Source organism: Megascapheus bottae, chromosome 9 (assembly GCF_031878675.1).
Source record: "Megascapheus bottae isolate mThoBot1 chromosome 9, mThoBot2.hap1, whole genome shotgun sequence".
Taxonomy (NCBI): domain Eukaryota; kingdom Metazoa; phylum Chordata; class Mammalia; order Rodentia; family Geomyidae; genus Megascapheus; species Megascapheus bottae.
In genome coordinates, this window is record NC_143517.1 from 52947252 (window position 1) to 53019340 (window position 72089).

Below are 72089 nucleotides of genomic sequence, written 5' to 3' on the forward strand. Positions count from 1 at the left end.
GCATGGAATTCCATTGTGTATAAATACCACATCTTGTTGATTCACTAATCAAGTCTTCTCTGAAGAAAAAATAAAAATGGCCTATAGACACATGATGAAATGCTCGACATCTCTGGTCATAAAAGAAATGCAAATCAAAACAACTCTAAGATTCCACCTCACTCCAGTTAGAATGGCCAGGATCAAGAAAAGTAATAACAACAGGTGCTGGAGGGGATGTGGCCAGGACGGATCACTACTACACTGTTGGTGGGAGTGCAAACTTGTTCAACCATTATGGAAGGCAGTATGGCAGTTCCTCAAAAGACTAAACATAGAGCTCCCCTACAACCCAGCAATTCCACTACTTGGCATTTACCCAGTCGTCCAGAAACAAGGGCATACTAAATCCACTAGCACAATGATGTTTATTGCAGCACTATTTACCATAGCAAAGAAAAAGGTATTTTGAAGTTATATTTAATATAAGAGTCTGTCCCTAAGCATGTCTGCCTTTCTTAGCAGCTAATAAATTTTCCTGGAAACATTTCACTCCTTGTTCTTGATGGGTTCATCTATGGAGGACTTCTTTCTTCTTTTCTCTTTCCTTCCTTCTTTCTTTCTTTCCTTCTTTCTTTCTTCTCTAATTTTGCCAGTCTTGCTAGAACTCAGGCCTGGGCTCCACTCTTGAGCTTCTTTTGTTCAAGGTTAGCACTTTACCCCTTGAGCCACAGCACCACTTCTGGCTTTTTATGTATAACTGAGGAATCAAACCCAGGGCTTCATGCATGCAAGGCAAACACTCTACCACTAAGCCATATCCTCAGCCCTAGAAGCCTTTCTTGTGAAACTCTTTTGGCTGTAAGGAGGTGTTCTAGCTCTCCAGTAAGAGAACGGAAACACTTTTCCTGCTAAAATAAGATATGTCTTTGCATCATAGGAGACATTCCAAAAACCACAGCTTGAGTGAATTTTCTTACAGTGCTTTAAGACAGAGCAAATTATGATATAAACTATGAATGAAACCAGTAATATTAACATGCTTAATTTAAGTGGCCTAGAAAATATAAAATTGATGTCATGAGAAATCTAAGTGAAAGCAAAATTAAATAACACAGATGAATAGAAAATAAAACAAAACTTCTTGTGTTTTATAATACAATTATACTGCATACAGTTTTAAGCATTCAGCAAAGACACAAAAGTCATAAACATGCATAATAATGGACAGATATAAATGAAAAAACAACTTAAAGGAGTAAGGCAAAAACAAGTAATTTACTGCTTATTTCTAATTAGCTATAGTTTGAGCATTGGTCCCTATCTACATGAGCCAGCAGTTTGAGTTCTTGAGTCCTCTTTGCATGAACAGTACCCTGATTTTTATTCTTAATCATGGGTCTATTCTATTTAAACAAAGGCTTCCTCAAAATATTTTGACCATTAATGTATTATTATATTGACCAATATTTTTTTTCATATATTTTTATTGTAATTAATAGAAGGGTTACATTATATTCACCAGATAGAAGGTACATTACTTCACAAACATTGATACCCTTTTTCATGTCTTGGTCACCATTTCCCTCCCCCCACCCCTGCCCCTCATCTTGTTTTCCTCCCTTCCCTATCCGACTTCAGATAACCAAATACGTGTATATACAATATAACATATAACAAGGTGAAATACTGTAACAATATGAGATAACCAAGGGACAGCAAAAGAGATGAGAGATAACATAGTACATTAAAGATAACAATCACTCATTATATGGCTTTTGTTTCTATATCCTGGAGGTCCTTTCACTTAGCATCATTTGATATGGCCTTAAGTATCTTCTCTGAAATACTATTTTTTATTGTAATTAGTAAAAGGGTTACATGATATTTGCCAGATAGAAGGTGCATTAATTCACATACATTGATACCCTTTCACATGTCTTGGTACCCGTATCCCTCCCCCCCCCATACCCCCCACCCGTCTTGGTTTTCCCCCCTTCCCTATCAAATTTCAAATATCCAAATACAAATAAATTCAATAAATCAGATAACCAAGTGAGATACTATACCAATATGAGATAACCAAGGGACAGCAAAGGAGATGAGAGACAACATAGTACATTAAGGACAACAATCATTCATTATATGGCTTTTGTTTCACTATCCTGGAGGTCCTTTCAATTAGCTTCACATTATATGTCCTTATGTATCAAGATTTTGCTCTATTGCAAATCTCTGCTAGTAGAGCCCAAGGTTTCTACTGATTATGACGAATGAGGGAAACCATTGAGCCTAAGTTCCTTTGAGTCTGGCTTACTTCACTTAATATGATTTTTTCTAAGTCTTTCCATTTCCTAACAAATGGGGCGATTATTGACCAATATTTTTTATTTTACTTTCTCTGTATACATGGTTAGAAATTAGAAAGTTTGTGGTGACTTGTTTCAGAAGCAGCAAGAAATTCATATATCTAAACCACTCATGACTTATCTGATTTCCATGTAAATAAGACTTTCCCTGGCCTTTTGTCCTACTATAACTTGAGTTTTGGCTCAGGAGTGGATGATACTTTCTGCCACATTACTTTTCATTCCTCTTACCTATAAGCTTGTTATTGAATCATGCACCTTAAGCAGCTTGTCAACCTGGATTATCAGCTTTGTAAGGACATGATGCACTTTGTCTGAGACATCTTTAACTTTTCCTGTGGCACAATATTTATTCAATGAAGTGGAACTGTTCACACACAATACAACCTACCAGGTTCTTAATAAGGTGTCTTGACTATACACATTCAAGTAAAAGAGAATTTTTAATATTTAGAGCTGGTCCTAAGCCTTGTTCCTGCCTTCTGTAGTTCCTGAATCAGGCAAACAGCACAGTTCAGACTTCCAGTGGAGTCTTGTTGCTTCTAGAAGTTATCTTGCTGTAATTTCTTCTCCCACGAATGTAATAACTGCACCCAAAAGGTGAGCAAAGCCAGTTACTAATTTAAAAAGTGAAGAGGAGAAACAGTACAGATCTCATTCTATAAGGTAGGATAGAGACACCAGGAGAGAATGTATCCAGCCCTGGGAATCAAGGTGGTCTGAGGCTGTGCTGTCTTTGTTGTTTCATCTCACCAGTGAACATTTCTAAGCAAAAAAAGCATTCTTGTCTTCCTTGAATACCCTAATTATTTCACAGGAGCTCTATCATTACATGATAAATTACCACGGAATTAAATATTTGGAACCTGTGTTTGGAGATAGGCACAAAATGGCTACACAATAAATATTTGCAAAATTCCCTCATTCCAGTGAACATATATGGACTCCTCTAGGCTTCGAATACAACCCCAATCTCCAGGTATTAAAGTTCACGGGTAATCTATTGAGGAATGATATCTGTTGCTTTTGTAATTTCTAGTGACCCACAATGCATCCTATCAATAGCTTCTTTCTAAAAATATCACTCTTGACTAAATCCACTATTCCATTTAGCTTATATAGTGCTACGCATTTTGGAAATGTAGATTCTTGAGTATTCTTCATTGTATCATGTCTGGAGTTATAGGAAAAAATGGCAATAAGAAAATTGCAATGAGAACCCAAACCACACTGGATTCTTCAATAATAAGGACATTATTCTGGTAAAAATGCACTGTGTGAAATAAGATGAAGCCGTTTTCCTTACCTTTGGCATTTTTTTCATTTTCCATGTAAACTTGATCTCTTGATATTTAGAAATTCAGCTAAATACAGCAGAACAAATGTCTTAAAGATTTATTTCTTCTAGTGCTTATGGTGGAACATGTACAAGCATCATCCATGTTGGCTTAGGAGACAAGATCAACAAGCTCACTTATAACAGAAATCTTCGATTTCTACTGCTGTATTCAAGCTGCAAGTAAAGCAGAAACATAATGGAAGATTTTTATTATTCATCTTTTCACAAAAAAATTTACAAAATAATAAAGTTCCTGAAATTTTCTGTAGTATAGAATTCTAAAAGCTTATTTACAAGTACACAATGATAGATTCAATATTCTAGTACTACTTATAAAATATTAATACTCCAAAGTACTAATATATGCATATGGTTATCTTATATTTTTAACCAGACCCATTCTTTTTGTTTCTTCTTGCTTCCTATGAGTTTCTTTTTTTATGGCTGGGATAATATATAGAGGGGTAACAGTTACATTCGTCAGGTAGCAAGTGCATTACTTCTCGCATATTGATACCTCTTCTCATGTTTTTGTCCCCTTTTCCCTGACCACCAATCATCTTGTTTCTCACCTTCCCTTCTCTATTTCTTTTTTGCCATGTGTTTTTATTGTTATTAATAGTAGAGTTACATCTTATTCACCATATAGAAGGTGCATTACTTCACAAACTTTAACACCCTTTCGCATGTCTTGGTCCCCATTTCCCTCCCCAGCCCACACCCATCATCTTGTTTTCCTATCCATATTCAAATAATCAAATATGCATATAAACAATATATCAGATAACAAGGTGAAATACTGTAACAATATGAGATAACCAAGGGACAGCAAAAGAGATGAGAGATGACATAGTACATTAGGACAACAATCTCTCATTATATGGCTTTTGTTTCTATGTCCTGGAGGTCCTTTCATTTAGCATCATTCTATATGGCCTTATACATCTAGGTTTTGTTCTATTGTAAATCTCTGCTAGGAGAGCCCAAGGTTTCTACTGATTATGACAAATGAGGGAAACCATTGAGCCTATGTTCCCTTAAGTCCTGCTTACTTCACTTAGCATGATTTTTTCCAAGTCTTTCCACTTCCTTACAAATGGGGCAATGTCATTCTTTCTGACCGCAGCATAGAATTCCATTGTGTACAAATACCACATCTTGTTGATCCACTCATCAACTGAGGGGCATCTGGGTTGGTTCCATATCTTTACTGCAGTAAATAGTGCTGCAATAAACATTGTTGTGCTAGTGGATTTAGTATGTTCTTGTTTCTGGGTGATTGGGTAAATGCCAAGTAGTGGAATTGCTGGGTCATAGGGGAGTTCCATGTTTAGTCTTCTGAGGCACTGCCATACTGCTTTCCACAGTGGCTGAATGAGTTTGCACTCCCACCAACAGTGTTGTAGTGATCCCTCCTGGCCACATCCCCACCAGCATCTGTTGTTATTAGATTTCTTGATCCTGGCCATTCTAACTGGAATGAGTTGGAATCTTAGAGTTGTTTTCATTTGCATTAGTTTTATGGCCAGAGATGTTGAGCATTTCTTCATGTGTCTATAGGCCATTCTTATTTCTTCTTCAGAGAAGACTCTCTTTAAGTCTTTTGCCCATCTATTTTTTATAATTTTTATTGTGATTAATGTAAGGGTTACATTATATTCACCAGATAAGAGGTGCATAGCTTCACAAACATTGATACCCTTTCTCATGACATGGTCCCCATTTCCCTCCCACCCTCCCCCAGCTTATCTTGATTTTCCCCCTTTCTTATCCAATTTCAAATAACCAATTAAACACATACAAAATATATCAGATAACAAGGTGAAATATTGTAACAATATGAGATAACCAAGGGATGGCAATAGAGATGAGAGATAACATAGTACATTAAGAACAACAGTCATTCATTATATGGCTTTTGTTTCCTTCTCCTGGAGGTCCTTACATTTAGCGTCATACTATTTGGCCTAATGTCTCTAGATTTTGTTCTATTGTAAATCTCTGCTAGGAGAGCCCAAGGTTTCTACTGATTATGACAAATGAGGGAGACTATTGGGCCTATGTTCCTTTGAGTTTGGCTTACTTCACTTAATATGATTTTTTCTAAGTCTTTCCATTTCCTTACAAATGGGGCAATGTCGTTCTTTCTGTCAGCAACATAGAATTCCATTGTATATAAATACCACATCTTGTTGATCCACTCATCAATTGAATTTTCCCATCTTTTAATGGGATGGTTGTTTCTTTGGAGATTAATTTTGGAGTGATTCAGTTTTCTGAGCTGTTGATATATTTTAGATATGAGGCCTTTGTCTGTTGTATGGTTAGTGAAGATTTTCTCCCACTCTGTAGGATTGCTGTCTATGTCCTTTGCCATACAGAAGCTCTGCAGTTTAATTCAGTCCCACGTATCCACACTTTCTCTAATTTGGTGTATTTCTGGGTCCTTATTAAGAAAGTTTTGACCTGTGCCAAGGAGACCTAGTGCATCTCATATTCCTTCTTGTAAAGTTTTCAGTGTATCTGCTTTTACTTCGAGGTCAATGATCCATTTGTAGTTAATCCTGGTGCAGGGTGACCAAGAAGGATCCAACTTTAGTTTTCTGCAGGTGCTTAACCAGTTCTGCCAGCACTACTTGTTGAAGAGGCCGTCTTTTTTTGTTTTTTTTTTTTGCCCCCTTATCAAAGATTAGGTGGCCATAGGTCTGTGGGTTAATATCTAGGTCCTCAGTTCTATTCCATTGGTCTTCAGGCCTGTTCTTGTGCCAGTACCAAGCTGTTTTGGTCACTATAGCTCTGTAATAGAGTCTAAAGTTTGGTATTGAAATTCCTCCTGCGTTGTTCTTTTGGCTAAGAATTACTTTTGCTATAGGTTCCTTTCTCTATTTCAAATATACAAATAAATGTGTATAAATAATACACCAGATAACAAAGTTAAATACAGTAACAACATAAGATAAACCATAAGGGAAAAAAGAGAAGAGAAATGACAGTACATTAAGAACAACAATCACACAAGATAAAGCTCTTGTTTCCTAGAGTTCATTCTCTATACTTTCTATTAATATTTTTATCCCTGACTATCTTTTATGTAGAGAAAAATCACAGGTTGAACAGAGTCCAATTCCCCACAGAGGCTCTAAGGGGGAATCTGTTTTCTTGACTTCTCCAGCATCCGGAGTTATTGCAGTTTGCTTCACCTTCAATGCTCACAACATATTTTTACTTCTGTCACCACATTCCTTTCTTCCATGTATTGAATCTCTTACGTCTCCCTCCACTCTGATCCATAAAAATGCTTATGATTGGATTTATGTCCTATTTAAATCATCTGAAATAATCCATCTACTTCAAGACCTCTGATGTAACCACAACTTCTCTGTTGACACACAAGGTAACATTTACAATTTTCAAGGTTTGGTACTTGGACATCTTTGGAGGATTACCAAACCAAAGAAATTGTAACATTATGCAACATTTTATTTAAAAAATGAGCTTAAAATTTGGGCTGAAATCACACTCGTTGGCATTTTAACCCAAATGTCCAGAAACAAGCACATACTAAAGTTACTAGCACAATGATGCTCATTGCAGCATTATTTACCATAGCTATGATATGGAAGCAACCCAGACGGTCCTCAGTAGATGATTGGAACAAGATGTGGTACTTAGGCCAGGAAAGGTGGCTCATACCTGTAATCCTAGCTACCCAGGAGGCTGAGATCTGAGAATCAAGGTTCAAAGCCAGCCTGGGTACAAAAGAACTTGAGACTCTTTATCTCCAATTAATCTCTAGAAAACTGGAAGTGGGACTTGGCTCAAGGATAGGGCAGTAACCTTGAGCTAAAGAGCTCAGGGACAGAGCCCAGGCCCAGTTCAAGCCCCATGACCCACCAAAAAAACTGTGATATTTATACACAGTTATGCTGCCATTAGAAATACATCTCCCCACTTGTAAGGAAATGGAAAGACTTGGGAAAAAATCATATTAAGTGAAGTAAGCCAGATCCAGTGGAACATAGGCTCAATGGTTTCCCTCATTTGTAATAATTAGTACACATCTAGGACTCTCCTAGCAGAGAATCACAATAGCTCAAAAGCTATGTACATATGGTCATATAGGATGAGACTGAACAAAATCAACTCTAAGGGCCGGGAGTCTGGCCTAGTGGTTAAAGTGCTTGCCTAGCATGCATGAAGACCCGGGTTCGATTCCTCGGTACTACATGTAGAAAAAAGCCAGAAGTGGTGCTGAGGCTCAAGTGGTAGAGCTCTAGCCTTGAGAAAGTCCAAGGACAGTGCTCAGGCCCTGAGCTCAAGCCCAGGACTGGCAAAAAAAAAAAATCAACTCTAAGATATGGAAACAAGAGGTTTATCTTTGTGATTGTTGTTCTCAATATACTGTGTACAGTTATTTCTTTTCTCTTTTTCCCTCTTATGGTTAATCTCATGTGGTTACTGTGTCTGTCTTTGTTACCTGGTGTATTTTATATACATTTATTTGTTTATTTGAAATAGGAAAGGGAAGGGAGGAAAACAAGATGATTGTGAAGGAGTGGGGGGAAACAAGGGGGACAAAAACTTGAGAAGGGTTATCAATGTTCAAGAAATAATGCACCCAACTACCTGACAAATGTAACTGTAACCCCTCTATACATTACCCTGACCAAAAAAAAAAACTTGCGCTGAAATAGGTTCCAGAGAAAAGGAAGGGATGGGTCGAGGGGAGGTGGGGTGAGATTGCTGAAGGGGTGACACTGATCAAGATGCATTGTATTGCCAGCTACAGTGGCTCATGCCTGTATTCCTAGCTACTCTGGAGGCTAATATCTGAGAATTGTGGTTCAAAGGCAGCCTGGGCATGAAAGACCCTGAGAATCTTATCTCCAATTAATCACTAGAAAACTGGAAGTGGCGCTGTGGCTTAAGGGATAGGGCAGTAGCTTTGAGCTGAAGAGCTCAGGGACAGCACTCAGGCCCATGGTTCAAACCCCACAACCAACACACACACAAGATGTGCTGTATTTATACACTGCTTTTATTAAATGGCACCTCCTATGTATTACTTTTTTGAAAAGCACCACTTCTTACACCTACGCGAACATGAGTCCTTCTCTCCTGCTTCTCACTTTCCTCTCAAGATGTGTGAACCACAGCCCTTCACTTGGTTTCCATCATTCCCTGCCTGCCTCCCTACCTGGCCGGAGTAAGCATGTACAATGGTACTGAAAAGAAGAAATGGGGACTACTCTTTATGGAGCACCTATTACGAGGCACGCTAGGCATTTCCTCGTCCATTCACTACATTCATGGTTAACTCTACAAAGTGAGGCAGATAAGCCTCATCCTACATGAAGGACATCGGGCCTCATGGTGATGGGTTTCTTTTCTCTGTGCCAGGCACCGGACAGACACAATCAACTAGAAGAGGGCCTATGGAAACCTGCCCTGGGTCACAGAGCCTAGTGGGGGGCAGGATCTGAGGTCAGATTCTCTGGCTCATGTCTTTCCAGCTTGATTCCTGTTATCAAGGTCTTTTGTTACTGGGGTTGGTGTTCAAGAAGCTTACCAAGTTTCTGGTTCCTTGGCTGCCCCCACCTTTCCCTCCCTGACATTCTCAGTTCATGGCTGCCTGCCCAGTCATATTCTGAGTCCTCCTATTACTTTGCCCTTGGGTGTCTGCAGCCTCCTGATGCCTGACCTCCCACCTGGGTACACTTCCTCTTTGGTCTGTAGCCAGCTATGAACTGCTCACCTGGCTGCAATATCTTAACTCCACTTTGTCCCCACCCACCCCCAACTCTATCAGAATTGCCACCAGGTAGAATCCAGGTTATTCCTAGTTTCTGAAGGCATGGAATACCTTCACATCTATGGCTTGCCAGTCACTATATCCTTCCTTGAGAGAAGTCCACGAAGAATGCCTCACCTTCTCCATGCAATAGCACACTAGAATAATGTATTGACTTGTGTTACCTTTAGGCAGAATTATGACTAAGATTTAAAGAGGCAAAGGAGAAGGAGGACGAGAAAGATGGGAAAAGAGAAGAAGGAGGAAGAGGAAGAAAAGGGAAGAATGCAGTCAAGAATCCAAATTAAGAAGAGTGGAGGGAGAGGTGGATAGGGAAGGGATGGGTGGGAATGTTCAAAGGGACAGCATTGATCAAGACACATAGTGTTCATAAACTGCTTTGTTAAATGGCAATTCCTTTGTACAACTACTTAAAGATAAAAAAGAAAAACTGTGGGAGAGAATGACACTATTTTTTAAATACTTCAATCTAATTAGGTCATTCATATTAGAGATTGTCGCATCTAAGAAGGAATGTTCTGAGGACTGGGAGTTTGGCCTAGTGGTAGAGTGCTTGCCTAGCATGCACGAAGACCCAGGTTCAGTTCCTCAGTATCACATACATAGAAAAAGCCAGAAGTGGTGCTGTGGGTCAAGTAGTAGAGCTTTAGCCTTGAGAAAAACCCAAGAACAGTGCTCAGGCCCCGAATTCAAGCCCAGGACTGGCAAAAATAAAGAAAAAGAAAGAAAGAATGTTTTAACCTTATAAAAAAGAGTTGGAATAATTTTTGTAAAGGAAAGGAATCTGTCCAGTAGCAATTAATCAAACTCTAATATTCAATATGCAATGGTCCAAACTGCAGATTATAGTTCTGCTTTGCTATTTTTTAATGTGAATAACTTTTTAACTAATCATAATGTGTTTCCTGGTCCAAGATAAGCTACGAATGCTTAAATCTCATGTTTCAGGTTACAAATTACTTTAGAGAACAGCATTCTCTTGCAGGTGGAGAAAGACAAATAGACTAGATAGGCCAAGAGAGAGACAGTGACCAAGAAAGACCAAATGACATAGATACAGAGAAATACAGAAGAGTACCTGTGGGAAAAAGGCATGGGAAGAAGGTAATTCTGGAACAGTTAAGGGAATACCTTTAATCTTGATATCACCACCATTTCAGGGATAGGAGAAGGAAGAACTAGAGAACAGATGTTTTGCTCTATCCATATACTTAGTTGGCTTTCCAGAATGGCGTCTCTTCAAGATGATACCCAGAAAAATCCCAGCTCAAAAATCCCCAGAGTGGCTGAAACCCAGAGGCTCACAGCTGGTGTGTAGCCCAGGCAGAAAAGTTTGTGAGACTCTATCTCAAAAACAACCAGGAAACAAACAGGAATGGAGAAATGGTTCACATGGTAGATTGCCAGCCCAGGAAGCGAAGACCCTGAATTTTTTTCATTCTTTTTTTTTAATTAAAGAATTTATTAATGTTGATTTTTACATCATAATTTAAATGACAAGTTTAACAAACAAGTGTTCAAGGAGGGAATCTCTATTTACAATCACTGGGACTTAGTATTTAGAACTTAATCAAAATTAGGCTAAGGGTTTATATGTCATAGAAACTTATTAATTTATGAAGTAAAACATTATGTCTATAGAGTCATAGGTTTTTATATCTATATAGTTATGCTTATATTTCCATTACCATGTCCATAGCATTGGGTATGCAGTTATTGAGTCCTCGCTCTTGTACTCTTTGGATTTAATAGCCACATATTAAGGATACCATGTGCCTTTTTTTCCTTAGGTCTTGACTTGTCTCACTCAACATGATTCGCTCTAGATTCATCCACTTCCCTGTGAATGCCATTATTTTATCTTGTCTGTTGGCCATGTAGAATTCCATTGTGTATATATATCACATTTTCTGTATCTATTCATCTGCAGTAGGGCATCTGGGTTTTTTCCATCACCTGGCTATTGTGAATAATGCAGAGATGAACATAGCTGAGCAGGTGTCCTTATCATATCTTGGGTTATGATGTTCAGGATAGATGTCCAGAAGTGGTATGGCAGGATCATAGGGAAGGTTTATTTTCAGTTCTTTAAGAAACCTCCACACTGCTTTCCAGAGTGTCTGAACTAGTCTACATTCCCACCAGCAGTGTAGTAGGGTTCCTTTTTCTCCACAACCCCGCCAGCAACTGTCATTGTATGAGTTCAAAATCTTGGCCATTCTTGTTGGGGTAAGGTGGTATCTTAGGGTTGTTTTTATTTGCATTTCTTTTATGACCATAGATGTTGAACATTTTCTCATATGCTCTTCTGCCATTTTAATCTCTTCTTCTGATAAGTCTCTCTTTAGTTCCCTTGCCCATTTAGTGAATGGCTTATTGGGTTTGGGGGGGGATTAGTTTTTTGAGTTCCCTGTAGATACTGGATATTAAGCATTTGTCAGATGTATTGTTGGTGAATATCTTTTCCCAGTTGGTTGGCTGCCTCTCTACTTTTGCGACTATGTTTTTTATCTGTATAGAAACTGTATATTTTTAGGTAGTCCCATTTATCGAGTCTCTCTCCAATCTGTTGTGACCCTGGGATTCTGTTCAGGAATCTTTTGCCTGTGCCTATGAGTTCCAGTGTCTCTCCTACTTTATCATGTAGCAGTTTCACGGTTTCTGGTCTGACGTTGAGGTCTTTGATCCACTTTGAGTTAATGCTTGTGCATGGTGAAAGGCTAGGGTCCATTTTTAGTTTTCTGCATGTGGCTGCCCAGTTCTGCCAGCACCAATAATTGAATAGGCTGTGTTTGTTCCACTGTATATCTTTGGCTCCTTTGTCAAATACAAGTTGACTATAGGTATGTGGTTCTATTTCTGGGAAAGACCCTGAATTTTAAGCCCTAGTGTTGAAGAACAGAAGAGAAAAGAAGTTCTCAGAAAAACAGTTCAGTGAAAATAATTTACCTTTCTCATGTATTCCTCCAGGAACCATGAGGTGAAATGTCACAAAGTTAATTTGACTTCTAAATGGAACATGAAGACTGGTGAAGCCTTTTCTGTGTTCTTTCCCTTGCCATCAAGAATGGCCTTTTCCACACACACATGGGTTGAGATTGGAAAGTTGTGATTCATTATAGGAAATAAAGTCCTGATTACATTGGATGTTGTAGGGAAACTTACAGGAATGAGAAAGGAAGTAATGGCTGAGTTGTGGACATGCAACCATGAAAAGCTTAGGAAAGAGCTGATGAAGAAATAGAACTTGCACATTCCCCATATCATAGCTACTGTGACTTACATTGCCTGGCAGAAGAGACCAAGGTGCCCATCATTCCATGAGGCTCCTTTTACCAGGCTCCTCTAATGCAAGTAAATAGGTGCCTGCCTAAGGAGTAGCAGGAAAAATTGTGAGATGAATTTTCTGGTGGTTCTTGGATTTTTCCCGTGTGTGTGTGTGTGTGTGTGTGTGTGTGTGTGTGTGTGTGCATGTGCGTGTGTGAGTGTGAGTGCACGACTATCCTGGGGCTTAAACTCAGGGCCCTGAGTGTCTTTGCTCAAGGCTGGTGTTCTACCACTTAAGTCACAGCTCCATTTCCAGGTTTCTGGTAGTTAATGGGGGGGGGGGCGATAAGAAGAATCTCAAAGGACTTTCCTGCCTGAGCTGACTTTGAACATTGATCCTCAGATCTCAGCATTCTGAGGAGGTGTGAGCCACCTACACCAAGCTTGAACTTTCCCTTTCTGTGCTCCATTCTCTATCCTGACTACTGGCCCTGCTGACAAAAACTCATCACAGGCTCTGATTGTCAGCTTTAGCAAGTAAAAACCTAGGTGCACTCAGCTAAACTTGAATTTCAGTGACAAGCAGCCATTGTTTTCACAGTGTTAGTCTCATGCAATACTTGGAGTGTATGCACCAAAAAATTATATGTTATCTAAAACTCAAACTTAGGCAGGAAACCTAGAGTGAAACTATTAATTTAACTACCATAGCACACTCTGAGAGACTTAAGTAAGAACTCACAGAGGCAGCACCTACCAAGAGCCAATCACCTTCCAGAGACTTCTACAGCAGCTCCCTCTGCCCAGCTTCTGGTAATTGCCAACTCATTTATCCAAGCCAGGACTGGTTAACAACTTTTCCTGATCCTTTCCTGAACTTTACTTCTCCATATTCCTTAAAATTGCTTAAAATGCATCCTTCATTTCATGACAGTCATGAATTTTCTACTCGCCTCATTAAACACTGAACTAATACTATGACTATTAGAGGAAGGTGCCATTACTGTTTCTATTTTATAGAGAAAGACACTTCTGTGGCAAGCACCTAGTCACACATCTGATAATTAGCAGCACTAGGATTCAAACTCAGGATGGTTTAATCATTGCTCTAACTACCATTGACTATTACCATGACAGCAGCTATATGTGCATAGAAAGAGAGAGGAGTGGGATTGTATTAAATTCCATAACTATATTTATAGCTTGCATATATTCTGTATATTTCATATATACCATATACACAATTTAGTATACCTTTCCTAAGTAGAACATTTATGTATTAATTATACAGCTGATTAGATATAATAGATGTAAGTATTGACCCTGTAGGTAAAAATTAGCTCCAGAGTCTCATAAAAATTTATTTTTCAACTGTTTCTATCCGTGGATATCAAAATAGTAATTGTGAGGATATCAATACATAGGTATTCTCAACTTGGCATTGTAACTTCACCAGCGAAAACAGTTGCAGAGCCAGTGGCCTATATAATGCTAGAGTTCAATTGTCAGATGAATAAAAACTATAGGCGCAATTGCTTCTCTTGGTCATGTTACTGTGAAAGGAGACAGCTCATTAATGCTCAAATGAGGATGCATTTGAAGAGAGAAGGTTAATGAGTATCCAGCGTGGGATGAACCCTGAGACAGCTTAAGGCTGGGAAACAAATGTGATGTTGAGAACAAAATGATAGATAATTCTGCTTAATGAGTACATAGCAGACTAATTATTGTCATGAAATATGGTTAATTAAAAAGTCTGTTTTCTAATGATTATAAGGACTGTAAACCAGTTTGTAAAACCCAAATGTTACTTAAAGACAATACACACAAGGCTGCAGGGAAAATTTACAAGAGGACAGATGAATTTGTTTATTATTATGTTTACAGTTATCATCATAGCAATCCCAGGATAGCTTACATTTTAGCATAAGAGCCCCTTACTGCATACGGGGGTGTCTTATTTAATGGGAGAGGAGAAATGTAGGAGACACATTTTGTACTTTAATTTGAATTTGGAAGAGATAGACTTCACTACAATTTGTTAAAACACGAAATGCGGAATTATAGAAAATTTCTTTCAGGTAATGAATGCCAAAATCTACTCACAAAATGAGTGTATTACCCAACCCTGTGTGCCTGTAGTTTGTGGAAGGATTTGAGAAGGGTAAATAAAGCATGGCTTCACCCCAATCACCACTGGTGCCCCTGAAAATGGTGATACAACAGAGCCACCAAGAATAGAAGAATCAGGAGATGCCCAAATATGCTTCGTTCTGCCTCTGATCCTGAAATTGTGTGTATATGCATGTATGTGTAGTAGTAGTGTATGTGTGCAACAGTATGTATGCATAGTAGCAAGTATGCTTAATAGTATGTGTGCATGTGAATTTTGGTATAAGTATTTCTTTTTTTTTTTTTTTGCCAGTCCTGAGCTTGAGCTCAGGGCCTGAGCACTGTCCTTGGACTTTCTCAAGGCTAGAGCTCTACCACTTGAGCCTCGGCACCATTTCTGGCTTTTTTCTATGTATGTGGTACCGAGGAATCGAACCCGGGTCTTCATGCATGCTAGGCAAGCACTCTACCAGTAGGCCAAACTCCCGGCCCCAAGTATTTCTTTTTTGTTTCTCTTCAAGAAAAGTTCAATTTTGGGGAAAAGCCATTTTCTGGCCCTTGCATCCCCCAGCTTGCAAGAATTTACTGTCAAAATTTTAAAGTAATTTTTAGAGCATTTATTATGCAGAACCATTACTTGAATTTTAAACTATATAGACATAGAGTAGATACATTCTATTTAAAACAAAGGTGATATAAACACTCAAACTGAGCAATTTCTTTTTTAAAAAATTTTAATTTATTTATTTTATTGTGATTAATAGAAGGGTTACATTATATTCACCAGATAAGAGGTGCATAACTTCACGAACATTGATACCCTTTCTCATGACATGGTCCCCATTTCCCTCCCACCCTCCCCCTGCTCATCTTGATTTCCCCCTTCCCTATCCAATTTCAAATAACCAATTAAGCACATATAAAATATATCAGATAACAAGGTGAAATATTGTAACAATATGAGATAACCAAGGGATGGCAAAAGAGATGAGAGATAACAGTACATTAAGGGCCACAGTCACTCATTATATGGCTTTTGTTTCCTTCTCCTGGAGGTCCTTACATTTAGTGTCACGCTATTTGGCCTTATGTCTCTAGATTTTGTTCTATTGTAAATCAAACTGAGCAATTTCTAATTCCCAGTGATAATTATATATTCTCTAAGAGGTATCCAGATCTACCATGGATACAGATCACACTACAACTTGTAGTAAGATCACATTGTTGGCTTGAACTTGATCTGCTGAAAATATTTGCATTGTGGAAATGAGCCAGTAGTTTACCAGTCACTAGGACATCATTGAATAGAGGTCAGCATGGGAATCTGAACCATATTGTTCAGAGGTCTGTGAGTGCTCTTAGATGGAGTGAGAAGTGAGCTACATAACAAACCTATCAGAGACAATCTCTGTGAGTTGTCCCACTGAGAAAGTAACGCAGAGAGATACAAAGATTCTGGCTATGAGTTTGAAATGAGAGTTGGAAGACATAGAGTAGTAGACATGTAATGGAACAAAATTATTCCCCCAAGTAGTTAGCAGGTATGATAGGGCAGGTAGCAGGCATGAAGAAGGAAGGAATACTGAAGAAGAGATGCACTGATTTCCACACTTAACATGACTTTGCTTCTCTAAAATGGTCTCTTCTCCATCTTTCCTGACTGATCTCATAATAAAAAATTGAGAAAACTAAATTAGAGCAATTTACCTTGTGGTATGATTAATAACCACCAAGTAGGAGTGAATGTTTATACAAACACATGTGTACATGCCTGTATACACTACACACACACACACACACACACACACACACACACACACACACACCCCAGGTCGACTAGACTAGCATTCATGGGGAAGTACTATTAGAATTAGTAGCAGATGCATAAGTTCCAAATTGTTCATTGCTTGTGGAAGGACTAAGCATACAGTTCAGGAGATCATTAAACCTTGAGCTATGAACTATAGAACTGCAGAATTTGACAAACACTGGCTCCTCATTGGTGTGGTAGCCTGTTGTGATGTGACAAACACTTGGCTCCATTTATACCTTGTCAATTTAGTATTCATGTGATGGAAAACAAATCTGTGCTGGGCACTGGGGTGTATGCCTTGTCATATGATATGCCAAACTAGTGGTGGCGTGGCAACATCAGGATTTACGGTTGGAGACATATCAGTTCTTCCTTTGGTGTAATCATGTGCTTGCATTTGACTGGGATGGATTTGGCCTAAGAAATGGAAACACAGCCAACTACCATGGAGTGTGCACAGGGTTGCTGCTTTTCTGCGAGACCAGTCTTTTATTTCTCAATGACATGCCAGGATTCTCTAATAGTCTATTGGAGATTCCCAGTCAGGAGATAAGTTAATCAACCTAGATTAATTAGTGCCCATGAAATGGAATAGTTCAAGGATTTCTTTCTTAATCAAATAGGCCTTCTATTGCTCTTCCACTGCCTTATAGAATATACCATTCCTCTGTCAAAACTTTAACTCTTCATCCCATAATCTCCCTGTATGAACACCTGAGACCCAAATGCCATCTGTTCCAAAGAAGAGTGCAATGACTAATTACTGATGTCTGCTATAGAGATGAGGGTAAAGGGCAGTGTGACATGTGCCATCTGTCATTTTATCTCTTTCCAATAAGTTATTCTTTCTACTTCAAAAACTGCATTTTTAGTCATCTGTTCTACTCTTGAAAAACCCTAAGTTTCATTGTGACATGCACATGTTTTCTATGAAAGAAGGACGATTAAATTTAATATAATTAGTTGTGGCTAGCTGATCAATTTTGATCAAAGGATTCAAGAGCTGACAGAAGTGACTATAATTAATGTGCCAGATAATCCAGGGATTAATATAGGTAAAATAGATTCTTAAACTATGGCAGCTCATTTAATTCCACCTAGCCTCTGAAGGAGGTAGGTCAGTCTTTACTGATCCAATATCTGAGGCTTTGCTAATTAGTGGGAAATTATCAGAAAGGCCTGAACTTGTAAACCTATATTGTCAAAGGTGGTGAAAAGCCAAGCAATATCAGAGTCGCTGACCACGGCTGGAGACTAAGGAAGCTGAGTGACTAAATGCAATGAGGTAATGTGGATGGGATCCTGGAACAGAAAGAAGATAGCAACAGAAAAGCCAGTGGGATCCAAATGGACCCTAAAGTTTACATAATAGTAAATATTATCACATAATTGTAAAAGTAGGGGTTTTGGGGGAACCAAGAGAAAGGAGAAAGAGAGTAGGATAACATAATATTGTATTTACTTCTTATTATTAAGAGTCTAGATTCACATATGAATGAAAATACGAGGTATTTCATCCTTTGGATCTGGATTTACCTTGTTTAGGTGATGATCTCCAGTTCCATCCATTTTCCTGCAAACAACACAATGCCATTCAATTGTAGTATCGAGTCATACTGTTCATATATAATAGTAAGGTGAATATGCTCATCTGAATAATAATGTATATATTTACCACATTTTCTCTACCTGGATTGGCTCCTATTGCTTGGCAGGCAAAGTGCTGCTATGAACCTAAGTGCAGGTATCTCTTTTAGACATTGTTTTAACATTCCATGTGCCCAAAAATGACATGTCAGGCTCATACTGAACATCTATCTTTAGTTTCGTGGGAAATTTTCCAAATGATCTCCATATTGGCTGGAGTGATTGGCATGGCACAAACCATGTTCCTTCCCGCCCTTCACCTTCTTGCCAGCAATTGTTGGTGTTTTCTTAATAATTACCATTCTGATTTGAGTGAGGACTCTCAGCGTCTGCTCTAAGACGAAGGGTACTGGAAATTTCTTCATATGTTTGTTAGAGCTTTGTACAACTTCTCTTAAATGATTCAATTGCCTATTAATTGTATTATCTGTAGTTCCGGTTCTTCTTTTTCAAGCAATTCATTTGTGTAATGCACAGCTAGGATTTTTCTCCCCTGTTGTGTATTGTTTCTTGAATTTGATCTCCAACATGAGGAAGGTTTTAAGCCTTGCTCTTATTTCCTGGGCAACTGGAGTCTTGTTCAGAAACTAATGACCTATGCCTATTACCACGTTCTCCTGTAAATATTTTGATGCTTCCATCTTACATTAAGATATCTGATACAATTGCAATTGACTTTTGCACAAGGGAATATGTTTGTTGAAATCCAGTTTTACCAAAAGCATTTGTCTCAGAGACTCTTTTTCACAATGCATGTTTTCTTTTTGTATTTTTGTTCTGTAGCTTACTGACTTTACTCACTTCTTAAATTTCTTTCTTTGAGAGTTTCCTTACTATTTTATCTTTGATGTTCTGTGGGCAATGTAGCTTTATGCTTGATTGGATATGATTTGTTTTGATATAGGATCTTGCTATGTACCTTAGTCTGATCTCACCCTCTAAATGCTCGCAGTACAGTCATGTATCACTATGCCTGCCTTTTCAATGGGTATTTTTTTTCTAATTCCTTAAGGATTTTCTATTTCTTTTTGCTTTTAAGTAATTTATGATACTCCTTGGCTTAGATTTCTTGTTTCTAATTTTAGGTTTCATTAAGTTTATTCTATCTATGAATATAGCTGACCCAAAAAAGGCACACTTCAGCCATAGATTTTCCAAATACTTCTCATCCATTTTCCTGATAGTCTAATTAAAAGCATATTAAAACACTTAAGGTTATCCTGTCAGTAATGTTCTGCTCACTCGGGATTTTTTCTCCCATGAATTTTGTATTATTTTCCATTTTCTCTGATTTCAAGTTAACTAGTCGTATCTTCTACAGGATATAAAAGCTGTTGTTAATCTTTACAGAGTACTATCCATCTCTCAGTATGGATCGAAACTAGTTTAATTTGGGCTTGTTTGATATGTTATATTTTCTGCATGGCGTGTTCAGTCTTTATTCTGAATGTGTAATATACATAATTGTGTTAATGGTCTTCCTACTGAAAAACTTTTGGGTATTTCTGTGTCTGTTTATAGTGACTCCCTACCTTCTCATTATGATTTCCAGTTCCTGATATTTTTTGTATAACTAAATTCAAGACACTGTGAAATTAATCTTCATGGCTGGGCATTTTTGTGTTCTATAATACTTATGGGTATAATTCTGTGATCTATCTGAGTCATTGACCCTCACTGATGGTTCCTGTAATGCTTTGCAGTACAGAATTACAGCAGCCTTGGTCTAACACTGACTTTGCCCCAGTACTGAAAGCAATACGTTTCTGAATACTCTATTCAATACTCTACTAATTAAGAAATTTTTCACTTGATGATGGAGAGGTGAACTATTCTTGGCCCTATATGAACTAGATTGTTCCTCTGCTCCTTTGGCGTGCTCTTCCTTGGCCTTGGCTTGGCTGCTCACCTTTGTGTACTGGTCAGTACCCAGCTGAAGAGTTCTGGGATCCTTTACTCACTGCCAGATCTTATCTGGATGCAACTCTTACCTGTCTCATACTCTGTGAATTTCAGTTCCGTTGACTCCCTTAAGTTCACATCTTCACTACATCAACTCGTTGGGCCAAGCTGGGAAGAGTGTGGAGTTACTTTCCTATCCCTAAGGGATCACAATTCTACATTTCTTGATATGTCAAATTGGAAACCTATTATCTCACAGATAGTTGTTTTGGAATTTGTTTTGCACAAAAGGCACATATAGAATACCAAATTTTTGATATTCTATTTAGGACAGAATTCAGGTATTTTTGGTTCTCATGATAAAGAAAATGTGTACTTGTCCTTAAAGGAACAAACACTGAAATGAGAAGAAAGAGAAAAAAAGAAAACAATCATGGATTTGTTTACTAAAAGTGCTGATGAGGTCTCTCAAGCCTGTAATTCTAGCTACTTGGGAAATCAAGGAATTTCACTTCAAGGCCAACCCAGTATGGAAAAGAAGTTCAAGAGACTTTGCTCAACCAATGCCTGGGTATAGTGGCAGTATCAAAGTGATGGGATGAGCACCAGGGCTGGGCATAATGGCAAGCAATTGTCAACTTCAGCCACATGCATAAGGAAGAAAATTACAACCCAGGGATAAAGTGAAATCTAACTCAAAAGCAACCAATGCAAAATAGGGCAGAGCACTTGCCTAGCAAGCCCTTAGTTTAATCTCTTGTACCACCAAAGAAATTTCAAAATGAGAAATAATGGAAAAATGAAGTAGTGCTAAACTTTGCATGTGGAGACTTTTAATGTTATGGAAGGAAGGAAGGAAGGAAGGAAGGAAGGAAGGAAGGAAGGAAGGAAGGAAGGAAGGGAGGGAGGGAGGGAGGGAGGGAGGGAGGGAGGGAGGGAGGGAGGGGAGCAAAAGGAGAAAGTGCTGAGAAGTCAGAGTTCACTTGTAACTTGGATTTGTATTATGCAATGTGAATAAAGTTCATCTACTTAATGCAATAAGAGGGAGTGGTAAAGAGGAGAGTAAAGTGTGAGTCCCTCACCTCTTCCTCCAGTCCCCTTTTCTAATCCTCTCATTCCTAAGACTTTCATATTTTTTGATAGAACTTAAGAGCTATAGATTGCCTAACAATTTTTCAATCATCTTACATTAAGACTTCTAGTGCTCTGATAGAGTTCACATTCATGTTTGATATCTGGCTTTCTTACTATCTCTACTGAACTTTTGGATATAATATCCTGTTACACAAGACTAAGAGACACTTCAGTTGGGTAAAGTATGATTCTGTGTGAATAAGGCACATTATGGAAACACACAGGATAGGAGACCTGAATGGACAGAAATAGGCTGTCAAAAGCAGTGTGTTTTTGACCCAAAGTATCTGGGCAGGAAATAGGTTATAGGGTATGGAAGTAGTAAAAAAAAATGAATCACCAACTAAAGGGAGGAGAGCCCAAGAGAGTTATTGAAACTCTAAGTGGATGGATGAGTTTGGGATGTGGAAAATCGGAGCAGAAGCCACACCCCAGAAATACCTTGAATGCCTCCCATGGTGTGCGGAGTTGAACCCAAGAAAGGGTTTCAAGTAGAAGAATAACAGCAGTGGATTTGGGTCTAGAGATCATTTTCATGTTAGAGTACCGAATCTAATGAAAGAAAACAGCTAATATATTAGTTGTGAGCATGGACAGCATCTTGTGGTGTAGCGTGGAAAAGTGAGTGTATTCCAGAAGGGAAATGGAAGACCTGGGAAATGATTAAATATGACATAAGAAGGTGGTACCGAAGGAAACACCCAGGTGTTGGTCTTGGTAAACTGGATGAATAGCAACATTACAAGTATGACTGGTTAGGTGTCTGGAAGCCCTTTGTAAAAGAGAAACAAGAGAAGGGTGGAATGATCTGGCTTTGCTCTCATTCATTCAAGATATCACCTTCTTTTGTTATGTGCAAAGACTGCAATGAAAGAGTATGAAAATAATGACCAGAAGTAACGGAGAGGAAATTAAGGGAAATGATACCTGGGAATCCCTAAGACTCAAATAATGCTAACTAACATGATTACTAGTGGATTGAAATTTGATTTGCAAGTATATACTTCAGCTCTGGACAATGAAAAGTTAGAAGTGATGCGGCGGCTAAACTGAAGACTGTGGAGCCACGCAGGTGAAATCACAGTAAAGTTCATGATGGAAGGCAGCCGGTGGGGTGAATTCAAGCATCATCCACGTGCTTTCCTTAAAGCATCAGGTAGAGAGAGCAGCCAGAAAAATCTAGAATGGGGCCAATGAGAGAACGGGGAGGAGGATAAATAAATGGAGACCAAAGAACTGGTGATGAAAGAGAAATAGACAAAGAAAAGAAGATCAACAAAGAGAACAGCAGTAGCAAAATTCCCAGGTACACAGAGTGGATCCAGATGTGATTTCATTGCAGCAAAGGTGGCAAGATGTGTAGCAAGATGGTTGAAAGTGTCAAACACTCCAAGAAGTTCAAAGAATGGCTTCCATGCTGGAGCTCAGTGAGTCACAGACATGGATGACAAATGGGTAAAAAGGTGAAGGTGGTAGGGGTTAGTGTTCAGTTCAGTCTTTTTCATTGTACTGATCACTGAGAAAGCAGGCAGCCCAGGGAGGGGAAATGCACACACAGGGATCTCTGGGAATCCACCTGCTGGAACACACAGCTGAAAGGGAACCATGATACATTTCCTCTTTGACAGCAATTTCTTAAAATATACTAATTTAAAGCTAAATCATTAGCTCTTCTAAAACCCTCCAAGGTCATTTCAAGTTCATTTACTACAATGTTTTGGAAACCGAACACCTTCACAATGAATTCTTTGAAATTATCTCCCTTCAGAGCTTTTTCTTTCTTTCTTTTTTTCTTTTTAAGTGATTGTTGAGAACTTTTAGATTTAAAATTAAACAGGAAGCCAATTCTCAGCCAAGTGGGGTCTGAGGAAAGACTGGTCAAAAAAACTGATGTAGAAAACGTAAAAATTCCTATCAAACAGCACACTTTAAACACTGGGAAATGACGAGCCACGAGTGTAGATGACAAGAGCTTTTGTATTACATGAAAAGTTTCCTCCACACCTCGTATTGTGGTTTTTACAAGGAAGCCGCGACCACACCTAGGAGTTTCGCTTGTTAAAATAATAGAGATGGGACAAGCCCTGCTGACACTCAGGTTTTACTGCAGCGAGCAGTGTTCATGAGGCTCCTTAAAGGTGAAACTGGGAGGACAAGAACAGGATTCGACTGGGGAAATGTCTGATATTAGCTAATATGTTTTCCAACTTAGAGTACATATGTGTGCTGCTGTGTGTAGTTTCGCTTATTTTCAGTTGATCATTGAGTAAGTGAATAATATTTTTATTTCACTTAAACACCTTGACACTGGAACAAAAAATCATTTGGGGACACACAGGGACAAAGCAAAGCAAGCACATAAATCATATGTAAAATACTTCTAAAAAAAATCTTTTTTAAGGGCTTGGAATGTGACCTAGTGGTAGAGTGCTTGCCTAGCATTCACAAAGCCCTGGGTTCAATTCCTCCATTACCACATACACAGAAAAAGCCGGAAGTGGTGCAGTGGTTCAAGTGGCAGAGCAAAAGTGTTGAGCATAAAGTGTCCAAGAACAGTGCCCAGGCCCCGAGGTCAAGCCCCAGGACTGGCAAAAAAAAAAAAAAACAAAAAAACTTTTAAATGTTGAAACAGTAATGGAAAGAAGTTTCTGAAATCGATTAAAAGTTCTTAGCTGGGCACTGTAATTCTTCTCAAGAGAATGATATCTGAAGGATTATGTTTCAGAGCAAATCTAGATAGAAAAATCCACTAGACTTTTTAACCAGCACAAAGTTAGGCTGGAACTATGGAAAGCAGTATGGCAGTTCCTCAAAAGACTAAACATGGAACTCTCCTATGACCCAGCAATTCCACTACTTAGCATTTACCCAAATGTCCAGAAGCAAGGACATACTAAATCCACTAGCACAATGATGTTCCTTGCAACACTATTTACCATAGCAAAGGTATGGAACCAACCCAGATGCCCCTCAGTTGATGAGTGGATCAACAAGATGTGGTATTTGTACACAATGGAATTCTATGCTGCTGTCAGAAAGAATGACATTGCCCCATTTGTAAGGAAATGGAAAGACTTAGAAAAAATCATTAAGTGAAGTAAGCCACACTCAAAGGAACATAGGCTCAATGGTTTCCCTCATTTGTCATAATCAGTAGAAACCTTGGGCTCTCCTAGCAGAGATTTACAATAGAGCAAAACCTAGATACAAAGGCCATATAGTATGATGCTAAATGAAAGGACCTCCGGGATACAGAAATAAAAGTCATATAATGAGTGATTGTTGTCCTTAATCTACTATGTTATCTTTCATCTCTTTTGCTGTCCCTTGGTTATCTCATATTGTTACAGTATTTCATCTTGTTATCTGATATATTGTATATATGCATATTTGGTTATTTGAAATCGGATAGGGAAGGGGGGAAAACAAGATGGGGGGGGAGGGAATTGGGTACCAAGGCATGAGAAAGGGTATCTATGTTTGTGAAGTAATGCACCTTCTATCTGGTGAATATAATGTAACCCTTCTATTAATTACAATAAAAAATATATGAAAAAAAAAAAGCTAGGCTGGAGACATGAGGGAACCACCCAACAAGCACAAGGCCCGGGAGTTCAAACCCCAGACAGGCACACATACACAGGCGCCAGTTAAATTTCTCCGCGGATACCTAATCTCTGTGGCCCGCGTGTGGGTGGGGAGGACGCCCACTGCAGCCTCTCCCCTGACCCCAGCCTGCAGCACCGCCAAGGGCAGCCTTAGGGTCTACTAGGAAACGTGTGCGCCCACCCTGCGCAGGGCCAGGTGACCCTGAGTTCAGCCTCTGAAGCCCTGCATGGAGGTCTTCCCACCCAACTGTGCAGAGTGGGGGGCGCGGGTGGAGGGAGCACTTGGTGCTGGCTGAGGCAGGAGGAGGAGGAGGAGGAGAACGCGGAGGGGGAAAGGGAGGAGGAAGGAGGAGGAAGGGGAGCAGGAGGAGGAGGAGGGCAACACCCAGCCGGGAGGTCACCGCGAGGTGCCCGGCCACACCTGGGCACGTCCCCCGCGCGGGCGCGCTCACCTGGACCCACGTGAGGCGAAGGGGCGGGCCCGGAGGCCTCGCGGCCACGCCCCCCCGCTCCCCCCCCTCCCGGCGCCTGGCGGGGACCCCGCGAAGCGGCACGGCGCGCGCGGGCGGCCCGAACCCGGGAGGCGGCGGCGGCCAGAGGAGGCGGCGGCGCGGAGAGGCAGCGACGGCCTGGGCAGCATGTCGGCCGGCGGAGCGCCGGTCCCGCCGCCCCCGAACCCCGCCGTGTCTTTCCCGGCGCCCCTGGTCACCCTGCCCGCGGGCCCGGACATCCTGCGGACCTACTCGGGCGCCTTCGTCTGCCTGGAGATCGTGAGTGGGGCTCCCGGCGGGGCGGGGGCGGCGCGGGCCTGTCGGAGTCCTCTCCTTTCCCCTACCCGCACCTGCGAAGCCGGCACCTGCCGGGCCCCGGCTGCCGGACGGGCCCGGAGCGCGCGGCCGGGCAGAGGGGGGCGGCGGGGTGGGGGGGGGGAGACCCGGGACCAGGGCGAGCGGCCGGGCGGGGGTGGAGCGGGGGCCGGGCGGGGAGACCCGGGCCCGGGGCGCGCGGCGGGGCGGAGGGGCGGGGCGGGGGCGGAGCGGGGGCCGGGCGGGGAGACCCGGGCCCGGGGCGCGGACCGCGGGGGGCTTCGCGGGGGCTGGAGGCCGCACCCGCGCGTCTGGCCCCGCCTGTTGCTAACCTGCCATTTTGTTGGGGGTGGCGCCAAGGTGTGTCACCACGCCCGGGGTGACCCGGACGCCGCCGGGACGTGGGCAGGGGAGGCTGGAGACCCGGGCACGGCTCGTTCCGCCCACACCCTCCCCCCCTCCTCCAGTGCACCCTGGCCACCCCGAGCGCCCTTTGGATTAGGGAACAGAGGCAGGAGTCGGGCGGAGGGATGAGGTGTGTGCGCCTGGCACTGGACAGCTCCTCAAAGGGCTGGAGAGTGGGAGGGGGAGGGAGGGCGAGGCCACTGCCCGCCCCCCTCCATCCTCCACACCTGCCTCTCTGCCTTAACCTACCAGACCCCAACCCCCCCTGCCAACCCGGGGAGCCTCACGGAAAGGATGAGGTCACCCTGCCTGCCCGGCTCCCTTCTTTGAGCTTAGACACTTGAGCTTCTTTTTTTTTTTTAAGAAGGAAATTTCTGGAGTTGAAAGCTTTTGAAGCTCCTTATGGACAGGGAGGGCAGGGGGTGGGGGTGGGGGGATATGTGCAAATATGAATTGGGTAACCCGAGTTGCATCATGGCCTGAGAATGACAAGTGGAGTGAAATATTAGCAAGGCAGCGGCTGGTTTCGTTTGCCAGGTTTGGAGTTGTCATCTCTTTCCTGTCCCCTCTCCGGCCAGTTTGCATGACCTGGATGTGGCTCACTCCGGTTTCACCTCTGTACCTGGAACACCTTCCCTGGCATTGATTTTTCTGGCCTGCTCTGCCAGAGTAGCCAAGCCACCCTCCCTAAGTTCAGTTCAGCCTAGATTTGAATCTGAAAAGAGAGACACAGGCAAGCTGGCTATGTAACTCGATGGCGACTTCAGGGCTGCCAAGACTCTGTTTTGAGTTTGAGCCCAGGTCAGAAGCATCCAGGTCAGAAGAATGAGAAGAACAGGAAAGGATGGTTGGTGTTGGATGAGCTGCCCAGCTGTGGGAAGGACACACCTTTAAAACAGGAAGATCTGCAAAGAAAGATGTCACTCTTTCTAGGCTTCTTTTCTGTCCCTGTTCCTCAGGGCCCAGGTTCTTATCTGCCTCTTTTAGAAGTTTATCTCATGTTCATCTCTACACGCTTCCTGTGCTGGAATTTACAAAACATTCAGACAAAACAGACTCCCATCTTAAAACTTTCAAGTTAGCCTCATCTTTAAAGTTAGCAACAGTGAATTCCCAGATTTGATCATAGTTGGTCGCATGTTTCTAGCATTTATTCAAATATATCGATAAATACACATTGTGTATTTTCCTGTGCATACTTATCTACATGTGTGTGAATGTGTCTATGAAATTTGAGCCATGTGTTAATCAAGTACCACCTTAAGAACCACCTGGGGCCATGCCACAGTTTGGGAAACTCTGGAGTTCTAAGTGAGAGAAAAGTAGAAAATGACAGTATTCAATATCCCCTAGCCCCACCCCCTTACCCTCAGTGATTAGTTCACAAATCTTGCTGAATTTAATAAGTTGGCAGCTTTAAAAACACATACTGTTAACAACCCATACTAATTAAGTCAGAATCTCTGGGGGACCACCCAGAGCCAGCTTAGGTCCTCCCTGGAAGATTGTCAAGCACAGCCGTGGCTGGCAATAGCCAGAGGCTTGTCCAGGCTCTCTACAGAAGACAATTCTGCAAGTGTACATTCTCCCCGTGCTAGAACAGATGGGATGGGTGGATTCTAGACTCGTGGAGACATCCAGTTCATCCCTGTCAGTTTTTCATTTCCTCCGGTACCTTAACCAACCCCTCAAACAGGTCTCCGACTTCTGTCACTTCCCAGACCCATTCGTTTTGCCTCCTTTTTCTTTTTCATGCACCAGCACACCTAGTAACTAACCACTTTTGAGGCACTTTTGCCCTAGTTATCTCAGTTATCCTTTCTTATTCTTGATTCATTCTTACCTGTGACTCTGTAGAAATTCTTTTCCCTGTTTGTTAAAACGTGAGACTTTCTCATGTATGGACCCAAATGCTAGGTGAGTCTATTCTGAAGACCAGTTATTTTAGCCTCTGCCAGTGTACTGTATCTTGATGGCTTTAAACACTTTCATTTTTTTTTACCATCAAGTTCATTTGTCTCCAAGATTTCTTCATCTGTGCCCACTCACTCATTGAGAATAGGTTGGAGCATCAATAGAAGACTTAGCTGTTGAGTTTAGTTGTAAAACTAACTAGTTAATTGTGCTCAAAGAGTTCAATTCTGATCTCCCCAATTATTCCTCACTCACAATGTCAAAGGTATAAGCCATTTATTGGAGAGGTAATACAAGAGCTTCAAATAGTGACAGCCTACTGGAACTAGGTAGAATAACTCCCGCTTTATAAGTGGAGAATATTGGTATGTACTAGACCTTTGCATTTGGGCCTCAGCTGTACTTACCAGTTCATCCCAGACACAGAGTAAATGTCAAGTTAGTATTACAAAGCCATGCCTTCTGGTTTAAGATGGAAAACATAATTTCTAAATCTCTCAGTCTTTCCTTAGTGAATGTTTTCAAATCATTGATCAGGTAGGTGTTCACTGAATGCCTACTATGTGCTAGGCACTTTTCTGGGAGCAATTGTTCTTAGACTCTCTCCTTATCTGAAAGCCTTATAACCTCCTTGAGCACATATGTAAAAAGCAGTTGCCTTTGGGGAAGAAAGAGTTCCTATAAGAAGTGAATGACCTGGGACTGCAAGTTTGACCTAGTGCTAGAGTGCTTGCTTATTATGCACGAAGACCCAGGTTCAATTCCTCAGTACCAGGTACACAGAAAAAAGCCAGAAGTGGTGCTGTGGCTCAAGTTGTAGAGCGCTAGCCTTGAGAAAAGCCCAAGGACAGTGCTCAGGCCCTGAGTTCAAGCCCCAGGACAGGCAAAAAAAAAAAAAGTGACCACTAAAACATTTTCCATACAGGCCTATCTATAAGAATGTGACATTGGAGCATTTTTACTTTCAGTCTGAATAAAAAGACTGAATTTAATAGTATCAAACACCAAAAAAGTATAAAATTCATTATTCAATGTATTTCAAGTTTCATGTTTAGGAATCTATCTACATTGCCTTCCCCCCACCCCAAGCTGTTCATTCATATCTTTATGGGAATTAGAAGATTCTCATACTTCTAACTTCAGTGCTTGGGTACTAAAATGATTTTCATTTCTTTAATATATTATCATAATTAAGAACATACTATGCATCAGGTTTGTGTGTGTGCATGTGTGCACATGCCTGCATGAGCAGCCCTGCATGGGGCCTGGACTCAGATCTAGCACTCTACCTGTTGAGCCACAGCTCCACTTTTGGCTTTTTGTGTGCTTAATAGGAGATAAGAGTCTCCCATACTTTCCTACCTGGGCTAGCTTTGAATGGAGATCCTCAGAGCTCAGCCTCCTCTGTAGCCAGGATTATAGGCCTGAACAACTGGTGCCTAGCCAGGTTTTCTTTTAACTCTGGAAATAGGGTAATTTGTGTAGTTCCTGTCCTTAGAAGAATTTATGTGGTGGAATGTCAAGTCAAAAAGGAAATAACAGTGTCATATACGAAGTGCTAAAAGAAGTCCAAGTAAATATTAGGAGGAAACTACGTAGAGAATAACCAGGAAACCCAGGACACACAGCTGTCAAGGAGGTAGAATTTAAGTTCAGCCTTAAATGTGTACATCAGGAGTTCCTTAAACAATCAAAAGGGAACATTCCAGATGGAAACATCCATGTACAAACCTCAGAGACAGGAGAAAGCATGGCAGGAAGCTTCTCTTGACGGTTGACTTTCTTGATGTGACTGGCAGGGCTGACAAAAAAAAAAGTCAGGAAACCCTGCAACCAGAATTGAGGTTGTGATTCGCTGGGGCAGCCACAGCTTTGAATCTGTGATGAGAACGGGGATAAACCTAGTTAGCATCATGCCTCCGGAATCCTCGGGGAGATCCATGAAGGAGCTTATTCCTGTAGTCTAGACGAAGGATGTTGAGAACGTGAAATAACACCTGAAAAAAGAAGGATGGGGAAGAAAAAGCTGAGGTTTAGAAGGTTAACTAAATATATAAAATTTGCCCCGCTCCTCCTGGTATCCTACACAACTTAAATGTAAGATACAAGTGAGAAGAATCATATACACACACCCCCAGAAAAGAACGTTAAAGGCTAATGGTGAGGCGTTGAGGCTGTGCAGGAGGCAGATAGCCCTCAAGCAGCAAAATCTATGGAAGAGAAGTTATTCTCAACCCAAATCTTAGAGTCTAGACTCACATAAATGTTCTGATGCATACAGTTTTCTCTCTTTGCGCTAGAACATTAGATCTTGATCGCAATGGGGCCTGCTCATAAAATATTATGATATAGAAGTGTTCAAAATGCCTAGAAATTTATTACTTAGGAAACACATGATCTACAATTCAGCTTTCTTTCTTTCTTTTTTCCTTCCTTTCTTTCTTTCTGTAGTTATGTATGTATGTATGTATGTATGTATTTATTTATTTATTTATTTTGCTAGTCCTGGGCTTGGGCTCAGGGCCTGACCACTGTCCTTGGACTTTCTCAAGGCTAGAGCTCTACCACTTGAGCCTCAGCACCACTTCCAGCTTTTTTCTATGTATATGGTACCAAGGAATGGAACCCGGGTCTTTGTGTATGCTAGGCAAGTATTCTACCACTAGGCCAAACTCCTGGCCCTCAGGAGTTTATTTTATATATAATTTTATTTTATATATAAAATATATATAAAATATATTTTATATATAATTTTTATTCTGATTTTTATTTTGTTAGAACTAAAGAACCTACTTCAAACAACAGATACTGTGTTGTTGCGGGTAGATATGCTTGTAAGGCAAACCATGGGAGTGGAAGTTCATTCACAATGTAGCATAGCCCACAGGTAGCAGCACTACAGAATACTACAGCCTGCCTTCCATAGCAAGGAGATCTCCTTTCCACATTCTGCACTCTAGCTCCTGCCCATCAAGCTATATCCTACACACAAAGAACTTGTCACACCAATGCCTCCCTCCCTTCCTTCCTGTCTGTCTAACTAGACTTCAGTAACATGTCTTTCAGAAAGACTCCCCTGGCTTAGGTGCCATTGCATATTGCTTCCTTGTTTACTGATGTATGTATTCTTCTCAACATTTACATACTCGACACTGAAATAGTAGATAAGAGTCTCACAGACTTTCCTTCCCTGGATTGTCTGAATGCAATCCTCAGATTGCAGCCTCTTCTAACAGGAATGAGCCATCAGCACCTAGCTTCATTTCAGTTCTTTAAACAGGTGATGCTTACCCTAAATTGGGAGGCACACATCACAAAGGAGAAATGTGTACAGGCTCCTTTATGTTATTTATATTTCCCTTGATTTTTAAAATCATCTTTCATGCTTGTAGGTAACTAATTGTTATTTAGGTTAAAAATATCCCTGCCTGATTTGTCCCTGAGCTGTACAAACCCCTGCCTCTTACTTTTTATCCATTAAAATAGGAATTCCTAACAGATAAGGTAATTCTGGAGTGTAAGAGTGCTTAAAAAGTAAGAAATATTCATTAACAGTTCTGTTGTCTTCATGAGCTTCCACATACTGACCAAAATGACTCTACTAGTCATACTGGGAGACAGGTTTCTATTTTGTTGGGCTTTTTTATCCCTCTAGACTTTCTGATACTTATTCTCCCTGAAGGAATGATGAAAAGTCCAATGTGTAAATGTCAAGAGAATTAAAGGGTTATATGTTGTACACAGAAAAGTCTAAATAGTTTTATTTTTCCCCTTTGGGGATATTAAACTGAACTTTTATCTCTTCAGATTCCTCTGCTTCTTCATATTCTCATTCTAAACATTAACTGAATTTTTTTTTAAAAAAGGATCTGGGTAGGGATTAACTTGCTTACTTAGTTCAGTAATATATGTATACCCAAACCAGAAGTGTTCATTGGTTTGCATAGTATTAGCTAAGGGGCCAGAGTGCACATTTAATACAAATCTTTAGGAAATAAATGCCATTTGAAAAGCAAAGGGGTGTTTATGGAAGGAACACCTTGAGAGCCAAAGCAGACCATTCACATAGGAGACAAGCTGAAAGGTCTGTGTAGCCAAATACAATCAGAATATCAAAAGTTACTTGTTCCCCAATGCTGTGTTTCCAGGGGATTTCTAGTGGTGGTAAAACATGTGTCCATTCCCACTATGAAAGCACAACTTGGTGAGATTTGTGGAAGAATACTTTCCCTGCTCTTCTCATGGAAGGGATTTAGCCAAGTCTCTGATCTGCAAAGGCCAAAGTAAAGTGACAAGTATTTGTTAAACTAAAAAGAAAAAAAAATGACTCATTTTAGGAAAGGTTTAGTTTAGGAGATGCAGCTCAGAACATGCATATCTAACTACCTGAGATGTGTGTTTGTACTTCTAGGAGGGTTTCCCTTTCACCTTACTTGGGAGGAAAGTAGCTTTTAGAGGTGTGGCGCAGTTGACTATCTGGTCCATAAATATCAGACTCTTCAGAACACTAGGGAGGAGCAATATAAAGGGAAGGTAGTCAGCAGAGTGTGGACTCAAATCCAAGGTGACACAATGTGGGTGAAGCATGGCATTCTGGGTGCCTTTCTCTACAGTGTGTACACTCTGCTATTGCTATGACACTTTATCAAGAGTTCTCTCTTCACATTTAATCATTTTGATTCTGTTTCACCCCTAAAGCACAATTCCCTCCAGAGTCACTCATACTAAACGTGTCTGATACTAAATATCTAAAATTTCTAAAGCATGAAGAGAAGCAAACATGCAGAACATTGGTTTTATATATATAATATATATGTATATAATCAATGTACATATAAAATATATGTCTGTATATATGATCAATAGGCTATCTATTTGTTTCTCTCCTAATCTCAGCTATTAATCTTGAGCCAGGTTGGAAAGTTGGGAGGAAAAGTAGCTTTTGTCATAAGGAAATTGTGGAATAGGAAAGAAATAATTGTGTCAAAGATCTAGAGATCTTGAATGAGGAACATGGCTTTTGTGACAAGGGTTTCATTGTATTCTCTGCCTATCTAAGGCTAGCCTGTGACAGGACTTGACTCAGGTTTGGTGGAGAGGGAAGACCTTTTCACACCCTTTCCCTGTGCTACTGCACACACACATCACAAAGGAGGAGATGAATTTGTTTGCTTTTCATGCAAGCGCTGAGTTCCTTTCCAAGCCTCTGAGAGATATGAGGGGCTGTAATTGTGAATATGACTGAACGCTTCATCCACACTGTTGTACTTTACTTCCTGTAGTCTAGCCTGAGCCTGTTGAAAGCTCACTTCTCAGCAGCCTTCCTGCCTCCTTTTCCAGACCCCCGTGCACCCCCTCCCATACATTTCCCCTCTCCCCTTCCAGGCTTGCAGAGCACAGTGTGCTGAGTGGTTTTTATACCACCTACCCTACCACACTCTGTTCCTTGTGTCTCTTTCTTCTTTAGTTGGAGCTCCTGGAGACCTAGCCTTGCTTTATTTTCTTTCTCCTAAAAGTTCTTCTTCAGTCCCTACAAGTAGACTTGAGGCTGGTTTGTTTTAACTCTAGTCTAGGATTATTAAATGATATTTCATTCCAAAAAATTATTTATAGAGATATAAAGTTATCAGAATGCCTTAATCGTATTCATATGACTGTGCTTATCTGTTTGATTAGCCTGTCTCTGATAAGCCATGCCTAGTTACTCTTCATTGCCTGTTGGACTTGCACGTAGGTTCCCAGTAGATATTTCTTAAGATTAAATAATGATGAACACTTCCTAAACTACATTTAATGCAATGTACGTCATTCATAGTGGCAGAGTTAATTTTTTTTTTGCCAGTCCTGGGCTTGAGCTCAGGGCCTGAGCACTGTCCTTGAACTTTTTCAAGGCTAGAGCTCTACCACTTGAGCCTCAGTACCACTTCTGGCTTTTTTCTATGTATGTGGTACCGAAGAATCGAACCCAGGTGTTCGTGCATGCTAGGCAAGCACTCTACCACTCGGCCAAACTCGCAGCCACTAAAAAAAAAATTTTGTAGTGCTAAGAATCAAACTTAGGACCTTACACATGCTACACAAGTTTTCTACTAAACCCTACCTCCAGTCCTAGACTGATCCATTAATGACATTTTAATTACCATAAAATATTCATCAAATTGCATAAAAGGTTAGGCAATCTTTCACAAGCATCAAGTTTATTTCTTTAATATCTGGTAGTGACAATTTTAAAACTTAATATACATTAATATTCATTACTTTAGAATTATTTTCTAAAACTTTCTGGCTTGATTGTTAATTTTTCATTTGAAAGTTGAAATTGAGGCATTTCCACAGTTATAACTTTGTTAAACTGGTGTTACAATTATCATTTCATTAACACTCAAATAATAATTTATTATGTCTTTTAAATTGTTTCTACAAAGTAGTAGCAACTTATATGACAGCATTTTAAAAAAATCTTTAATTAAAACTTGTATTTTTAACTTCCAGTGATCTTTATGATTCTGATATCATTTAGATACTTAATAAGCAAGATCCAACTGACTACTGATTTTTAATATTGAAGCTCAAACTGTTAATCTATTTCTTTCACTAGGCATGTATTTGGTAGTGTTGTATATGTAGGAGAGAGAGCAAGAGCGAGAAAGAGAGAGAAAAGAGGGAGGGATTCTTGTCTACCTGAAGCCTCTTCAGGGCAAGTACAGAACTGAGGTTTTGATGTTACCAAACCTAACAAGTACTTGACTGGTAGTTAGGAAAGGATTACTATGGAATTAAACAGTTTGGAATGCAGAAACCTAAAAAGTCTTGTGCTACTAATGTCCATTCATGCATATTGAATGGAAGCCAGGGGGATTTGATTACTACATGTCTTATCCATCCGTGTGAGCAAGCCCTACTAGGGAGAGGATCTAGGAAAAGGAGGGATGGATACTTGGGCAATGCAGAAAGGATTTTTTTAGATGATGGCTCAAGGTTAAGTATAAGTGGTAGCTTCTCAGATATACACGGGAAGAATGACATTCTGGACCAGCAAGTGGCAGACCACCTAGCTGTGAAACAGCTCTGTGTTTGAGCTGCTTTGAGCTGTAGAACTTTTTCCTTTATAATACAAAATGTGATTGACTTAATAGCATAAAGCAAAGTCCAATAACTGAAGGCCTCTAATGCCCTGCAAAGGATGCATATATTTTTAGAGCATAGGGGAAACCAATGGCATTTGACTCATAAAGCCCATTTTTTTTGTTTTATTGTAAAGGTGATGTACAGAGGGCTTTTAGTTATGTAAGTAAGGTAATGAGTACATGGCTTTTTGAATAGTATAAAACCAGTTTCTTTACCCCCATTTCACGGTCTGTATTCTTCCACTCATAGCTAGTAGCTCAGTTGCTGGATACTGGTGCCCTCCCACTTATAATCCTAGCTACTCATGAATCTGAGATATAGAAGCTCGCTCAGGAAGAACAATCTGCTGAACTACATCTCCAAAATAACTAGCAAAAAGCAAGGCTAGAAGCATGACTCAAGAGGCAGAGTGCCAGCCAAGCATGCTCAAGACCTATAGTTCAAACCAAGTTCTGAAAAAGTTACCCACACCAGAAATCCATTCCACTTCTTTCTGTTCACAACAGCTTAGTGCTAATAAATACATATTGTTGGAGTCCGTCTCTGGTGACCTTTCCAGATCTATGCACTTTCTTCTCCAGTTCTTTCTCACAGTTTTTCCCAAAATCCTTCAAAGTTGATCATACCCTCCACTCTTGTCTTAGCAGAAGCCCATCTCCATGGCCCCTTTAGCTGTCTCTAGCCCAGGGCTCTCACTTCTGGCACACGTTATTCACACCTGCTGATCTGCAGTCCTCATCTGGGTTAGACTCTCTGCAGTCTGACCCTGGAACACTCTCACCTTCTTCCCCTTCACACCCAGCCCTGTCCTTGCTTTGATTGTTTCTAGCTTTACAAGCATGTTGAACATATATTTGTGCCGAATTGCAGTGAACAGTAGTTGCTCAGTCATGACATTTATGAAACACCATTTTTTTGAATTCTTTTAATTGTGATTAATAGAAGGGTTACATTATATTCACCAGATAAGAGGTGCATAGCTTCACAGACATTGATACCCTTTCTCAAGACATGGTCCCCATTTCCCTCCCATCCTCCCCCCGCTTATCTTGATTTCTCCCCTTCCCTATCCAATTTCAAATAACCAATTAAGCACATATAAAATAGATCAGATAACAAGGTAAAATATTGTACACAATATGAGATTACCAAGGGATGGCAAAAAGAGATGAGAGATAACATAGTACATTAAGGACAACAATTACTACTCATTATATGGCATTTATTTCCTTATCCTGGAGGTCCATACATTTAGTGTCCTACTATTTAGCCTAATGTCTCTAAATTTTGTTCTATTGTAAATTTCTGCTAGGAGAGCCCAAGGTTTCTACTGATTATGACAAATGAGGGGAGACTATTGGGCCTATGTTCCTTTGAGTCTGGCTTACTTCACTTAATATGATTTTTTTCTAAGTCTTTCCATTTCCTTACAAGTGGGGCAATGTCATTCTTTCTGACTGCAGCATGGAATTCAATTGTGTATAAATACCACATCTTGTTGATCCACTCATCAACTGAGGGACATCTGGGTTGGTTCCATATCTTTGCTATGGTAAATAGTGCTGCAATGAACATCATTGTGCTAGTAGATTTAGTATGCCCTTGTTTCTGGATGATTGGGTAAATGCCAAGTAATGGAATTGCTGGGTCATAGGGGAGTTCTATGTTTAGTCTTTTAAGGAACTGCCATACTGCTTTCCATAGTGGTTTGCACTCCCACCAGCAGTGTAAGGACCAAGAAACACAACAAATCAGAGAAAGGCTGGATAAGTGGGACTGCATTAGACTGAAGAGCTTCTGTAAGGCAAAGGACATAGCTAGTAAATTAATTAGGAAGCCTACAGAATGGGAGAAGATCTTCACTAACCATACAAAGGACAAAGGCCTCATATCTAAAATATATCAACAGCTCAAAAAATTGAATCACTCCAAAACTAATCTCCAAAGTAACAACCATCTCAGTAAAAGATGGGCCAAAGACTTAAAGAGAGTCTTCTCTGAAGAAGAAAAAAGAATGGCCTATAGACAAATGAAGAAATGCTCAACATCTCTGGTCATAAAAGAAATGCAAATCAAAACAACTCTAAGATTCCACCTCACTCCAATTAGAATGGCCAGGATCAAGAAAACTAATAACAACAGATGCTGGAGGGGATGTGGCCAGGAGGGATCACTACTACACTGTTGAGAGACCATTTTTAAACAATCACTTTTTCAGTTATCCCTTTCCTGTAATAAACTGAGTTTTGGGATGGCAGAAGCCAAGTGCAACTTGCTTATCATTTCATTCCCAGCACCTAGAACAATGCTTGACTTATACTTTGATGTATTAACTATCCAATCCATCTATCAGATGGCCAGCACCTAGCAGATTAAATGATAGCTTTTATTGCTTTCATGAACAACAGGTGCAGGTTATTCTGTATGAAATGGTACCACTTGTACAAATAGGCCATGATGAAGCCTGAAAATGACCACTGGCTATGGGAAATGAGAAAGTAATTGCTTCAAAATGCATTTTGTTCAGAAACTGACATGTTGAATTGAAACCCTTTTGTACAACTACTTGACAGTAATAAAAGATAAATAAATAAAAGGTCTTAAGTGATTGTTGTTCTTTCTTCATTGGTTTTTGTCAGTTGTAGAGCTTGAACTCATCGCCTGGGCACTGTCCCTGAGCCTCTTTGTGTTCAAAGATAACATAGACTCTACCTCTTGAGCCACAGCACCACTTTCAGTTTTTAAATGACAGATTGGAAACAAAGTCTCAGAGGGACTTTTCTGTCCAGGCTGGCTTCAAACCAAGATCCTCAGATCTCAGCATCCTGAGTAGCTAGGATTACAAGTGTGAACTAACCAGCACCTAGCAATTGCTGTTTTTCTTTTTAAATCTATTTATTTATATGGCTTTTGCCAGTGCTAGGGCTTGAACTCAAGACCTAGGCACTGTCCTTGGGCTTTCTCAAGGCTAGTGCTCTACCATTCGAGCCACAACACCACTTCTAGCTTTTTCTGTGTATGTGGCTACTGAGGAATCAAACCCAGGGCTTCATGTATGCTAGGCAAATACTCTACCACTAGGCCATGCTCTTGGCTCTAGCAATCACTGTTCTTTTAATAAACTTTTAAGAAGCAGTGAATCCAAGAGCTCTTTTACAGTAGCTTGAAGAGTACCTGGCAAGATGAGAAGGGAATACGAAATAGTTTACAGAAGTAGATTAACAGGGGAATGGTTAGATCCCACGAGGATAGTCTCACATGATGAGAGAATGCTGGGCATCCTCGTGGAAGAAGGGAGACCTACAGGAAGGTCCAGGTCCAGGGTCAGATCCGGTCCCTGGGGAGAAAGAGCAATCTTGCATCATGTTAGAGAAATGTTGTCTAAAGAATGTAGGCTGGAATCTCTGTAGGAAAGAGAATACTGAAAATGATATAGGCTCTAAAGGCAGCTTTTTTTTATTATATATATATATATATATATATATATATATATATATACAAGCCTATCTTTCTTTTTTTCTTTCAGTTGTTTGGAGGTCTTGTCTGGATTTTGGTAGCCTCCTCCAACGTTCCGCTACCTTTGCTACAAGGATGGGTCATGTTTGTCTCTGTGACAGCCTTTTTCTTCTCCTTCCTCTTCCTGGCCGTGTTCCTCACTGGAATGGTGACTCAAATCAATGCCAACTGGAACTTCCTGGTAAGGGACTTTTATTTCTTTTATATCTGCCTTAACAAAACATTTGAAATTCATTAGTGCCACATTCTGTTCCAAAATATATGTGTTGTAGTTGTTTGTTGTTCCACGTGGGAGAAAAAAAGTGAGACCACAAGAGCTACTGGGGTTCCCAGTGGCTGCCTGTATGAACAGAAGAGCCTCCAGTTGTTCCTGCATTGGTAGAAATGAGAAGGCATTCACGATCTAGATCACTTTTATGTATAAACTTTCACTTCATGCAAAACAAATGAATTTTCTTATATTGGTCAACTGCACAAATAGAGGCCTTTGAGAGCTTCCGTTATCATGTGTCTTCAAATTTTCCATTGAGTTCTGCTTTAGACAGTTGCATCTCCAGTTTTCCTTCCCTGTCTTTGTAGAATTGCTTCCGGCTCCCTATCCTCACCATTAGAGATAGTAAACTCCACTGATGCTCAGTTCCGCAGAAAAATCAAATTTAGAATTTGTGTGCAGCCTACAGATACTTGCTATAGGAGATTACTTATCATAACCTAATATAAGTGCTTTGTGCATAGTTGTTTTACTCTATTGCTTAGGAAACAAAAGAAAAAAACAATCATCTGAACATGGCCTATACAGGGATCATCTTAACTTTTTTCATACTTGGTGGATTGATTCCTTCGAATCAGGACCCATAGAACCTCAGGGCCATATTCTTTTCAGAAAACCATATTCGCTTCTATCTTCTGTTCTCCAGATACTTTGAGAGGAATATATTTTATAATCAATCCCTGACCTAAATCAGCAAGAACGGATACTTTTTTAAGAACTAAATATTGAAGTAGCAAATTTACAATCAAAACAATATTTCAAATTATGACACCATTAAATTGGATGAACTTACTTTCTGTTTTCCATGTATATATGGCATCTTTCTTTTTTTCATATATTTTTATTGTAATTAATAGAAGGGTTACATTATATTCACCAGATAGAGGGTACATTACTTCACATACCCTTTCTCTTGATCCCCATTTCTGTCCCACTACCCTCGCCCCTCATCTTGTTTCTCCCCTTCCCTATCGGATTTCAAACAACCAAATACACATATGTACAATGTATCAGATAACAAGGTGAAATACTGCAACAATATGAGATAGACAAGGATGGCATCTTTCTTTCAAGTTTGTGGCTGTTCATTCTGTAGGCCTATTGCAGATAGTCCCAGAAGAGCATGTTGCCAGGTCATGGTCAAGAGTGCTTTAATTGAAGTTCATGAAGATTTCTCCCATTACATCTGAATCTAATGTTTATAAGGCTTTATATATATGTTCTCCCAAGTACACTTGCATTTTATTCAGCAGCATCAGAAACATCTATTTCTACAGCAAGAGGATGCTAATCTCAAATGTTACCCACAGTGAACTGTAGCAAGTGTGATTGTACATTAAGCCAGTCCTCAGAAAATGGCACAGCTTAATGTAAAGCCAAGAAGGAAGTAGACTTCAGTGGTTACAATTATTCACAGGCTTTGAATTTATGTTTGTTTTCTACATGCTAGGTGGCCATGGACAAAATAGGTAGCATCTCTGAATTTTAACTTCTTCCTTTTTAATGTAAAAAATAATACTTACTTTATTTGATTCCATTTAAAGAATAAAGGAAACAGTGATTTGAGGACTAGATATAGTAATCAATCAGTAATCATCCTAATTCCTTAAACATGCTGAGACCTTTGGTTCAGAACATTGACAGCCCTTTTATTTGTATTACCTTGCTTATAGTATGTTCCTACAATGTTTTCCCTGTTTTCTCATTAATGATGAGGAAACATTTCTGTAAGGAATACTGAGGAGCAAAGAGGACCAAAGGATATTACAAAGAGATAAGAGATCTATATCTATAGATCGGGAGTGGGGAGGAGAGAAAGTGCTAGAAACAGACCAAATGCTATTTGGAAAAGGGGGAGGAATGAGGGGAGGATTGAGGAAAGGAATTTGAAGAGGCAGAGGAGGTGGGTTTGTTTAAAGTGCACTGTGTGCATATGTGGAAATACCACATGGAACCTTCTCATATTACTAATAGATGCATGCCAGTTCAAAAATAAAATTTAAACATACTTTCTTTTTAAAGAACATTTTTTTATTACTTGGTCATGTGATGAAAATCAAAGATCTGTAATTAGGTTACAGATGGATCCCAAATCTCCTCTTTATAAATGTTTGGCTTTCCCATACATTATGGTAATGAAGCAGTGTTATTGTCAGAGGAAACCAGCTACTTTTAATATCAGTCTCAAAAAAAATGCCATTGTGCATGAAGCCCTGAGTTTGATTCCTCAGTACCACATGCACAGAAAAAGTCCATAGTGGCACTGTGGCTCAAGTGGCAGAGTGCTAGTCTTGAGCAAAACATGTCCAAGGACAATACCTAGGCCCTGAGTTCAAGTCCCAGGACTGGCAAAAAATAAAACACTGTTAGAACAATTTGAACCTCTGTATCCCTACCCCTCCTGGCACAGCACTATTCAATAATCACTTCCCCAAATCATTTCTCCCAAAATGTCATACCACCCGCTGTCCTTATTCTTCTGTGACCTTCCTGGATCTCCTAGTAGCCTGGAAACTAAGATGTTAATCCCTAGAAGCACTGTATCCAGTGTTCTACAGGACCCAGCATTTTTCTCAATTGGTCAGTGCATGTCTGTACTAACATTTATGTATTTTTAATATCATTCATAATCTGATTAGACATATGTCCTTATTATTGTTGATTGTATTGTTTTTGACTTGTATTATTACCTTTGGAATTACTTTTGGAATTGAGTACAATATTAATATCCTTTGTAATGTACTGGTTTTCTTAAATTAGAATTTCCCACCAATTTATAGCGGTCTGTCTACATTCTATCTGCTAACTGAAATAGAAATGATTTTTGTTGTTTTAGCTGTACAACCATATGTAAGGGACATTGAAATCGGAAGACTTACCAGTCTGTCTCAAAGGTCATATACATGGAAAGGATTATCATATAGTATATATAAATATTTTATAAGTATTATATATCATATATACAAATATGTTATATATTCAACTTACAGTAGACACCATTGGTGAAGCAAAAAAAAAGGTGGTTCAAGTCCAGGAGTTTGGCCTAGTGGTAAGAGTGCCTAGCATGTACGAAGACCCAGGTTTGATTCCTCGGTACCACGTATATAGAAAAAAAATCAGAAATGGTGCTGTGGCTGCAGTGGTAGAGCTCTAGCCTTGAGAAAGCCCAAGTCCAGTGCTCAGGCCCCAAGTTCAAGGACCCAGACTGGCAAAAGAAAAAAATGGTTCAAGTTGACTATACCATATCCAAAATTTGTGGCACCAAAAGTTTTTTTTTAAATTTTAGAGGTTATTTGTTTGGGAATATTTGACAGGATTTTACTGCTTAAAAATACTCAGACTGTGGAGCATTATGGAATTTGGTTTTGAGCTTAGGAGTTTTCAACCTATAGAAACCAAGTGCTATAGTGATTGTCACATACAAGGTTCATAATACAGTAAGCATATTTTCTAGGAACCATTTCCTGCCTTCAAGGACTTTATATTAAACACTTCCTTAACTAGTAATTTTTTCCCCGTGGTAATTATTGAGGAAAGCAAGAATGCATTTTGATAACTGATTCATTTTCTACCAGTATTTGTTAAAGAATATCTACTACAATACTTTTGTCTTACTAATCATGCAAATAAATTCATATTCACAGCACTAGATATGTTCAGTATAAAGCTAAAAACTTGTCCATTCTAACCAGAAGAAAAAAAGATTTTTGATGTTGAAATTGCTAGGTAGTTTGTTTCGTAAAGAAAAAAATACTTTCCTAATTTTGAAGAGTGGACTCCATATTGTAAATCCTCCCCACTTTTAGGGCAAGGAATGCTAAGGAAGGAAGTCGTAATAAAAGAGCTGTTTAAAAAAATCCCGTATATTTAAACTTGTTTTTCTATATTCCTCAAAGGTGTAGCTGACCCGAGTTTGATTATTTTCCTATTATAAACATCATTTAACACTGTGAACATCCTGAGCTGTGTTTGTCACTCCCACATCCACTTTGTTACTGACCTTTAAGATAATTTTTTGCAATAGATAACAAGTGTTATTGTTCTCAACTATCCGAGTGGCTATCAATCCTTTCTCCATGCTGCTATTAAGATTCCCGCATATATAGTGCCATTGGTAGAGGAGAAGAGCATGAGAGGGAGACTTGGATAAAAAGACCAGGTTCATCTAGTGAAAATGTACCTCATTTTTGGACTGCAGCCTGTGACTGGAGCATCAATAGTAACTGGAATCTTGTCAGGTTTAACCCAGCCTACTAAGTCAGAAATTCCAGGGCTACAGTCTAGGCATCTGTTTGAACAAGTTTCCAGGTAGTTCCTATGCATAGATCTATTTGCCAACCTCCATCTTAGCATAAAGAACCTGGCCTTCCCCAAAACTGTGTGTCAGGAAGAAGATCTTTGTGTGTGTGCCTAATTCATACACAGTAGGAATCAAAATACCCAGGATAACCAGATATCCTGTGGTCTAGCCTTCTACCTGTCAGGAATATTTACTGAGAACCCTGGTACACCAGGTCTAGAAGTAAATATGGCAGTGAAGGAATGATTATGCAACTATTGTGCTGATTAAAATTTGATAATGACAAAGAAGGAAAGAGATACCAGAAAAGCACTGTGTAATTTCAAGTCCATGAGGCCTTGACTGTAAAGCATAGTGCTGTAACACACACACACACACACACAGAGAAATAGTACATGTACACAATGGGATTTTATTCAGCCTTGAAAAAAGAAGATAGAAGGACATGATGGACATGTTGAGTAAAAGACACTAGTTCACAGTGACAAACAACACACACCCTCACTAATATAATGGATCACAAAAGGTAATAATACAATGTTTGTGTACGAGAGGAGGATGGAAGATGACAGTGAAAAATGTTAGTGCATGGGCCGGGAGTTTGGCCTACTGGTTAAAGTGCTTGCCTAGAATGCACAAAGACCTGGGTTCGATTCCTCGGTACCACCTATATAGAAAAAGCCGGAAGCGGTGCTGAGGCTCAAGTGGTAGAGCTCTAGTCTTGAGAAAGTCCAAGGACAGTGCTCAGGCTCTGAGCTCAAGCCCAGGACTAGCAAAAAAAAATGTTAGTGCAAATGCTATTTAGACACAGAGATGTAAGTTCAAGAGATGGTCACTATAGCTAAGGACAATAGAAGTTCTAGAAATTCTCAAGATCTTTGTGTCAAGAAACAGACTTTTTTTTAATCTCAAAGAAATGGTTGGGAGGAGCTGATAGCAAATAAGTTGAATTTTAACTCAAATAAAATGATACAAACTATATCACAGTCACACTTCACATTAATTCCAGAAACATTTAAAACAACCTAGTAACTGTTGTAATACTTTTTTTGCAGAAATATATGACTTGTTTTAAATTGAATATTGGGATATATAGCATTGCATTCTATGACTAAAAGTAAGATTCATTAATTATGATACACATAACTATCATAAGAATTATATAATTTACATGACATATTACTTGAATTAAAGACAGCATGTGATTCCTTGTTTATCCTATGTTCATTGATATTATCTGTGTAAATTAAAATCATGACTGTTACTATAAAGTTTATTACATCAAGTCATTCACGGTGGCTCACACCTATTATTTTAGCTACTCAGGAGGCTGAGATCTCAGGATCAAGGTTCAAAGCCAGCCTGGACACAAAAGGACCTGAGATTCTTATCTCCAATTAACCTCTAGAAAATGGGAAGTGGGGCTTGGCTCAAGGGTAGTGCGGTAGCCTTGAGCTGAAGAGCTCAGGGACAGCGCTCAGGCCCAGAGTTCAAGCCCCATGACCCCCCAAAACTTATTACATCAGGTTTGCCAGTATACCAAATAAAACAAGCTTCTTGATTTCCATTTAGAATTCAGTGCACTGATATTATGGAAATAACCAAATTAAACAATGAATACTCTTTAAGATTGCTTGATGACATCTTCTGTTCTTGCTAAACCTAAATATCAAGTGAAATGAAACACAGAAAACAAACCAAACAAAAAGCCCTCTCTCTTGTCTCTCAGGATTTTGCCTACCACTTTGTAGTGTTTGTCTTCTACTTTGGAGCCTTTTTACTGGAAGCAGCAGCCACCTCCCTGCATGACCTACAATGCAATGCAACTGTGACTATGCAGCCTCTCCTGAGTGACAACCAGTACAACATCAATGTGGCAGCCACGGTAAGAGGCCCATGGGGACAGCAGACCAGCTTACCAGCGCGGCCCCTCCACTTTCCCTGTCTCCTAACACTCCTCAGGCAACAGTGATCTGTGATTTCCTAAGACTAGCCATTTGCCTTGAGCCTCATGACATGCATCTGTAATCCCAACTGCAGGAGACACAGGTGGGAAAAGCATGACCTGGAGCCAGCCCAGGCCGAACTGCAAGACACTAGCTTAAAAATAATGAAAACAAAAGAGCTGGGTGCTTGCCTGGCAAGAGTGATGCTCTGACTTCAAACCCCAGACGTGCATAAAATAATTATATATATATATATATATGTAAACATATGTAGGTCGACACATGAATATATCTGTTGTAAAGGGAACTTAGTCACGAGACACAGAGAAGCCACCACTCAAGAAACTGAATTGGGAGTCTTTATTGGAGAGCTGGTGGACTGCTGGTGGATTCTTATCTCAAAGACTAGGATATATTTGTATCTACGTGTGTGTGTGTGTGTGTTATTTCTGTTAGCATTACACACATAATCACTACCGTACACTAACCCTATTCTCACCTCTGCGCTGGGAACTAAAGCACAAAACAGTTGACATCCATGTAAGACGATAGCAAGTCAGTGCTGGACCTTGTGCAGCAAAGAAATAATTGTGTTGGTCACTTCTTTTACTTTTCAGACATGTTAAAGAAAATTTGGTCATGCATTTGCCTTATGCTAAATTAATATTTACCACAACCTCCATGTGAAGGTAGATCACTTAATTTGATAAAATCCTATTTCAAACCCAATTATTTTGAAGATGAAAGTAGGAAGATAAGCCAGGTGACCGAGGCTCATGCCTGTAATCCTAGCTACTCGGGAGACTGAGCTCTGAGGATCACGATTCAAAGCCTGCCCAGGCATGAAAGTCTGTGAGACTCATCTCCAGTTAACTGCCAAAAAACTGGAAATGGCGCTGTGGCTCAGCGTGCTAGAATGGTAGCCTCGAGCTGAAGAGCTCAGGGACAACGCCCAGGCCCAAGAGTTCAAGCCCCACAACTGACAAAAAAAAAAAAGTGAAGGTGACAAAAGTAAGCCTCTCTCATTTTAATAAAACCACCTCTACCATCTCGTCACTCCTTCAGATGGAATGAAATGCTTCTTAGTCTTGTGATACAAGGGTCTCAGTTGGAAAAAAAATGCTTATTTTATTAGTGTTATAAAACAAAACAGAAGGACTGGAGTTGGACAGTTTCCCATCAGAATTCCCATTGAATTTTCCTTCTGGCGTTTCCCAAGGTCTAACACTTCCTTTTCCACAGTGTTAACTAGATCCTCACTTCCTTGGATCAGTGAAAGTAGTCCTAAATTTGTCTATTGATAAATCACCCTGACTTGCTTTTATAAGCATGGTAGGTGCTCTGGTTGATATCACTACTTGCTTACAACACACTTTTGCCCCCAGTGACCCAATTTTCAGAGCTGTTCATATAGAAATTCAGTTCTGGTTGTGTCTCTTTTCTGACTTTGTTCCCATTGTCCTTCCTTTGTGGTTGCCTTATTAAAAAAAAAAGAAAGAAACCTCCACATGCTTCAATATTAAATCTCATTTCATCCACATACTCCAGTCCAGGTAGTTCTCTAAAACCTGACTTTTCGGGGTACTAAAATAAACTGGCCATTTATTTTTGACATTGCATTAAAATTCTTCACCTTTCTTTCTTTTTCATTATATTTAAGAAAAAAAGGAAAATTCCTTTTCATTAGTAGTAGATCTCACAAGCACTTGCTCTCACTCAAAGGAGAATGTCTAGATTAGAAGTGTATAGCATACGGTTTCTGCATGTGGATATCCAGTTTAGCCTGCACCCCTTGTTAAAGGAATTGTCGTTCTTCAGTTTATTTTTTTTTACTCTTATCAAATATTGGATGGCTGGAGGTCTGTGGATTCATTTCTGAGTTGTCAGTTCATTAGTCCTCCTGCCTTTTCTTGTGCCAGTACCAAGCTGTTTTCATTACTATGGCTTTGTAATAGAGTTTGAAGTTTTATATTGTTTTTCCTCCAAAACTGTTCTTCCTGCTAAGGATTGCATTTGCTATTCCAGGCCTTTTGTTTCTCCATATGAATTTTTGAATTGCTGTCTCTACTTCACTGAAGAATGTTACTGTGATTTTGTTGGGTATTACATGGAATTTATAAATTGCTTTGGGGAGTATTGACCTAATCTAGGAGCTTAGTTCTTTCCATGTCCTTAAATCTTCAATCTTTTTTTCCAATCTTTAAATTTTTCACTATAGAAGTCTTTCAGAATTCATTGTATATACCACAAAGTTAAGCACAGTAAGTCAAGTTGTGGGTCAGAGTGGGCTAAGAACTTAGAAGGGGTGATACTGATCAAGATGTACTCTATTCATGAACTGCTTTGTTAAATGGAACCTCCTTTGTACAGCCACTTAAAGATAACAGTTCATTTTAAAAGGGTGTAGCAAAGCTAGGGATGTACCTCAGTGACAGAGAGCTTGCCTGGCATTTGTGAGCCTCTGGGTCCAATCCCCAGCATTTCTTCAAACAAAAAATCAGAGAACATCCACCAAAAAAAGGTGAACATAATAGTTAGTCTACGGCTGATTCTAAAATTTCTTTCCTGAGTAAGTTCTCTGCTAAGAATCTCCATACCATACCATAAACTTATTACATATGAAACTATTTCTTTATGGATTCTAAACCCAAAAGGATATGTGGCCGCTATCTTCTATGGCTTATAGTAGAAACCTATCCGGTTGGATCTAAAGGACTCTTCTATGAACACCAGGGCTGGCCATTCCAAGCTGGCTGCAGACCTGTGCTTGAAGCTTGTTTCCTACCTAGGAAAGAGCAGGCCTATGATTCATCTCTGAGTGTCCTTTGTTGACTTCAAAAGTCATAGAAATGATTTTCTACATCCTTAGGTTGTAATAGTTATTTTCTTTCTTAGCAATGAAACCACAATATGAATAGATAACTCATACTGAATTTTTAATACAGTGCTTGGGATTTATAAATACTTAATAACTGAGTCTAGTGTGTGAACAAATGTTCAACAGAAGACCGTCTTCAGAAAGAAAATTACTATGAGCCAAAAATGCTTAAAAGAAGGGGCAATGAATGAACTGAAGAGCTCAAGGATAGCACCCAGGCCCAGGGGTAGGGTGGTAGCCTTGAGCTGAAGACTTCAGGGACAGCACCTAGGCCTAGAGTTCAAGCCCCACAACTGACCAAAGAAGGAAAAAAAAAAGAAGAACACGAATCCAGTACATATCCTACAAAACTAAAAGAGGAATGGGTAGGGATGGGATGGGTGAGAGGATTCAAAGAGGTGACATTGATTCAGATACATTATATCTATAAACTGCTTTGTTAAATGGCAACTCTTTTAAAATGAATGGGGGAAAGGAGTAGAATGTAAGGAAGAATACATTGTATTTACCTCAGAACTGAGAAAAATAGGGAAGAGAAGAGTCAGAGGGGGTAGAAGATGTTGAAGGGTGACACATCACAATGTATACATAAATTGCTTTGTTAAATGGCAAAAAAATTCAATACATATCCTAAAACTGAAGAAGAGTGAGTGAAGAGGTGGGCATGGGACGGATGGCTGAGAGTGCTGAACGAGGTGGCATTGATGGAGACATACCATATTCATAAACTGCTCTGCTGAATTGCAACTTCTTTATACACCTACTGAAAATCATTTCAAAAAGAAAATTAAAAAACACATTTTTAAAAAGACCAATACAAGGTATTTTTGTAAGTATTAAAATAGCATCAGCTAAGTTGGTCAGTCTTCATAGTTTCTCAGAGGAGTGTTTTCCTAATGTCAGTGGAATGCACCTGATACCTGTTTTTCTTTCCTCTTCTTAGATTTTTGCCTTCGTGACGACAGCTTGTTATGGTTGCAGTTTGGTTCTGGCTTTACGAAGATGGAGGCCGTAACACTCCTTGGAAACTAACTGTTGTGTGCCAGTTTCCCTTGTCAACTTTATATTCTGATCCATTTGTTTAGTGTTTTGTCCAGATGGAACAGTATTCCATAAGCAGTTTGCCTGGTTGATTCAGAGGGAGAATCAAAGTGAAGTTTTGTGTTTATTTCATGGATGGGATTTTTAACTTTATTGTATTAGATATGCAGTCTTTTGTTTTATGTCTTATCTCTTTTCTTCTTAAAAAACCTGTTCCCCTCCTTGTTCATAAAATACACAGATATTTTTCAAGAAAAAAAAATAGTATCCCTTTGGTTTGGTTGCTAAGTTACCTGAACTTTAATATTAGTTAAGGATCTTAATAAGTATCTTAACACATTTTGAATAGACTTGCCATTGAATTTCCAATGTCAACAGGAATGGGTGCACTTTTTCTACAAAGGGGCCAGATGGTAGTTATTTAAGCTTCACCAACCATCTTGTCTCTGCCACAGCCATTCATTTCTACTGCTGCAGCATGGAAGCAGCTACATAGACGGTATATAAACTAGAAAGTGTTGATGTGTTCTAATAAAGCTTTATTTACAAAGATAGGGGGAAACAAGAATTTGGCTTATTGTCTACAGTCTGTCACCTTCTGGCATAAAACTTCAGATGTCTTATTTTTTTGTTTTTGTTTTTGTTTTTTATGGAACTGGTCATGAAAGTGCATAAACTTCATTAGACAAGCCATATCATATGTAGTATCATTTTTCAATAACACTTTTTTGTTAATGATCAAATAATTACCCTTAGAAGGGCATGTACTTATTTCTCAAGCTCATTCCAGCATGCCATGGGTATAGGAAAAAGCAATTTATGAAGTGAACCCTAGATGTTTAATTAAACTAATGATATCTTAACAGCTGTGCAGGACTTTCCTTGGAGAGTTCTCACATGGGATCCTCTGAGACTATTAATTACTACTGGAACTGGTATCTCACTATTTATGTCTTACTTTGGTTTATTTATGCTCCAGAACACAGTTGTTTGCCCTGTGCATGAACAGATGAATATTTATGTACATGAAGCTTTTCCAAATAGAGCTCCCTGAAGAAGTAACTTCTAATTAACTTTCTGAGTTAAATTTAAGTACATTATTAAATATAACATAAAGCTATAGATTCTTCTATGTTTTGATAATAGTCAGAATGTCTATGGGGTTTGCTGTTGTTGTGACTTGATGACAGATAGACAAAATCAGTTTAAAAGAGGAGCTAGCACAAAAACTTGTTTCTTGCCAAATAGTACAGGAAACCATTTTAACCTTCTTGTACTGGCCCTAGTAGTGGAATTGTACCAGCTAACTTGAATGGAAGAACAAGTTGGGGTTAAGCTATAATTCCTACATCTAACTGTCCACATAAGGTACTTCCAATAGCCCTCATAGGTCTATTTCTAGGGGAAAAAAATGTTTTCTATTGCTTTATCCTTTCAGCCTTTGATTTCGCCATGAATCATCCCCTAAGAATGCGATATACAATTGAACTGTTAGACTTATAGAACATAAAAAGCTATGAATTAGTACCATGCTCAATATGCAGGAATCAGATGCTGATTATCTAATACTTCCCTACAAAGAAGAACCTTGTTAGGGCCTAGCTGTGGTAACATTATAAAGACGAGACACATTTAAATATGTGTGGCTTGAAGATATCAGTCTTACTACTTTATACCCATGTCATTTCTTTTCTATCATACCTGACTCCTATGATGTTTTTCTAGCTCCATGCCACATGCCTAATCTTGTACTCTGAATTATATATTATAAAGTTATAAATGTGCCATAAAGAGATATTGTGCATTCTACTTGGAATCATGTAAAGGTATTCTGCTAGAATTTAGTGGTGAGATTTTATTTTATTTCCCAAAAAGTAAACAGGCCATGCTTGGTGACATTAAATGATTTCATTAAAATGTGTTGGTGACATTTTTGCAAATGGATTGCTTCTAGATCATCAAGAACCAAACCTAAAGCTCACCTAACACTGAATGCTTAGATTTATAGATTCATTGCATTCTGGATTTGTGAACTGAGTGACAAAGCACTTGAACAAGAACTATGACATTTAAGAATTTCTTTATATATCTTAGCTGTAAAAATGAGGAAGGGTTGGTTGGTCTTAAAAATCTGATAACTCCATGATGAAAAGAAATTTATTTTATAAGTGTTATGACTCTAATAAAGTATTCATTTGGTAATCTTTTTGTCATTAATTTTTTACACTGTTCACTTTGCAATTCATTTAAAGGTTGATATAAACTTCATAGAACTTCTAGGCTCATAAAAGAACTCTATATAAAATCTTTATAAAAGAACTCTCAAAAATGTCAGTAAATTTTGCTTTGATGAATATAAAGAAATTGGGAAAGTAATATTATAAAGGAAGTTTAAATGAGAATTGTCTTGCATTTCATTTTCAAGACATATATACATATATAATTTTATGCATGTCAGGCTCTGTTCAAAGTATTTTTATTAAGCATTAGTTTATTGCTTATCAGAACAGGCTGAAGGAGTAAATACTATTATTTTTAATTCTTACACTTTTAAAAACACCTGGCCAGCAGGGTGAGGTAGATCATGCCTCTAATCTTAGCTACTCAGGAGGCTGAGATCTGAGGATCATGGTTCAAAGCCAGCCCTGGAACTAAATACCCTGAGACTCCAACTAATCACTAGAAAACTGCAAGTGGTTCTGTGGCTCAAGGGGTAGGGCAGTACCATGAGCTGAAGAGCTCAGAGACAACACCAGGGCCCAGAGTCCAAGCCCCACACAGGACAATAGGAAAAACAACAACAACAACAACAAAAAAAAACCACCCAGGCCACCTCTCTACCAAATGAGAACACGGGACATTAGTGAGGTAGCACCTAAAATGTAGACTCATAATTTCTGTGTGCCACAGTTCCCCCAAACTGTATGCATAAATTCAAATATGACTTTTCTTATCCCCAATAATTTCTTAGCAGAATGTTTAACAGCATTGTTGTTTACATTAAATGTCTTAGAATAGGATAGTTATAAGAGTTTAGGCCAGGGTCAGGAGTGTGGCCGAATAGTAGAGTGCTTGCCTACCATGCACAAAACCCTAGGTTCAATTCCTTGGTACCTCATACCCAGAAAAAGCTGGAAGTGCTGTTGTGGCTCAAGTGGGCTCCCACTTCAGTGCCCAGGCCCTGAGTTCAAGCCCCAGGACTGGCAGAAAGAGAGAGAAAGAGAGAGAGAGGGAGAGAGAGAGAGAGAGAGAGAGAGAGAGAGAGAGAGAGAGAGAGAGAGAGAGAGAGAGAGGGAGGGGAGGGAGAGAGAGAAGGAGGAGGGAGGGAGGGAGGGAGAGAGAGAGAGAGAGAGAGAGAGAGAGAGAGAGAGAGAGAGAGAGAGAGAGAGAGAGAGAGAGAATGAATTAATTAATTTAGGGCAAACATGCATGAAGAGGAAGATTTTAGAGAGCAAATATCCCCAGAGTGTTTGGCTGCCTCTTTCTCCAGTCTGTTAGTTCTGGTGTGGACTCTGGGGCTTTAGTCTCCTTCATTATCTCGCACTGAGTCAGCCTCTGTCATCCTTCCTGATTTCGGAAGGCTCTTTTGTCTGAGATTCATAGGGATTTTACAGGTGGCCTATGCATTTCCTTTGTATCTTGCAGAGTGTCATTGTCACAAAAGTTCCATCTTTAATGCCATACTTCACTGAGCTAGTGGATCTGATGGCAGCATAATATATTCATGGCTGAGGGGACCAGACTATGGAGAGATGACCATTTCTAGGAGGGGCACATTTTTAAATATTTAGATTGTACCACTTTTTAAAACAAGCATGTTGCTTAGAGACATTCATAAAGTGATGTACCTAATTCCTATCTCTGGTGGCTCTCAATTCCTCACACTCTCCTTGAGTCTTTTCTTTTTTTTGCCAGTCCTGAAGCTTGAACTCTGGGCTGGGGCACTGTCATTGGGCTTTCTCAAGGCTAGTGCTCAAGCACTTGAGCCACAGCACCACTTCTGGCTTTTTTCTGTGTATGTGGTACCAAAGAATTGAACCCAAGACTTTATGCATGCTAGGCAAGCACTCTACCACCTTGAGTGTTTTTTTAGCTGACACCTTGGAAATGAGGCCTTTCCTGAGAATCAAGTCAAACCTTGAATCTCACACTAGCACTGTCTGTTCTCCTGTTTTTTCCTCTAGGGTATCATGACACACAATTTATACACACAATTTGTATTTTAATTTGTCCATATACACTTCATATATTTAGTTTATTCTTCTCTGCACAAGAATGTGAAGCCTGTACAGAGGAATCACCTGCTTGGTGAACTGTCTTACACCCAATACCTAAAACACAGCATTGCAAACAACAGACACTCACTCAGTGTTTATTAAGGTAGTGTTTGGTTAAATGTTAATAGCAACACCTTCCTCTTGACTTCTAATCAATGTATCTTGTCAAACTATCATGTTAATGCTTGAAAATTCCCAGGATGATTGACTAGCTATTTTTAACATAGGTCAGAAAGTATTTAGCTTTACAGACTAGTAATTAAATGTACGTAACTGTAAAAAAAATATGACACGATCAATTTTCTGTATTGTGGGATTTGAACATATAAAACTTAGGCATCCTATCTGAACACATTAGGTCATCATTTTCATTCTTTCTGTGAGGAAAGATGTAGCTTTCGACTCAGCTGGTTAGATCATAATTATCAGAAATGAACACCAAAGCTGTCATTTTCCTATAACTCCGACAGAAGAACTATGAGTAATAATTTCAGCACAAACATAGTAATGGGGATTGTTCTAAAATGTATATGTAGTGTTTTGACTTAATATTTTGTCTCCCAATTCGGGGCTTCATCCTTGTTTATCTATGAGGGGTAGCCTACATGAAGCACATTGATCAATTTCCTGTCAATCTCAGAGTCCCTATATCCCCAAAAGTAGCTCATTTGAAGAGTAAATAAATTTTCAACAAATAAATAGGTTATTACACTCTGTCAATGGGACATGACTTAGTTGCCCAGTTTTGTTTTGTTTTTATTGTTTTTCTCAGCAGTCCTACTTTCTTTCTTTTTCTTTTTTTTTCTTTTGCCAGTCCTGGAGCTTGAACTCAGGGTCTGAGCACTGTCCTTGGGCTTTCTCAAGACTAACACTCTGCCACTTGAGCCACAGCACCACTTCTGGCTTTTTCTATGTGGTACCGAGGAATCGAATCCAGGTCTTTGTGCATGCTAGGCAAGGACTCTACCACTAGGCCAAACTCCCAGACCACCAGTTCTACTTTCTATGTGAATTAAGAAAGGATAATTTGAACAGTATGGACACGGTATCTTGAATATTCAGTATGATACTAAATATTTACATAAAATAAGGTTTCTCTTAAGAGTGGTGTGATTTGTGGCAAGTTTACTTAACTAATGCCACCTGTATCCTCACCAGTCAGTGAAGCTTACCCAGCCTGAGGGCAGGTCCTTTGGGAAGTAGAACTAAGATGGAATTGGTATAAATACAAGATGGCTTTTGGAAATAATGACTATGAGAAATGAAGAGGAGAGAGAACATAAGTAGGAAAGGAAAACTTCCTACCCCTGATGTGGGGCTAGCTCTCATATTAAAGTTAGGTAGGAACAGCCTCGGGGACTGCAGTCTCTTAGAAAGCCTTATGGAGCTAGCAGTGCGCAACACAATCAAAATTGCCCACCAAGAAATTCCATGTCAGCTAAAAGTGATGAGCCCTGTGTTCACAACACGGCCAATCACTGGCTGTTGATTTCCCAGAAAGAATATGGACTTAGCTCATTGGCTCCAAAGCTTAAAGGAGAGCTGCAACTGAAGGCTATCAGCCAATTATTTCCTAGTTTTTTTGTTGGAAAAGTGGACAGCGTCCTTCAAAACTTTTCCCCTGATGGCATGTGTCTGTATGTGTCCTGACAGTCACTTCTCTCTAGGCCTCTCATCATAAGGAGGTGAGATGACAGTCTGCTACCCACATCACTACTGGTTGTAGGACCACAACTGGTTTTCGTCATCAGGCTGGCTGAATAATCCATTCTGAATTCCCTAGCATCTCTGCAGTTCTTGATGTATTATGTGGGCTGTGACCCAACCCTCCATTCTTGAGGATTCTGAAGCTCTGATACCTTTCTCATGTGAAGGTCTCTGCATTTGTTGGATTACAAGAACAAATGGATAAAGAAGAACCAAAAAGATGCCCAAGGTCCATGTAGTTCCCTCCCTAGCTCCCTACCCTTCCCTTTCCTCATCAGGAAAGAGAGTGACTTTTACCACTGGTCCCTAAACCCAGAATGCCATCAACTGAAGCATACAGTTCAATGAAACCTTTGCTCTGTCCCTTGGTAAGAAGGGACCAACTTGGACAGGAAGTGCTAAGCTTTCAGTAAGTCGTTGGAAATCATGATAGATAGGGCCTTTCCTGTTTCCATCACTTTTTCTACAGCCACATAACTTCTTCCTTGGGAGGCCCCAATGCCTTATGGAAGAAGTCCCAGGATCTGTGCCTATGGCATCAGTAAACAAAAATTCAGTCTCACAGAGTCTTGCCTTCATGCTGCCACCTCCGCCATGCATCAGCATGCCATCAACAGCCAGGCAGCTGTTTATGGAGGCATACAGCAATCTCCAGCCACAGGGACAGATCCATAGTTGGATGCTGAATTGAGTGTGGTGTCAGGCTTGCAAATCAAGTGTTCCTCAAATCCTCTGTGTATGTACCTGTGTGTTTATTCTTTTTTCTAAATATTTATTTAATTTATTTTTAAGTAGACATTGAAGTAAATATATATGTGAAGGAGTACACAAACTGTTCTTAAGTGAATTTTTTTATTTTTTTATCTGCGTGTTTATTCTTAATTCAAGGTACTTTTCTTCTCCCAACAGTATAAGAGATAAACCCAGAAACAACCCATAGAAATAACCCTTTGGGCTTTGGGCTTATCCACAGATTCTTCTGTGCAGTACTAAAAGTAGAATAAAAGAGGGCAGGGGGGGTTGCCTAGGGGTATAGTGCTTGCTTAGCATGAACAAAGGCACAGGTTAGACATGTACCACATACATAGAAAAAGCCAGAAGTGGTGCTGTGGCTCAAGTGATAGGGCTCTAGCCTTGAGAAAACCCAAGGACAGTGCTCAAGCCCTGAGCTCACTGGCAGGAAGAAAGAAAGAGAAAGAAAGAAAGAAAGAAAGAAAGAAAGAAAGAAAGAAAGAAAGAAAGAAAGAAAGACAGACAGACAGACAGGAAGGAAGGAAGGAAGGAAGGAAGGAAGGAAGGAAGGAAGGAAGGAAGGAAGGAAGGAAAGAAAGAAAGAAAGAAAGAAAGAAAGAAAGAAAGAAAGAAAGAAAGAAAGGGAAAGGAAGAGAGGCAAATTAAACTTTAAAACTACTATGCACCAAAGGAGGCAAGTGGAAAAAAGAAAACAAGATTCAGAATGGGAAAAGAAGAACAAACACCAGGTTCATAAGGTTTATCATGTAGAGAATATAAAGAAATGCTGCAACTCAAAAGCAAGGCAACTCAATTTAAAAATGGACAAAGGACTTTTATAGATACTTCTAAGAACACATCCAGACTACTAGCAAGTGCAGGAATAAAACATTCAGCGTCACTAGCCATTTAGGATATGCAAATCAAAACCACAATAATCTACTACTTTATTCCTACGGCTTAGATGGCTCTCCTGCTTTAAGGAGGATAATTAAGTTGAACATCTTACACATTCCTGGTGAGAATGTAAAATGGTTTAGCTACAATAGAAAATGTCTTGACCCTTCCTTGAAACACTTTTGGAAGGTAAAGAGATTATGGATTCCTGAGTCAAATGAATCCTGTGATTCAGACCCCCATTCTCTCCATCAGGATACAGTCTAGTATTATATATTTGTTTTGGCTGAACATTCTATCTTAGAGGTTCAGTAAACCTGTCAAATCTAGAGTGTGTTCTTTTATCTGTGTTTCTCTTTCATTGCAATAGATGAAGTCCTCCTTACAAACAAGCATATAAGCTAGTACATTTAGTTTTCTTTGTTAGCAACCTAGAGTTTTACATTACCTTTCTAGAGGCTATCAGTGAAACTAGTCTCCAGTGTTTGCTGTTGGATTGATACTGTGTTCTCTGTTCAGTACATTTGTTTTGACCATACCTTTTTAAACATTTTTATTGCTATTGGAAAGGTGATGTACAAAGGGGTTGCAATTATGTAAGTAAGGTAATAACATAAATTTCTTTCTAAGGCCTATGTTGTCACACTTGCCAGGGCAGCTTCCCTCAATGATGATGTTCCCGTGTTAGAATGATTATATCTACCTGGTAAGATATTTATGCTTTTAAAAAATTATCTTATCGCAATGAGTAGAAAAGTATAGAAGAATGCAGTCATAGTATTCAATATATACATGAAAATAGAACTAGGAAATCTGGGGTGGGTGTGGAGGGTTTGGGAGAGAATTATGAAGGAGGTGACATTTGATCAAGATACATCAAACTGATAGGTTGGATTGATAAGCACATCTGGATTTTAGTTCAAAGATCTGAGTTTAAATATTTAGGATTAATCAGTTCTAAATAATTATTTACCATTTCCTTCTCTATAAGACTGGAGAATACAATGTCTGCCCATAAGGGAGAGTGGTGAGAACCTAATGGGACAATTGATATGAAGTTGCTGTAGGAAGTCTGAACAACCATGTGAACCAAAGCTCCTCTTACTCTCTATGGCTACCAGTTCAGCTAGCATATATTTGTGACAAATGATTGGGACAGTATTTAAGCTAATGTGAGCTTATGTTGAGACAGTTGATACATGTAAAGAAGGATACATTATAGATTGGTAGAGCTTCTTTCGAAGTCTTAGTTAGATGATTGATTTGAAAACTTTGTGCTGATGTTTTCTTGGGATAATATCCAAAGAATTACCTCAACTTGTGTATGATTCCTAACAAAATCAAAGAAGACTTTCAGCTACTTTGAATGTTTTGAGAATCTGTTTTAGGCCAGACGTGGGAAGATGATCGTGAATTAAACTCAGCTACTGTTCTTTGAAAGAACATTCGTTTAACAGAGATCAGTTGATTTTTAGAGCCAAGCATGGAATGCTATGAAAGCTCTGGGAAAGGCTCACAAATCTGGTATTGAAGTGTGTAATAGCAGAAGGTTTCTGATGCTGCTAGGATGTGAGGTAAAAAATAGATATGAGTTCTGAAAATTTCATTAGAGTCCTTCAAGAAAGAAGAATGGTATGGTATTCTATGCTGCCATCAGAAAGAGCTGCATTGCCCCATTTGTAAGGAAATGGAAAGACTTAGAAAAAATCATATTACGTGAAGTAAGCCACACCCAAAGGAACATAGGCTCAATGCCACTGAGCATTGTTTGTCATAATTAGTATAAACCTTGGGCTCTCCTAGCAGAGGTCCAGTAGGGCAAAACCTAGATACATAAGGCCATAAGGCCATATAGGATGAGGCTAAATGAAAGGACCTACAAGATATAAAAAGAAGAGCCATATAATGAGTGATTGTTGTCCTTAATGTACTATGTTATTTCTCATCTCCTTTGTTGTCCCTTGGTTATCACATATTGTTACAGTCTCTTACCTTGTTATCTGGCATATTGTTTATATGTTTATTTGAAATAGAATAGGGTATGGGGGAAAACAAGATGAGGGGAGGGGTGGGGGAGAGATATGGGGGCAAAAACATGAGAAGTAATGTACCTTCTATCTGGCAAATATAATGTAACCCTTCTATTAATTACAATAAAAAATAGCAAAACAAAAAAAAAGAATGGTGTTCCAATCAGAAGAATCCAATGGCAAAAGCTCAAAAGGAAGAGACATATTCTGGAAGAGATCTATTCAGGAAGCAAAGTGAGTTTGTGCAGCTGTTACAAAGAGATTTAGAAGGTAGTGAAGGGCAAATGCTTCAGGTACGTGTAGGGAGGGATTCATTACAAAGACATTTCTCACTGTTATAAGGAACTGGGTTTTGTCCGAAGAGGCTCCAGACTGCTCAGAAACTAGATTGCACCTGCCCAGCCGTCTTCTCATAATTTCTCTTTGTTTACCTGTGGACTTCTTTTCTAGCTCAAGGAGAGATGATTTTTGTGTTTTCTCAGCTGTCCTGTAAGTCTATCCACCAGTCATGGCTATATCATTTAAACCATATAATTCTAATGATTCCTTTTGCAATTCATCCATAGCCACTCAGTGGGTTTAACATTGTTCTTCTTTCTTTGTTACCATCTCACTCTCAAAATTCCCTAATCAACTTTCAAGGTGTTCTGGGACCTAGTATTGTAATGCTTTAGTGGACAATGATGAAAACTGGTCTAGTCCATCTTCCTTTTCAATATTTTTGTTCATCTTCTATATGGTATAATCATGTGCACAGTCTTCGTGAGAGTTCCTGCACTGATGCTAGTTGAAAGGCAAGCAAATATGGAAATTTGAGATCATTATCATTTTCTGATTCAATTTGTGTTTTCCCTTCAGTCTACCTAATGGCTTTCACAAGAATTCTCATTAACCCATAAAATTTAAATCACATCTGACATTTCAAGCCATTTGTTGAATACTTAACTTGAAGAAGTTTCGAGGAAGAATTTATTTAAACGGTAGATAGTGATTACTAGAGGCTGTGGAGATCAGGATGAGGGAAGTTAGGAAAGATTGGTCAGTGATATTGAGTAATTGCTCAATATGTTCCTGGTTCACAGGAAGTACATGACAATAATTAATATTAATGTTTTGTGCACTTTCAAAGAACTAGAAGAGGGTTTTGAATGTTTCGTTGCAAGGAAATGATAAATGTTTGAGTTGATGAATCTGGTAATTATCTTGACCATCATGAACTGCATACATATTTTGAAATCTCACACTAGACACTATAAATCTGTACAAGGTTTGTGGCAAAAAAATAAAACTTAGAAAATAATTTATTCTATTTCAAAACAATGTGTTATGTTAGTGTGTCCACCAGGAAGCAAACTGTAATGCAGATCAAGAAGAGTAGCCAAGGTCTGCAGGGTGTTTTGAAATCATTGTAATTCTACCATCTGAATAGAACATGTGTTGATGGCAAGAAAAAAAAGAAAGAAAGAAAGGACTTGATGGATCCTTTAGGGAATAAAGCTTTTTTCCACTCCTTTTGACTATAGAATGGCATTAACAGCTAACATTTTGATCACTTTCTATGATCTCATCTATGATCTATCTAAGAAATTCGCATGCATCAGATTACTCTTCATAATCACATACTCTCATAATCACATTCTTGTGGGTCCTTCTTTTGAATGGGGTTTATGAAAGTTAGGGGTCTGGTATAAAGAATGTAGTTGGGAGTTCAGCCATACATCAAACCTAAGCCAACTGTCCAAGAGGTCAGGAGGTACAACTAGTATTTAAAGCATTTTTCATATATTTTTATTGTAATTAATAGAAGGGTCACATTATATTCACCAGATAGAAGGTGTATTAATTCACATACATTGATACCCTTTCTCATGTCTTGGTCCCCATTTCCCTCCCCCCCTTCCCCGCCCCTCATCTTGTTTTCCCCCCTTCTCTATCCAATTTCAAATAACCAAATACAAATATATCCAATATATCAGACAACAAAGTGGGATACTGTAACAAGATGAGATAACCAAGGGACAGCAAAAGAGCTGAGAGATAACATAGTACATTAAAGACAACAATCACTCATTATATGGCTTTTGTTTCTATATCCTAGAGGTCCATTTTTAAAGTCACAATTCTGAACAGGGGGCAAGATGCTAAGTACATACACACATTCCAGGTTTTATCATTGCCCTGACTTTGGCTTATATTGAAAAGAGGATCTCCCTATGGAACTCCAGCCACTTTTCTTACTCCTCAGTCTAATCAGAATCTGATCAATCAGAGGCTTTGCATCTTCCTATAGACTATCCAGATGTGAATACCAGATGTGGGAATGGAAATGAATGAACACATATGTAGCATTCGTGTGTCCATTTACACCAACTTAGATTTTAATTCTGCAGGGTCAAAATCCACCGTACTCAGCATGCAGACAGTCATTCCCTAATAGATAGCCATGGTCCATTGACCAAGCCTAATTACCATAATACATTACAATGCGGGTTAGCTATTCATTTACTCAGGGTTTATATTTGCATTAAGTCACACAGAGAACTGTTGTCAATCCTGCTGCTTCTCTGCCATTTTGTCCATGTGATAATTTCACCCATGATGATTCCATTTTAAAAATTCTTTCGTCAAAGAACATGCAATACTGCAGCTGGTCTTTTAGTGATTCTTACATTCCACCAGAAGAGGGCGATCAAGGCACGTTTCTGAGATTTTTCTAGGCAGCTGCTCAAGGGTGGGAAAGTTCAGAAATACTTTCCATTAGAATATGATGTATTCTTGGGTCTCTTTCCTCCGGGTACCATGAAAACCCAAGTTTAAAGGCCATATGTAACTTGCTGTTTTAAGTATGAGCTGAGAGCGTTGGCCTCTGTTAAAGCCCTACCCAAAGTTTAATCATTAAACTCAATGAAAAGCAATGAATAAAATCAGAATTTCCATAGATCAGGGGGAAGGCTGAAGATGATTGGAAGAAGGAAAACCTAAGTCTCTGTCATTATCTTGAGATGCCGTGCTATAATTAAGAGTTACCTTTTCAGCAACTTCCAATTTCAGTTGCTGTTACTCCAAAAACTATTTGTAAACTGGCCTCCTTTTGCAAGCTTCGATCTCCCTTCTGTTGAGACTAGGCACTGTCTTGGTCCTTCACAAAGAATATGTATAGTCACTGAGTTATTCACATACTCTTAAGGCTGTCATGCATTCCACATAATGAAAAAATGCTGCATTTATGGTAAAGTTGTTTGTCTCGTTGCTGTCTTTTTCTTGAAGTCACAATGATGCTCTCAACTGGCTTATTCAGGTGGTTCCAGGAAAAGAAATGTGGTACACTTTGGAACAAGGCAAAAGTTGTTTTCTATTTTAGCTCAGTGAAAAATTTGGGCTAAGTCCCTTTCGTTTCTGGGTCAGCTTATTATTTTTCTTGTGCTGACTTTACTGAACATCAGGAATCAAAGTAGGAGCTGTGACTGCAGCTGTTGTTTGTGTCATTAATTTGGAGAACTTTAGCCAGACTTCCCTCCAAAGATAGCTTGAGCCTCTGCTGTTCGACATATTAGCTCAAATAATCCTGGCATTTGTCTCAGTTTTCAAGCAAATACAAGGCCTTGCATTCAAGCCCCAGTAAAGTCATATGCACATTCAAAACAAAAATCTTATGCCAAAACTAGAATGAAGTTAGTCTATGAAGAAATGCAAAACCAGATTGTTCCACTGTCAAGATCCTAACACGTTGCAGTACTACTGAACAGTTGTAAGTTACAGTGAAATTTACCAAAACTAAAGACCATAAGAGCGAATCACCCTTTTGATGTTAATGAATGGAGTTATTCAGGGCCAGGAGTTTGTCCTAGTGATAGAATGCTCGCCTAGCATGCATGAAGACCCGGCTTCAATTCCTTGGTACCACATACATAGGAAGAAGAAGAAGAAGAAGAAGAAGAAGAAGAAGAAGAAGAAGAAGAAGAAGAAGAAGAAGAAGAAGAAGAAGAAGAAGAAGAAGAAGAAGAAGAGGAAGAAGAAGTGGAAGAAGAAGAAGAAGAGGAAGAGGAAGAGGAAGAAGAAGAAGAAGAAGAAGAAGAAGAAGAAGAAGAAGAAGAAGAAGAAGAAGAAGAAGAAGAAGAAATGGAGTTACTCATTGCAAAGAACTGAATTCCAGTTATTTATGTAGTTTTTCATTATTAATTGCAGACATTTATGCATGTGTTACTAAACTCTCTATTCTCACTAAACTAATAAGGAATTGCCAATGAAAGTCTCAGATGGTTATCAGGGCCAGACTGTGTGTCATGGCTATGTCACAGAGGTTTTTCTTTCATTTGGTCATCTAAACAATCCTAGGAGTTAGGGACCATCACAGTTACACAAGGACTAATAAGGAAGAGAAGGCGCAGGGAGGGTGCCTTTCCATGAGCCAAAGATTTTCATGAGGTGATAATAAGAAGTCAAGATCTCAATGAAGTAGGAAGCAAATGGCCACTGTCCTTAGATGATACCATAAAGGTTCGATAGATAGATAAATAGATAGATAGATAGATAGATAGATAGATAGATAGATAGATAGATAGATAGATTATCCTGTCAACTCCAGAGGAACACTCTAACCCAAAGGACTGCTTTCATAGACTCATCCTAGCTATAGTACGTCAAGTGAGCAAAGAGAAATTGTAGCCCCTACTGCTACCATCCAGGCATAAGTAGTTGATGGCCAAGGGAAGAGGAGGAGGAAAGGAAGGGAAAAGAAAAGTGAGGGAGTTCTCTAGATTTTGAAGCTCAGAGGTAAAGGTGAGGGGAATGGAAGCTGGCCAATGGGCACCAAAACACAGATAAGATGGAATATATTCTACTGTGCAAATAATATATATATTTTTAGTAGCTCAGAGGAATTCATATCCTCTAAGCACAAAACAATGATTAGGAAATACAAATATTAACTACCCTAATTTGATCAGGACACATTGTATACATGCATTAAAACATCACTTTTATCCCCTAAATATATACAATTATTATGTATTTCAACAATTCAAAATGTTGGAGATGAGCATACTAACAGCATTGACCTGATCTTTTCACACTGTATACTTATATCAAGTCATCGCAATGCAGAAAACAAATGCATATTATTAAATAATATTTTAAAGATGTTGAGGCTCAGGGAATAAGGTTTCAGATAGTGATGTTGTGGGAAAGGGAAAAATGACCTAAATTCACCTTGATCTACAATTATTACAAAGCAGTCAATGGTTGTAAACCATATGTACATATATATGTTTTCTCATAAATGTACAGTTCTCTATGTGGAAAAGCCAAGTGGATGTCTTCAAATCAAAGAGCCTGCTAGTTGCTGAATATTATAAATGATCTATAGCTGTTGACACTGACAGGCTTGTCCTACCTGGTGTCCATAGAATAAACAGGCCATCTGAGCTCTTAAGATTACAGATTACATGTTAACAAATAACCCTACTTATCCTGAGTGAATAGTGCTTTGAATCATGAAAGCTAAACCATGTCCTAGAGTTAATGGGCCAATAACCAGTACTTTAAGAAATTAGGGAAATATTAAATACTTTGTAGAAGACTTAACATGTGAAGTGTGTGTGTGTGTGTGTGTATTCATTTATTCTTTCAGTCAACACAAGTTTACTGAAGATATTATGGGTCAGATATTGTTCTAGATAATGAGGATATAAACTTTCTGTCCCCTTCTCCTAACTAAAGCAGGTGTTATCAACTGTTCTATAGATGTGCAGAGAAGGTATTTATCTCAACTAGACATGAACAGAAAATTTCCTGAGGGAGAAGATATCTAGGGTAAATTTGAGTCATAAATATAAATAAATTGGGTGAGAGATTGAGTCATTTTCAAAAAATGGCAAGATGAGTGCAGATAAACAAGTAAAATATGGTTTTAGCATTCTCGGGTTAACTATAAATGGTTTCCTGTAATTGAAGTTCAGAATGGCAGCCTAGAAACTTGGATCCATGTAACCTGGAGTATGATGTTGATATAAGGAATTTGGACTCAAAATAAGAGTGATAAAAGACATAGATTTGAGCGAGGTCATGACTTGATCAAATTTTTATTTGCGAAAGACTTCTCTACTAGCCATGGATTGCAGAGAATGGTGAGAATGGGGAAGGAGTTAAGAGGCTATGAGTCATGCAGGCAAAGGATGATGAGCTTTCCAGTATTATCAGCAAAGTAAATGATGGATAAGATAAACACATAGTAAAGATTAAAAATGAAATATATTTACTAGAATGTAATAACTCAGGAGTCTCTATTAGTTACCTGAATTAATGTTTTCTCAGTAAGGTGTGTGTGTGTGTGTGTGTGTGTGTGTGTGTGTGTGTGTGTGTGTTGGGCAAGAGGTAGAAGCTCTTTTTCTCAGAGCTAATGCTTTACAACTTTGAGCCACAGCATCACTTCCCATTTTCTGGTAGTTAGTTGGAAATAAGAGCCTCACGGACTTTCTTTTCTGGGCTGGCTTTGAACCACAATGCTTAGATATTATAGACATGAATCATCAGTGCTTGGTTAGCACAGCTGATTTGATAATTGTCTCACCAAGTATAAGTCAAGATGAGAAGTTAGAAATACTGGCTGGATCAGGTATGAGATAGCGCTATAGGTTGGATGCATGTGAAAATGCAAGTAGAAGGAGAGCTATAGGAAAATGCTGATAGTTTGGATCTTATGTGTCCTTGGAGCCACTCTGTTGAAAGCTTGGCTCCAGCCTATGGCAAGATTAGGAAACGGTAAGACATAGAGCCTACTGAAAGATCACTAGGAACATATCTTTGACAATGTTATAGAGACTCTATCTCTTGCCTTCGCTGTGTTTTTGTCCTAGACACCATGAAGTGAGACGTTCCTCCACTAAGCACTCACATCATGATGTGCTGCCTCGCCACAGGTCCAGAGCACTAGTCATGCAACCATGGACGAAAGCTTGCAAGTCATGAGGCAAGATAAGCCTTCCTTCTTTTCTAGTTGACCATCACAGGTCTGTTTGCTCATCAATGGAAAATATGCAGAAGTGTAAGAGAAGACACAAGATACCAACACAAAAGAAAGAGGAAAAGGAAGACTAGCTAAAGCAGATCAAGAAGGGCCTGCAGAGACTAAAAGTCAACATAGATTGATGAAATCAAAAGAGAGACCCAGAGAAAGTGCTCAACGAAGCACAGACTGTAGTCATTCCTTCAGCTTCTCTGGGCCATTCAGAGAGGTGGAGGGATGGAGTGAGAACACAGATGTAACAATGTAACAAAAATGGGTGGAACACATCCTTTTCACAAATCATAATTGCACAGAGGGAGATGACAAGGAGGTAAAGAAAAAAGGTTTAATTATTTCAACGATGTTTCAGATATTCTCTCTTCCTCTTCCTCTCCTCTCACTCCCCCTCTCCCTCCCTCACGTTCTCCTCCTGTTACCCGAAATGATCCCGAAGTTTGTATCTAAATGGTTCATAGTTTCCTATCCACCACTGCAAAATTCAACAGCTCTTGCTTAATATCCAGTATCTACAGGGAACTCAAGAAACTAATCCCCCCCAAACCCAGCAAACCATTCACTAAATGGGCAAGTGAATTAAAGAGAGACTTATCAGAAGAAGAGATTAAAATGGCAGAAAAGCTTATGAGAAAATGTTCATCATCCATGCTCATGAAGGAAATGCAAATAAAAACAACCCTAAGATACCACCTTACCCCAACTAGAATGGCCAAGATTTTGAACTCAATGACAGTTGCTGGTGGGGTTGTGGAGAGAAAGGAACCCTACTGCACTGCTGGTGGGATTGTAAGAAAGTTCAGCCACTCTGGAAAGCAGTGTGGAGAGTTCTTAAAGAACTGAAAATAGACCTTCCCTACGATCCCGCCATACCACTTCTGGGCATCTACATGAACATCATAACCCAAGATAGGATAAGGACACCTGCTCAGCTATGTTCATCTCTGCACTATTCACAAAAGCCAGGTGATGGAAACAATCCAGATACCCTACTACAGATGAATGGATACAAAAAATGTGGTATATATACACAATGGAATTCTACATAGCCAACAGACAAGATAAAATAATGGCATTTGCAGGGAAGTGGATGAATCTAGAGCGAATCATGGTGAGTGAGACAAGCCAAGACCAAAGGATCAAAAGGCGCATGGTATCCTTAATATGTGGCTATTAGATCCAAACAGTGCAAGAGTGAGGACTCAATATTTGCATACCCAATGCTATGGACATGGTATTGGAAATATAAACACAACTACATAGACATAAAAACCTATGACTCTATATACATAATGTTTTATTACATAAATTAGTATGTATCTATGGTATACAAACCCTTAGCCTAATTTTGATTATGTTCAGTGATTGTATATAGAGATTCCCTTCTTGAACACTCATTTGTTAAACATGTCATTTGAAATATGATGTAAAAATCAATGTTAATAAATTCTTTAATAAAAAATTCAAAAGCTCTGAAAGGATTTTTTTTAAAAATCCAATCTGAACTGAACTAAAGGGACACTAATGGTCTTTCAAAAAAAGTCATATTCACACTCTGGTTTCTCTTCAGATCGTATAAATCTTTCACCTTTTACAAAAAAGTCATAGTCATACATTTCATTGCAGAAATATACATGCACACAAATATATGTATATGTATATAATCACAGTGTGCTCTGCCATACCATATGTTTAGTAACATAATATATAGTACATGATGTCCAAAAATATTAAATCCCAAAGTACAGATGATTTCAAGGATGCTAGATGAGAAAGCATAAGCATGTCGAATTATTACATTTACAACACCTCAGAAATACACTCTATACGTTTTTCTTTCCTGATTAGGCAATGCCGATGGGAGCCATATATAATATTGATTTTGAGTGTAAAATTTTCTGGCAGAAGCCAAGTTCTTGTACCAAACAGCTATCTATTTGTCCCTCTCTATGGCAACTATCACCACTGCCCCAGTGTGCTAAATGCAGAGCAAGGGCCTGGAGGGCGCTCCTCAGCTTGCAGAGAAGGCCTGTCCTAGCGTTGACCTCCTTCCCCTGGGCATTGCCTGTGCTTCCTTCTCTCTGTGGCCCAGGGTCTGCTGGCTCCCTTTTCTGCTCTGCACCTGGGGCCGCTTCCGTTCTGTTTTCCATGAAATTCTAGGCCAAGAGAATCTTCCCATTCTCATTTGGCAAGCTCGGGATCATTACCATTTCAGAGCTGGAAAAAAAAAAAAACAACAACTTGGAGAGAACATTGAGTCCAATCCCCTCCTTTTAGAAATAAGGATACCGAGGTGCAGGGAAATGATGGGGTGTGGCCACATCAGTGAATAATTTATGACCAAGTGTGGCATTTAATCCAGGCTGCGATTGCAACTGCCCCCATCAAGAGATTCAAACCTCAGATGAATGCGGCAATGTGAACATTTATTTAATCCATCCTTCCTTCATGTGTTTGTGAACAGGCCAGCATGGCTGTGACTTTCGTTTGGCTTTGTTTGTTGGGTTATTTCACCATACAATATTTATTGTCTCTTCTTTTTGCTTTGTTGAGGTTCAGGGTACCAAGTAACCTCTAATCTTCCGCCAGCTTCAGATACCCAAGGTACTTTGACAAGGTATTTATTAAGTAGGGTTTAGAAGCAACACCTCACGTTTCCTATGAAATGTCACGTCTTCATTTCTTTTTTAAATTTTATTGTCAGGGTGATGTATAGAGGGGTTACAGTTACTTTCATGAGGTTACTTCTCGAACCCTGTTACCCCTTCCCACGTTTTTTCTCCCATTTTTCCTCCCCCACCCTCACCCACGTTGTAAACTTCATTTCCAACATATTGTCTTGTGAATATCACCGTTACATTGGTTCACCCTTTGTCCTTTGTCACTTCTCCATTTCTATCCTGATGGTTCCAGCAAAACTCATTCATCAACTACTTCCATGGAAGCATTTAGCGGAGGACCAGCCAATCAGAGCATCACGATCCTTTTTAAGCACAGTGATTGGCTCAGAGATGATCTCCTGAGCCAAACACACCAACAGCGTTTTACTCCCTCATTAGATTTTCATTAAGCCAGACAGTACCTAGCCTCCAGGTACATGAAATCATTGTATCATCACGCAAAACCAGGACAGGAAGCCGAAGCTTAAAGCTGGAGAGACACAGAATTCTGATGACTTGGCTTGAACCCCTAAATTTGACACTTCCATTTGAGTGTCTAAATTCTCCCCTATCCTGTAGGCCTGTCTAGCCTTTGACTTTTTTTAGCCACATTAGCCAGTCAACCCTCTTTGCAGTCTAAAGTGCTTTAGCCAATAAAATGACCTCTGACTGTTCAGACAGTGTCCGTTTATAATTAAATGCCCCTCCACCTCCACCCTAAAGGTCTGGAACCTCTGCAAAGCAATAACTTACAGCACTAAAATCAAGTGAGGAAATAAAGGAGTGAAAACTCCTTGCTTCCCAGTTCTCTGCTATAGTTTTCCATTCTACATAAACCACACCCTGGGTTGTGGTACCAGAGTTGACTTTCCTTTGTCATGGATGTGTGAATCTATTTGGCTCATTTGAAACTTACACAAGCATAATAAATTTTTATCTTGAAACTAAACTCTAGAATTGGCTGGTTTCGTTTATTTGTGTTTATGAAATCATAATTTCCTGTTCTTGAGAAGAAAAAAAGTTTAAAGTGCTTTTTAATGTTAATTAGTTGTGGGTTTTTTTTTTCACAGTCAATCTCAAGAGATTTCTTAAACTTCAAACCACCGTGAAAGAATAACATGGTAATGAGTTAAATGTAAATGAACCACAACCATCCAGATTGTTTGTCTTCCAACCCACAGGAGTTTATAAACCAGAGAGAAAGATCTGATATCCAAAAAATCCCATGAGAAAGCAGATAATATTTAACATGCTTTTTCCACGCTAAAGAAGGCCACATTGTTAAATAATTACCTAAGCCAAGTGGCTTCCCATGCCTCCAGATAGAGAGCTTGTCTGAGCTTTATATGAAGGCAAACCACAGGTTATCAAATGGCTTGAGCTTTGGGAGAATTGCACAAGGATGGCTAAGAGACAGCAGTAGTGACTGAATATGTCATCATTTTCCTTTAATAAGGTAAAAGGAAACCTTACTTCTTTTATTCCATTTTCAAATCATGTCCTGCTTATCTCTGTTCTCATTTCTGCTACATCTCTGATTTTACCCATGTCTCCTTGCCCTCAGACCTCTAACAATATACCATAGCTCTTTTGGTAGCTTGAACTTAAATGTTTCCGTACTTCAAGGTCTTTGCACAGGCCATTACCTCTGCCCTGAAAGCTCTCTAGTGATGAATCTTCACTGATTGGTCTATATCTCAGAGTGACATTTTTGGCTAATTCAGCCTGTGGAGTTTATATGCTGTGATTCTTTCTCATACTACCTTGTTAACTTCCTTTGTAGTTGTTTATAATAAGCATACATACCTTACATGCTTAATTTTTTTTATCTATGTTCCTTTTAGGTATAAGTCCACAGATAATTTCTTTTTTGTTCACTGATGCTATCTCCAGAATATTGAACAGCGCCTTAATCAGTGTTTGTTCATAAACATTTATTGTTTGTCATAGCAACTAGATACCTATGGAATAAATGAGTAAAGAAATAAAATGCACAACTGAACAAGCATGCTCCTTTTTCCTCCTTTCTCAGCAAGATTTTCCTTTACCTTAAATCTTAGTTTTACAAAGGGAAGTTTAATATCCTTGACTATTTTCTATGCTAGGTGGAGTTGGGAGAAGAAAATGATGTTTTATTGGTTTAGTTTCTATTAATTTCCGTTAATTATTGCAACATGATAGTTTGAAGGCATGGCTAAAGTGATCTAGTACTTCCTTAGCAAACATAATGTTCTGAGTTCAAATCCCAGAGCCATCAAAAATGGAAAAAGGGAAGAGAAGGAGGAGGAGGAGTAGAGGAAGGGAAGGAGGAGGAGAAAGTCATTGAGAAATAAAAGCTTCCCCACTATGAGCAGGAATAGAGTAAGAAAGTCACTTCTTAACACTTCTTTTCAATGTACATCAATAATAAAATAAACAAAGAAAAGAAGTAAAAGTATACACATTGGAAAGGAAAAAGTCTTTGTTCATAGACAGCACACTTATCTTTTCTTTCAAACAAAACAGTTTTTGTAGTCAACAACAAAAAACTTCTGATATTTATCTCTCTACCTTCTGCTTCATTATACTGTAAACTTAAGACTGCTCTAAATGTAATACTTTATTTTTTTCCAGTGCTGGACTTGAACTCAGGGCCTGGACACTAAGCTTTCTCAAGTTTCTTGAGCCACAGCACCAGTCCCAGCTTTTCTGTGTATGTGGTACCGAGGAATCGAACCCAGGGCTTTGTGCATGCTAGGCAAGCACTCTACTACTAGACCACATCCCCAGCCATAAAAACAATATTTTAAAAAGAAAATCTTAATTTACCATGGTTATAGCTTTTGGCTAATACTCTCCCTCCGCCCTCTATCCTGGGTACTGCATCACTCCTACTTCTTGCTGAGCTCTTTCATAGACAATATGTCTTCATCTTCCTCTAGTCAAAAAGCCAAACTCCTGAGCACTAGCCTTAAGTGCTTGCAAATAGAACGCATATCCAATCCTAACATCTCATGTTTGGAGAGTGAAAAGAGAAGCCACTAAACTGAATGCAGGAAGGAATCAGGACTCTAGATGACAAGTAGGGATGTGGGAATCATCCTGTTATAGAAACTTTCAGGCCCAGGGCTGGGAGTTTGGCCTAGTGGTAGAGTGCTTGCCTAGCATGCATGAAGACCCAGGTTTGATTCCTCGGTACCACATACATAGAAAAGCTAGAAGTGGTGCTATGGCTCAAGTGGTTAGAGCTCTAGTCTTGAGAAAGCCCAAGGACAGTGATCAGGCCCTGAGCTAAAAGCCCAGGACTGGCAAATAAATGAAGAAAGAAAGAATGAAAGAAAGAAAGAAAGAAAGAAAGAAAGAAAGAAAGAAAGAAAGAAAGAAAGGAAGGAAGGAAGAAAGGAAGCTTCACCATTTGCACTCAACTCTTTCTGTATTCTGGCAATACTAAATCACCAGATATATGCCCTGAATCAATCATGCTTTAAAAAAAATATTACTGGATTGGGACCTGCACTTGCCTAACCCGTGCAATGCCCTATGTTCAAACTCAGCACAAAAAAAAAAGAAAAAAAGACCAAAAATGTCTCGTTAACTCATCC

The 72089-nt window shown here is 39.3% G+C and overlaps 1 protein-coding gene across 1 annotated transcript; it reads left to right on the forward strand.

Annotated features, from left to right (window-relative positions):
• The first annotated feature begins 25508 nt into the window (after positions 1-25508).
• Positions 25509-51389, forward strand: Mal2 (mal, T cell differentiation protein 2). The gene is made up of 4 exons (XM_090339309.1): positions 25509-25752; positions 38762-38932; positions 45052-45207; positions 49090-51389. Exons 1-4 carry the CDS (start codon positions 25621-25623, stop codon positions 49159-49161), a joined length of 531 nt encoding a protein of 176 aa, XP_090195435.1. The 5' UTR covers positions 25509-25620; the 3' UTR covers positions 49162-51389.
• The last annotated feature ends 20700 nt before the right edge of the window (positions 51390-72089 follow it).

Bases quoted from the DNA above. Each gene is read 5' to 3' on its own strand.
- Mal2 (XM_090339309.1), top strand. From the start codon at position 25,621: ATGTCGGCCGGCGGAGCGCCGGTCCCGCCGCCCCCGAACCCCGCCGTG. The intron at 38,933-45,051 runs GTAAGGGACTTT...CTTGTCTCTCAG, and splicing joins ATGCCAACTGGAACTTCCTG to GATTTTGCCTACCACTTTGT. The intron at 45,208-49,089 runs GTAAGAGGCCCA...TCCTCTTCTTAG, and splicing joins ACATCAATGTGGCAGCCACG to ATTTTTGCCTTCGTGACGAC.